The following is a 72089-nucleotide window of genomic DNA, read 5'->3' as shown; positions in this document are numbered from 1 at the left end:
ACTGATTTTAGCTGGGCAGTCCAGAGACAGAGCAGAACCCTCCTGCTGCCCATATATCCCACATGGCCCGTCAAACCCGAGGAGTCTCTCTTCTAACCTCTTGCTCAGATGCAGGAGCCCAGCTACTTTCAGTTCCATACAGATTCCGATGAGTCCTTCATCTGGGAAGACTTTGGAGGCATTTCACTGTCCTCTGGTCTTTAGGAGAATTTCGAAGCCCTGCTGACCAGAACTTGGATAGTGCCTCCTGTGTCTTATTTTGCCTTTTGTCCTGATGAAAGGCAAGCCGCTGGGACCAAGCACTCCACTGCGACACTATGTAACGTTTCTTTGCTCCTCAGATCTCAACACTTTGTGATCTATAAAATCCTGGATTCCAGAGTAAAATAACGCAAGTCAAAATCTTAGGGTTAAGCAAGATTGCCTCACTGTCAGTTCAATAAGCACACACATGAAAACGGGTTTAGCTGACGTGCTGCACATTGAGCTGATGTCACATTCATTATTTAGTTTTATCTTCTCATCAATACTGTTATGCAGAAGTTAATAGCCCCCCTTTTTCATGTGAATAAACACATCTCTCTGAGGACCAGAAGCATTTGTCCAAGTTCATCATGCACCCAGGGACAGATTTAGAAGGATCCCAGCTGGAAACTGTGCACTAAGCCCCTGGTTCTTTCCATTACAGATGTCTGAGCAATAATTTAATTGAAATGACAGCAGAGAGGAAAATTTGAATGTACCAATAACTTCATTTTCCTGGCTTCTCTTAAAAAGCAGGAGTATAATTTGAACAAGAAATCATATTTTAAAAAACATGAACATCTAAAAATTTTTTCCTCTTGCCTGGCAACAGACTTACAGTCTCTTTCTCAATTAGGCTTCTCTCATTTCTCTGCTAGAGCACCCCCCTCTGCCCCATCCCCCACCCCACCCCACCCCATCCCACCCCACTCCCTAATGTATTTAAGATCTTACAACCATGTGTCCTGAAATGTAGGAAGGCTGGGCAGGGTTGCTTTTGCATGTCTCTTGGAAACATAATAGCATACATTTGCTGTCGCCAACTAAAATGAGTCTTCCATGCACACAGCTCCCTCCAGACTCACAAGGCTCACACATCTGCGGCCATTCAGAGTCAGACCTTCTGATCCCCTTCGTCTAGGTCCATTTCCTCCTCCTTTAAGCACTGAGAGGTTTTGAGTCTTAGTTGGCATGGGAAGGCATAAAGATCTACTTGGTACTGGTTTCAAGTTTGATAAAGTAAATAATGACACAGGAAATGCAAACCATTAAAAGTTTATTTTATTACCCACTTGAGGAATGCCTCTCCTTCCTGTTCAAATACAGACTCTTTATAGGGTTTTGAATCAGAAGTCGTAATTGAAGTCGTGATTTCTGAAATCTCAACAGAGGGCCTCCACCAGAGTTACACCAAATGCTTTGGGGCTACATCTGCCACTCCAGACTGAGACCACAATGGGAGACAGGCTGATCTTTCAGGGATAAGGTGATGCCTGAAATAGAATAATAAGATGGTGTTTTCCTGCCTTTGAGGGGAAAATGACTTAATTGACTCTCAAACAGTATTGCAGCCTTGTTACAAATATCCCATGGCTCTCAATATCTGTCAGGTGACCAATTAACTGGTGGGTAAAAGACGTCATTTTGAAACCTCTGGGAAGCAAGAAAACCAGGAGCTTGAATACATTTCATCTTACGGTCAGAAGTGTTCAGTAACCTGAACAGATTTGGCATTATACAGATTTATTTCTATTAAATCTGCTTGCATTTTAAAATTATTCACTTATTTTATAAGCAAAAGCAGGCATAACAAAAAGTATCCTAAAACCAGTGAAGGAGTCCACGGCTCTCTGGGAGGTAAGCCATCTACATCATCTAACTTGACTCAGGGTAGGATTAGCAGCATGGCCTCTTATGCATTATAATGCATTTTCAGATTGTCTCTGTAGCTATTTATGAGAGAAGTATACAAGCTCTATAAATTTAATATTTTGATGCTACTTTCCATATATGGCTTTGATTTAAATCCTGAAGCCGGGTGAGCAGCAGAGGGTGGGAGCAGCAGTCTTCGATAAGCCATCTGGGTACTGTCATGGGGACCACGTCAGCTTGCATTTGCTGTCACTCAGCTCACCTGGCTGTCTAGTCTGAAGTTCAGGCTCTGTTTCCCTAGCAAAATTGCTCCTGTGTCTCACTTAGTTAATGCAACCCGTGACTTTCAGGTGCTTATAGAGTTCTCCTTCCCCCACTTACTCCTTTTTAAATGGATGTTTATGTCCCAGAAGGTGTTGGGAGACTGACCACAGGAACCAGCATGGGGATACAGCCATGAGCAATGCCCAGCCATTCTCTACATTCTAAAGCAGAGGATGTGGGGTGCTGGAAATGACCAAGCAAAGGACATATCTTCAGCTCTAACAAATGTAGTTTATTCATACCCCAGAGCCACAACAGGCTACATCTTTAATGGAGGGCACTTCCTTTCATGAGTCCCTAAGTTAAAAGTTCTGTGCTAAAGGACCTTATAGCTACATGCTGGCTGTTCTCTGCTGTCTATCTTGGATGTATCTCTTTAGATTTTAAAAATTTAGATGATAGCCTCATCTCTAAGGTAATATTTAAAGTAAAATTGTCTGACTTGACATTAAGGAACTAGATATCTGGTAGTCTTTCAGTTGGTCATAATCAACACATTTTAGTAAAAACTTATGTTTTCTGTTCAGTGTGGTAACTATTAAATACATACAGGATATTTAAAATTGACTATAGGGCCTGGAGAGATATCTCAGAGGTCAATAGCACTGGCTGCTCTTGCTGATGACCAGGGTTCAGTTCTCAGCACCCACATGGTGGCTCACAACTGTCTGTAACTCCAGTCCCAGGGATCTGATGCCCTCTTTTGGTATCTTCAGGCTCTGCAGGCCTATGGTATTAGAGATATACACGCAGGCAAAACACCCATATGCATAAAATAAAAATAAATTTTTAACAAAATTAATGAAATTAACTTCATTTAATTACAATGGAATTGAGTTAAATATTTTGCATCTTGGTCTCATCAGACACACTTGTACCACCCTAGAGGCACACAGTTAGTGACAGATTATACCAGATGTAGATGGAGCTTTTTCATCACTCCTGTAGCAGGAATGCAGGTGGACAACACAGGGGTGCACACCTTGCCAGCCTCTGGGAGGTCAGAACCATCCAGCTGAAGAAATTAATCATGGAAGAGGAGGTCCTGTCTGGGCAAGCAGCAAGTGGTATGTGTCAAGTATGTTCACAAGTACACTGCCCCACAGACCTGTATGGTCCTTAGGGAAACAGAGCCTGTGCACACCAAGCTCACACTGTGACCTGAAGTCTGTGGGCAGAAGGAAAAGGGGAGAGAGAAAACTTGGAAACTTCTGCACTATGCTGAGATGACCTCAGAGTCTCAAGGAATGCTGTGTTGGTTTCTTATTCCTATTAAAACAAACAACCTTGGACTTTCCAGTTTAAAACAACACATTTGTTATCTTGCATTTCTACAGGTCAGAAGCCTTGCTGGGCTGAAATAAAGGGTGGGGTGTGTTTCTTCTGCAGGACCTGGTTTCCTTGCTTTGCTCCATTTTGCAGACCCTTTATCATCCTCTAAGCATGAGACACAGCATCTCCACACTCACCATCTGGCCTTAGTCTGATTCCCACCATCAGATGTCCTTCTCTGCTACACAACCTTCATCCTCCCTCCTCCTCTTCCAAGGTCCTCTGAAAATCAGGACGAAAATCCTAATTATGTTTCCCTAGCCTTGCATGGTAGCATCACTGGTTTGGTGGTTAGGACATGAACTTTGTGGGACATTAATATGCCTGCTGGAAATTCAATAACACCGAAAGTCAACTTGAAGATTAGTGATCTCACAAACTTAAAACTTAGAGGTTGCCCAAGTTTTAGACCCAGAAATTATTTATAAATACACAGGCTACTTAGCTCCATAAATGTAACAAAGTGTACATACAAAAGATAGCTTTGGTTATAAATAGGTTAGTAAGAGAAGAAAAATGGAGTATGCAGCTAAGAAACATTCTTTTCAGTGGCCTCTCCTCTTCCATCAGCATATTTGTGGGCATCTTAAAGGCAGAACTCCAAATGAAGAATCTAACAGTTGTCTCAGTGAGTCAGGTAAGGATGCTGCTGGTAGCTTTGAATGGTCCTCCATGAAGGTCAAGAACTGTAGGCACAAGGACAAACTTTTTCTTCCAGTTTACTGAAGTAGAATTACCTTTCTTTCCTCTTAGTATCTACCATGTTCCCTTTGGCAATAATTCTATTCAGCTTCTTGGCTAAGTTTGCCATTTATTTATTAATTTTCCCTTGTTTTCCTAAGTATTTATTATCTGGTAATTTCATACATGTACACGATGAAATATGATCATAGCCATCCTCATTCCCCCCTCTAGTTCCCCCCAGCATATCCCCACATCCCCCCATATTCCCCATATGTCCCCCAACATTCCCCTCACACATTCCCCATAAATTCCCCAATATTCCCACAACACATCCCCACATCCTCCACTATCCACACACACACACATCCTCCTAACACATCCACACACACATCCCTGCATCCAACACATACCCTCAGATCTCCACACACATCCACCCCCATCTCCTCCGTGTATTCTCCCACATCACCCCACATCTCCCATGTCCCCCATTTCCCTCCCAATTTCATGTCCTCTTCTTTTTGTTGTTGTTAATACCCCCACAGCATACACTTAGTGTTCTCTAATGTGTATAGGTCATCCCACCATAGCTTGCATAACCTACCACTAGCCACAGGCTCAAACACAATGATTCTCCCTCACAGCAGTTACCAACTGCCAACATTTCCATGGTAAAGTGTAAGGCTTTGAGGGCTTACCTCCTCTTGCACGAATCTTAGCTGGCTTGACATTGTACAGGTCTTGTGTAGACAACCATGACCACTGTGAGTTCATGAGTACAACGGCCACATGGTGTCCAGGATACAGCATTAAGTAGCACCTCATCCGCTAGCTCTTACGTTCATTTCATCTCAGCTTTTATGGAGTCCCCTGAGCCTTGGCAGAGGGGTACTGACAAATTTATCCTATGCAGGGCCGGGTACTCTCAGTCACTTTGCCTCAGCAATCAGACGAGTTGTGCATCTCTGTGTTGGCATCTTCCCACCGCAAATAAAGGCTTCTCTGACCATGGCTGAATGCAGCTATGTGCTGTGGATATTAACACAGGTATTTAGAAGGCCATTTGACAACATGACCATTTAGCAAAGTAACAGGAGCAGGTTCTGTCCTGGGGGCCATGACCTCTCTACCCAAGAGCTTTTGATTGGCTTTGTGGTACCAGACATGAAATTCCTTTCTGTGGACCAGGCCTCAAATACCATCAAAAAGTGGTTGGCTACTACAGAAAGGGATATGCCCCTGGGCACATCTTTTCGTCCATGTCTGTTATAGTCCAATGTATTTGAGTTCTGAGATATCAAGAATATTTATAATCTCATATTCACCAATGTTTAGATCCTACAGAATTATTTACTAACTGCAATTTTACCTAATATCAGAATGAGACACTTGACTACAGCAGCTTATGGAACATGGTACAGGGTCAGATACACTATGGGTTGAAAAAAAAAGACATTAGGGAAAACTACAAAGAATAAGGAAAGGTAACTTAGCACAGTGTGCATTAATATAAAGTTTGGATAGGTTGAAGAAGTGACCCAAATCTGGCCAGACCTATAATTAACAAGATATTTAAGGTAGAAAACAGTAAGTACACCAGGGAGAAAAGCTCATTATTTTTGTTGATAATAAGTAACAAACTATCATAAATATGATACAATAGCCAACATCCTCACTAATGGCCTATCCTTGGATATTGGAATGCTTCACTTTTTTTCAAATATTTACCCTTTATTTCCTTTCTTATATTCTCTGAAGTAAATTTTGATTAAAAATGACCCTAAAAATCTTTTTAGATTATGAATTAGCCTATAGAAAAATGCCTGCTGTAAATCAAACAGTGAAGGGGAAGAGGAATCTCACTTACACAATTTAAGTAAAAAAAAAAAAAAAAGCTCTCTGAACAGATGAAGATAAATTTCTTCTGTATCCCAGAATCTAATCAATATTTATATGCATAATTCAGCTATTATCTGGCTTAAAAGGGCTTATTGGGAGATGTTATCATTTTTACTATTTTCTACAGAGAAAAATATTTTCCTGTTTCAAATAACCCTGGACTTTTGAATTATAACCTGTTTTTATGTTCAAGCTATCTGTGTATTATTTCTCCTGCAGTTGTACATAAAATGTTTTTACATTCAAAAAAGGACAAATATTATAGAATTTTATTACATGAAATATATATAATATACAAATTCATAGAGACAGAAAGATTAGATGTTATCTCAAAATGGAGAAGAAAACAATATAGAGCAATGATTTTCTAAGTATGGAATCTCTATTTTGTGTGATGGAAAAGCCTCACAAACAGACAGTAGCGTCAGGACATAATATCATGAATGTAATAAATTAATAAATTAATATAATTAATGAATATCATAAATATAGTTATTGAATGAATACTGTGAATATAATCAATGAATACAACAAATGTAATTATATCATGAGTGTAATTAATGAATATCATGAGTGTAATTTTTTAAAAAATGACTCTACAAAGAGTTAATAAAATAAAGACTGTAGTCTAGGCTTCCTTGTTATCTTCTTTGAGGGAGACGTCAGCTTTGAGCACTTAGAAGAAATGGTCACTGATCATCTGATTCAGTTTTTATTATCTTTTCTTGTAATTGGACTTTTGAGTAAATATTGATCACATCAGCTTGATATTGGTCTATCCACAAAGTAATGAGAGTACATTATTACATGCTATCCACTTAGCTGGATAGAGCTCCTCAAGTATGGCTAGAGTTTTGTTACCTCTGCTAGAAAGAAGGCTGGGACAGTCACCATTGACACAAGCCTTTAGAACATAGCCAACAGTCTTCTCCAATCACAGGAAACCATCCAACAACTGACAACTAATGTAGCTGTCTGATTTAGCACAACCCAGGAGAGTCACTCTGCCGCATGTCCCTTGATGCTGTCAAGACAGACTGCATCAACCAACACACTGTCTCAAGATTGTGCTGTGGTCATTGGATGTTACAGACATTGCTTAGTCAACTAAACGAGCAATGCTTTGAGCAAAGAACACCCCAGATATTCTTGCAGAGCCTAGAAACCCCCAGCACTTCACGTTTTGTGAGAAACTTAGGGACAAGGGCATGTCTGGGGAAATAAGTTTGCATTCATTTCATTTCTGTCTCCTCCTCCTCCTCCTCCTCCTCCTCCTCCTCCTCCTCCTCCTCTTCCTCCTCTCTTTCCTTCCGCTCCCCTGTCAGACCATACCCTCTTGCTTTTTTTCCTCTTGCTTGGCACAATGACAAAGTGTTTTCGAAGTTCTGAAAAGCAAGAAACAATACCTGAGGATTGTCAAAGGAGTTGTTATTTGCTTGTATGCATATGAATGTTTACCTGCCTACATGAGTGTTCACCATGCACATGTCGTGCCTGTGTAGGGCAGAAGAGGACATTGGATCCCCTGCAACTGGAGTTACAGATGGTCATGAGCCAGCATACAGGTGCGGGGAGCAGACTCTGGGTATCCTGCCATAGCAGTAAGTGCTCTAACCACTGAGCAATCTCTCTAGCCCTCAAAGAGATGGTTTCAGAATAAAGCCTCAAGAGTACCCAGGTGTCATATGGGACACTGTTGTACATGTCATTTTACCTCTCCTGCCTTAACACATATGTCATGAAATTCAGGGTCAGCTTACTGAAGGAAGATGCTAACTCTGGAATGTTTCACTGCTGTGATATCACAGAACTGAGAAGCTAGCTGCTGGGTCTGTATCAGGTTAGAAATCAACTGCCTGTGTTGGTCCACATGCCCTGGTGCTTCTTACACCAAGCCTCACAGCTAAGGGGGCATTGTAGCGCTCAGCTTATGAGCTTCTCAGTGCAACCACAGACCTTGTCCTTTATCTCAACCTTCCAGGAACTGGCATCACTATGGACATTACAATTAACTCATCTCACAGGATGTTTCTGTCAGGGCTGAAAAATCTCCAAGCATGTGGTTTGGGGGTTCTTGGAGGTTCATCATTTGGAGGGGTACAGAAGGGAAACAGTACTATGTTGGAAAAGGCAGAGGCTAAGGTGGGCTTGGAAAGAGAAGTGTGTAGTATTTGTGAAACTCAAGGACAGGAAGGGTCTGTGTTCCTGCATGTGCACTCCCACCCCTGCACATTGCATGTGATATGCTCCCTGAGAAGTCTTCTGGCATAACTCATCCCATTTTCTTGTGGGGAAGTCTTGTCTTCCCCATAGCCCATGAGGATCCTCTCTAAAGTTTCTCATCCTGTGAGCAATTTAAGAGCAGCCTTTTCATTTGATTTATAATGCAGGGCCTGGCAAGATGGTGGTCCATCTGTTTCTGCTCCACATCTACTCCCCACCCCCAGTTCTGGAGTTACAGTTGTGCACCCACACTTGGCTTTTACTGGGGAGCTGGGATCCAAACTCAATTCTTCATGTTTATGCCATAGGTACCCTACCTCTGAGTCACCCTCCAGCCCTTCATGTTCATTATGTTTTTTTAATGGACACATGGCATCACTGTAAATCATGTCCAACATGATGTTTGAAGTACATATACATTGTGTTACAGTTGTATTTGGATTAACAAATATATCACCTAATAAAGTCATCAATTTTGAGGTAAGATTGCAAGACATCATTTTCTTCATATTTTAAAGAGCACAATATATTATTAACTATACCAATTCTACTGTGCAGTGGATTCCTTGGAACTTATTCCTCCTAACTGTGACTATATTATCTATAGGCCAATGTCACCCTGTCCCAAACACCCCTAATGGGTAAATAGTTCTGGGCAGAGAATAGAAAAAAATTCTTAAGGCCTGAGGCAAAACCAAAAATAGAAACCTAAAAGGATAGCAACAAATGAAAATAAATTTTCTATCATTTGGATTACTAGAGAAATAAGTGGTTAATTATTTTCTAAGTAAGTAATCAGTATTAGAGAAACAGCCATCATCGTGTCACACTGAGCAGAGAGCCCCCAGACAAGCTAAGAGCTATAGACACTGTCCTCAGTAGCAGTCTTGGATGTCTGATGTTCAGGGTTACAGTTCACCTGTCCATTTGTGGTTCCTGGGTCTTCCCATCAGAGCAAAGGCCACACTCACAAGATGCAAATTGAATGTAGCACAAATAAAACAGCCACTCCTCCTCCAGGACACTGGTGTTCTCAGGATCTGCTAAAGTAAATAAAATAAAATGTTTAAAACAATTCTTCCCACATCTGAAACACTCTTCAAAAGGGTGTCAGAACACTGGCTGGAGATATTAATCAGCAAATAAAAATTATTATATTTTTCCTGAGGTGTTTGCTTTCTTTTGAGAGGCAAGGGGACAGATTTCTGCTCTTGTGAGTAAAACAAAAGCTTTGCAACATTTGCTCCGCTATCAGCCGTGAAAGCGCCACAGTTGGAATTGCTTAAACAAGTTCTCCTTACACTCTTAAATCTTGTGGTCAGCATGTTTGTGGTAGAACTCTACTCCCCTTAATATTTACATCTGTAAGTGATAAAAAAAAGTCCTGAGGTTGACTTCTCATGTTGCAGTTCCAAATATTGGACAAAGATTTCATTTACACTAACGTTAATGCATTTGTAGAAATATTTGTTTATTTTTATGTATGCGTGTACATACATGTATGGACACCTGCACTTGTGTCTATGTGCATGTGGAAGCCAGAGGTCAGTGTTGAGTGGCTTCCTCACTTGCTTCTGTGCCATACTGTACAGTGTGAGGTGGGGTTTCTTAAAGTAGACTGGCTGGGCGGTGAGGTCCAGAGTCTCTTGTCTATCCCCCCTTCACTGACATCAGAAGTTTGCACTGCTACAACAGACTTTTATTGGCTGCTAGAGACCTGAACTCAACTCCTGATGCTAGCATGAGGACTTTGCTTACTTACTCAGCCATTTTTCCTGTCCACGTATAGAAATGCTTATAAGTGGTTATCAAATTTCTCTTCAGTCTCTTGGTGTTTTTATTTTGCAGTTGATATTATGATCTAAGAAGAGACTCAAAAATACTTTGTGATATAAACAAGTAACATTTTTTATTTAAATAAAGATTTATTTTGTTTTCTGTGTGTGGGTGTTTTGCTAGCATGTATATAAGTGCACCACATGCATGCAGGGCCCAAAGGGGCCAGAAGAGGGCATTGGATTCCTTGACACTGAGTTACAGACAGCTGTGAGCTGTCATGTGGAACTGGGGAGCTAGGGCTCTTAACCACTGAACCATCTCTCCAGTCCCTTCTAGTAACAATGTTTAAAACATGCTCAATGACTAAGTCAACGATTAAATTTAAATCAGAGTTAGGGTATATATTACCATGCAAATATCCTTACTGAAGACTAACTGACTCAGGCACACCTGTTGATTGGTCATTCAGTATATACCAAAGCTCATGGGATAAGCAATGAAATGAATAAAACCACTGTTATAAAGGGCCGCATTCTTTGGTGGAAGCAGCAGATAAGTAAACACATTCTGTTAGGTGTCTGGTAGTATGGCGGTAAGAAAGCAGACTAAGTAGGTGGGGAAAGAAAGGAGCATGATGCTAAGCTAATCTGAGTAAAGAAGAAAGTCTTTGATAGTGACATTTGCTTATTTACTTAAAATTTATAAACTTTAAGTTAATAAATTTTGTGTTGTATAATAGGATGTTTGGATTTACAAATCTGTCATGAAACAGCATCATTGAGCCAATTAATGTATCCTTAAGATTTATTTATTTATTTATTATATATACAGAAGAGGATACCAGATCTCATTGCAGATGGTTGTGAGCCACCACGTGGGTGCTGGGAATTGAACTCAGGACCTCTGGACCTCTGGAAGAGCAGTCGGTGCTCTTAACCTCTGAGCCATCTCTCCAGGTCCTAATGTGTCCTTTAGTTCACAATTATGTCATATTTTCTGTGCTTGTGTGGAACTGGCACAGGAACTGACCTTGGGTGGAGTCATAGGGACCACACATAGGAGAATCAAATGCTTGTCACAAAATGAGTGACTAAGAGCAGATTTCCAAAGAAAGGTGGGGATCAGGAGGGTCCAGACTGGTTAGCGCTTTAGAAAGACGACAGTGAAAACTTTGGGTTTTATTCTGAAAAGTTAGGAACCTCTGATAGATTCAGACAGGATAGTGGGGAATCCTACTGAGAACTCAAAAGTATGCAGGCTACTGTGTAAAAACAGAACAAAACAAAGCCACACACCAACACTGCCACCATCACCACCACCACCCTGAAGCAGAAGCAAGACAGTCAGGCAGAAGAGGAGGCTGAAGCAATAAACTTGGCAAGAAATAATAGAAGCAAAGAAGAGATTGAGATGTGGCCAAACTCTGAGTATATCCCAAAGACAGAGCCAAGAGCAACAGATAACACATTTTAAGATCTTAGATGGAGAAGAGCCAAGAAGACGGCAAGGATCTGGATGGAAACAACTGGACGGATGAAGTTGTCCTGTGCTCCTGTGATGAGATGGGGAATGAGGAAAGGACCAGTTTGAACTGGATAGTTAGTCAGGCAGTCAGGATCGAGGAGATTACATTTAAAACGTTAGTCATCGATCCAACAAGGCAGGTGGATAAACAAATCTCGAGTTGGGGAGGCTGACCCAGGCTGCACACAGACATCCGGGAGCCATCTGTGTGGAAATGGCATTTACTAGATGAGATTAAGAGTCTGCATAGATGGAGAAGGAAGGAGGCATGGAGGCTGGGCTCTGGAGAGCACCAACATTGGGAGGTTCAAAGAATAAGAAGAATCCAATAAAATTTACAAGAAGGAGCAGACAATGACACAAGAAGAAAGCCAGGAGCAAATGGTGCGGAAGGAGAGCTGCAGGAGGAGAACTGCCACCACCCTGCCGACAGACGGAGGGAGAGAGGACCCACAGGTAAAAACGGGGTCCAGCGGGCAGGTGTTTCACGGGAGTGACAAGCAAAATCTGATGGGAATGTAGCCAAGAGACCACCAGAAAAACACAGGATGGAGACAACGAATACAAGAAGCAGTGCTGGATTTTCTCCAAGACGTCATAAAAAGTAGTGTGTGGAGAGAGCAGATTTAGAAAAACGACTTTGAGAATTTCCAATATAGAGTAAAGAGGCAAGTCATGCACTAAAGACAGGTCCCGGTCCCACTGCCTGGATGCCTCCCAAACAGTCCAAGTGAATCAACTGTCTCACTTATCCAGAGGGCCTGATCCAGTTCGGGGCTCCTCAGCTGTTGGTTCATAGTTCATGTGTTTCCATTAGTTTGGCTATTTGTCCCTGTGCTCTTCCAATCTTGGGCTCAACAATCCTTGCTCATACAATCCCTCCTCTTTCTCAACAATTGGACTCCTGGAGCTCCACCTGGGGCCTGGCTGTGCGTCTTTGCATCCACTTCCCTCAGTCACTGGATGAGATTTCTAGCACCACAGTTAGGGTGTTTGGCCATCTGATTACATGAGCTGGCTGTTTGGAAGCTAGGCTTACACAGGGACACTTTGCTCAGCCTGGGAGGAGGGGACTGGACCTGCCTGTACTGAATCTACCAGGTTGAATTGAATCCCCAGGGGAGTCTTGGCCCTGGAGGAGATGGGAATGGGGGGGTGGGCTCGGGGGGAAGGCTGGGGGAGGCAGGGAGCAGGAGGACAGGGGAACCCATGGCTGATATGTAAAATTAAATTAAATTAAATTATGAAATTTTTAAAAAGGATAAGAATTTATACTGTATCAAGATGATAATAGAAAAATAAATAAATAAAAATGGGAAAAGAAAAAAAAAAGAGGCAAGTAGTGGGAGGAGAGATGACGTCACCAGGGATGAGGGCACAATGTGAAGGAGCAATGAAAACAATGGCATCAGGGTAGCTTACCTCTCAGAGCACTGCTGGGATTTAAAAAAAGAGAAAAGGACAGATGATGGCCAGAAGTTCAAAGAGGCTGGCATAAGTGAGGATTCTGCTGAAGACCTTGATTTCCAGAGGACATGGTACAGGTGCTTGCAGAAGTCCTGTTAGTCACTCTCCTGTAGCTGTGATGAAAGAGCAGGACAGAAGGGACTTATACATGAAAAGGTTTGTTATGGCTCATGGTTCCAGGAGGAGAGATTCCATTCATAGGGGGGAAGGCATGGCCTGGAGGCAGAAGCAGGGAGCTGGCTCATTACATTTCAGCCTCACACAGGAAGCACACACACACACACACACACAGAGAGAGAGAGAGAGAGAGAGAGAGACAGACAGACAGACAGACAGACAGACAGACACAGACAGACAGAGACAGAGACAGAGACAGAGAGAACAGAACAGAGTGGGACAGGGTATAACCTTTCAAAGCCCGTCTCCAGCGACATATTTCCTTCAGCAAGACCGCACCTCCTAATGGTCCCATAATCTTTCCAATCATGCCAACCAAAGAGAAGCAAGTATTCAAATACATGAGCCCATGAGTGACATTTCTTATCCAAACTACTGCAAAGGAGAATGTTGTGTGGTCAAATTATGGACTTACAGAACGTGATGTGGATGAGATGTCAGTGCTGAGGGATGATGGGACTCGTAGGCTTTTCGTGGACATGTCTGTGGTCAGTCTTTGGGGAGAAGTAAACTTGATACAAGATTTGCCCCTTTCTGCTTCCACTTCCACCATTCCTCCCCTCTTCTCCCCATCGCCTCCCCCTTGCTGATCCACCCTTCTGTGTAGTGTAACACCAGAGACAGACGGCAGAATTCAGAGACTGCACAGACCAACCCTACTCCTCTGATCTATGATCTATGCTGCTAATACAGCTGGGGCTGGAAGAAGAATATCCACCTTACTATCAACATCTTGGGTCCTACGAGCCTTCTGCTGGGAAAACCAGAATTGGAAGGAGAGTTGCTTTGTGTGGCAACGTGACCACACAAAGGTAGTTGCTTGACTTCCAGTCTCTGAGGTAGGAGACCAGGACAGGAAGGATGCTGATGGACGGCACAGACTTGATTTCTTGTTTTCTCTCACCCACCCACATCCAAACATGTTAGGGAATTCTTAGGAGTTTTACCTGAAAAATGTAAGTAGGATCCAATCATTTCTTATGATGTTTGTTATCACACTGGCCTGAACCAGTATTTTCTTCCCTATGGGTTGTGGAAGCCTGTTGCCATGGGTCCTTACAATCTAATCTCAATGCAACAAACTGAGAGTGAAACTTCTGAACATAATTGATTGTATCTGTCCTCTGCTCAGAAAGAAGCTATGATAGAACCTCTGCAAGTGTGTGTGTGTATGTGTGTGTGTGTGTGTGTGTGTGTGTGTGTGTGTTTACACAGGTACTCATGTGCATGCAACAGCATCAGCAGCAAACATTGATGTCTTACTCTATCATTCTCTAATTCCCTTGAGACAGGGTTTCTCATTGAACCTTTAGCTAGGCTGCCAGCCCAGAAGGCCCAGTGATCCTCTTGTTTCCACACTCCTCCCCCCATACCACTAAGGTTAAAGGCATGCATGTGGCCGTCCTCATTTCATACAGAGTAAAGTACCCTGCCATGTACCTGGAATAGATCACCACCATGCTCTGGACTCCATCATCAGGAGCCCTCACTTGCTGTTCTGTTAGTTAGTATGACCAGGGACACTGGCCTCCTGATTGCCACCCTGTCTAGTCACACTACTCCCTCAGGGCCTTTACTCAGGCTGCCCTTCATGTGGGATGTTTTTTCCTGGGATAATCACACAGTAAGGTCCTAGTTGTATCTCTGTTGCTGTGATAAGCACCACCCATGACCCAAACCAACTTGGGGTGGAAAGAGTTGATTTGGCTTACACCAATCACAGAACATCACTGAAGGAAAGCAAGGCAGGAACCAATGGCAGGGACTGAAACAGAGGCCATAGGACAATGCTCATTGACTTGGTCCTCATGGCTTGTTCAGCCTGCTTTTTTATACAACCTAGGACCACCTTTTCATGTATGTCCCCACCCACAGAGAGCTGGGTTCTCCTATAATCAGGCATTAATCAAGATAATGCACCACAACTTGTCCACAGGCAATCTGGTGGAGGCTTTTTCTTAAATGAGGTTCCTTCATCATAGATGACTATAGCTTGTGTCACATTGGCAAAAACTGACCAGGACAGCCAGCTCCTTCCATGCTCAAGTCTTTGCCCAAGGGAAAGTCTTTGCCCTCCTAATTAAGCCTTCTGTGTGACACTTTGGTTCATGTCCTCCTCATTCTTCTAGGACTTATGATCTTTCTCAGATTTGTCCTCCTTGTACTTTTCTATGACACTGAAATTCTTCCATAATTTACTAGTTCATTGCCTGTGTAGCCCAACTAGAATGCATGGTCAGTGCTGGCAGGGTTATCTATCTGTCTGTCTGTCTGTCTGTCTGTCTGTCTATCTATCTATCTATCTATCTATCTATCTTTCTATTTTGCATTGGTCCATTCAACACAACTGAAAGAATCATACCACATAGTTAGCACTCAGTAGATACTTGTTAATGAATACATAGATGGTTGTTGGTGGTGGATAGTTGTTCATTTTAGAAACAGAAATGAATGGCTGTTATATTTTCAGCAGTTGTTCCTATCCTGGTGGCATAAGAAGGAAACCTGAAAACTTGTAGGAATAGAGTCTGACTGAGCTGAGTATGAGGAAAATTTTTTCTGAGATAATTAGTAGTGTTCTAGAATGTATGGTTGTCTCTATGCTGGTGGCAGTTACTGTCTGTTCAGATATCAGGTTAATTGAGTTGACTTTTGAGATCTATGCACCTTATGGACAGAATGCAAATAGGAATATTTCCTGCTCTTCCAGAGTTCAGTTCCAAGTATCTACCCTGGGCAGCTCACAATCACCTGTAAATCTAGGGATATGAAACTTTCTTCTGGAATCCAGAGTCACCTGTACACACATTCTCTGTCTCTCTCTGCCTCTCTCTGTCTCTATATTTCTCACACATAGACATAAATAAATAAATAAATAAATAAATAAATAAATAAATAAATAATTTTAAAAGCTATTTTTAAAAGATTCCTGCATTTTAATATGCACAACTCCTTCTTCAACAAACAAATCATTGTGGTATTAAGGAATCATAGGGAATCTAACTCATGCAGAATGTCTGATTTGTTGTATTATGGGAAACAGACAAGACATGAGGATGGCCTTTTCTCTTATATGGTGGAAAATGAAAACCCTTGATTGTAGCATCATATCCTTTTCCTAGCGCAGGCATTCAGAACTTGACTAACTGTTTCCCATTCTTCCCCAGTTTCCAGAAAAGCTAATGATTGCCAAATTACCGAGTAGGGTTTACACTTTGTTTCAAGATGGATAATCTTAGCTAACTGAGGTTGTGTGGGTACATGAGTGTGTGTTTGAGTGTGTACAAGTGTATGTGTTATGTGTGTACAAGTGTGTGTCTGAGAATGTTTTGTGTGTGCATGAGTGTGTGTCTAAGTGTTGTACTGTGTGTGCATAAGCATGTATCTGAGTGTGTGTGTTGTGTGTTCATGTCTGTGTTCCTGAATGTATGTGTGTATTGTATGTGCACATGAATGTGCATGCACCTTGGTTTCTTTAATGTGGCATGAGAAGCAACCCAGTTATATATTATTGTTGTTTAGTTGGCCTTAAAACAGATGAGTTTATTTAGATTTCTAGAAATGGAAATGCCTTATTGATATCTGATAGCTGTCTGTGATCCATGGGGACTTAAGGTTGTACCAATGCCTGGTCAGTATGTGAAAATATTGAGGAAGGGGACAGCATAAACAAAGCTTTAAAAGAATGTTAACACAGTTAAAAGTTAAATTTGTTTAAAAGTCCATCTATTTTTGGAAGTCCTTGAGGTTCTCTCCATCATTCTTATTTGCTTTTTTGAGATATATATATATATATATATATATATATATATACACACACACACACACACACACACACATATATGTGTGTGTGTGTGTGTGTGTGTGTGTGTGTGTGTGTGTGTGTGTTTATGTATAAAGTATATTCTATATTCTTTCAATTTGCTCATTAAAAGCAAAATGAAGTGTCATTCTGGCCACATGACTCACTGTGTTGCTCAAAACTGCTGCACAGCCCCCAAAGTGTTTGCATTCTCTGTTCAAATACACCTTCTTCTGCAAGATCACAGTGTTGGGAGAGTGGCTTCCTGGAAAGTGGCCCTGTGGTTACTTGATAATCCTTATATCAGTGCCCACTAGGGAATGGAACACAGGGGGCTGTGTAGATCCCCAGGTGCAGAAAACCCTGTAAAAATAGTTTAACTGAAACCTTGTAAGGATGTGTGTAGCACGAATCTTAAAGGTACTTATTAATAAAAACAAACCTGGAGCCAGGTATTGGGGTGAATGCTGGAAGATCAGAGAAGCAGAAAAAGCCACAGCTACCTCACCTCGCCAGTTCCTCAGCTGATCCTGTTTCCTCAGACTGTATGCCTCTCAGCTGAACTGTGCTGCTAGAAGCCTAAAAGCTTAACCAGCCAAAAGCTGCTAACTTCTGGTCTTCACACCTTATATAATCTTTCTGCTTTCTGCCATCATTCCCTGGGATTAAAGGCTCACTTCTTGGGATTAAATGCATGTGTCACCAGGCCTGGCTGTTTCCAATGTGGCCTTGAACTCACAGAGATCCAGAGGGATTCCTGCCTCTGGAATGCTAGGATTAAAGGCGTGTGCTCCCACTGCCTAACCTCTATGTTTAATATTGTGGCTGTTCTGTCTCTGACCCCAGATAAGTTTATTAGGGTGTACAATATTTTGGGGAACACAATACCACCACAGATGTGTTTCAGATGAGGGTCAAGTTTTCTATTCCAGTGGGAAGTAATGTGTTACTTTAGTCACTTGTGCTTGACGAAGCCTAACTAGACCACTAGTCAGCTAAAGAGCAGCATGTCCAGGGATGGGGACTGAGTGTGCTTCCAGTCTACAGATCTGCCTTGACTGCCTCTGCCTCTAACCAGCTGACTCTTTGTCCCATTTATGAAAGAAAGCAAACCCTCCTCTCTTGGTAATTTGTGATGACCTTAGTGAAGGCTGATCTTCCTACAGTCTAGATTACAGGGTAGCTAGATGGTGACTAATGATCCCTGTCACATAATAACTATGAGCATGAAGTCTCCAGCTGCTCATGGGTCTGTTTTTACCTCACTTATTTTGAATTAGTGAATACAATGAATTTTTTTCTAGTTGCATAGAATTGGCTCTTACAGAGAGCTGGACTCCAATTGGGTATGGACCTTCTCCTTAAAAACAAATTAAAAGGAAAAAGGAGAAAGAAAGAGAACAAAATCAAACTACAAAATCTTATTCTACCAATCTCATTCTACACACTTTCTTTGCTCCACCTCTGCTCAATTGGAAATACGCCAAAGCTCTGGTTCACTGTCTATCCATTAGCCTCACTTATTTAAGATCAAAACATCTCCACAAAAATGCTTCAGTGCCTTAGAGAAAAATGAGGTCCTTGCTTCTCCCAGTCAGTTTTAGAAAACTTCTGCTTGAAGAACCATCCTTTACAGCTTGTCCTTTGTGCTGGTTTGAATGAGAACGGCCCACAGGCTCACATGCTTGAACACTTGGTCTCCAGTGGGTGGAACTGTTTGGGAAGGACTAGGAGGTGTGGCTTTGTTGGAAGAAGTGTGTCACTGTGGGTGGACTTTCAGGTTTCAAAATCCCACCCCAGACCCAGTGTCTGTCTGTCTGCCTGTCTGCCTCTCTCTCTCTCTCTCTCTCTCTCTCTCTCTCTCTCTCCTGCTCTGCCTGCAGATGAGGTTGTAAAGCTCTCATCTACTTCTCTAGGGCCAAGCCTGTCTACTTCCCATGAAGGAGATCATGGACTAACCCTTTAAACTATAAGTAATTAATTGCTTGTCTTGATAATGGCTGCTTTTGTCATGGTGTCTCTTCACAGTAACACAGCAGTGACTAAAACACCTTCTTTTGGCCACTGGTTCTTCCTGGAAAGGAAACTCCAAGGCCTTGTGACAGAGCCATTCTGTGGGCTGAGAGATTCAGAGAGCTCATGTTTTAAGAGCATTTGCAAAGAGAAAATGATTTACAAATGTTTGGCAACCAAAGCTTTGTGTATCTCTTTGTCACTTTCAAAAGCAAATTTGGATTTGTAAAATGCATATCCTTTGAGAATGGAAAGCCTTTATTTACCCTCATATCTGTAAAGAACTCTGAATTGTTCTGTGCCCAAAGGCTGATGTTGTGGGCTGGAGGGATGGCTCAATGATTTAAACACTGGCTGTTCTTCCAGAGGACCCAGGTTCAATTCCCAGCACCCTCCAGGCAGTTCACAACCATCTGTGATTCCAGTTCTAGGGGTCCAACACCTTCTTCTGGCCTCCAAAGGCACCAGGCATACACGTAGTGCACATACATGTATGCAAATAAACACACACACACACACACACACACACACACACACACACATAAAATAAAATACAAATTGTTAAAGGTCCAGGTTGATGACGGGGCTCTGTAGTCATAAACACTGACCGGCTGGAGCCACAGAGAGTGGAGTGCTTCATCCAGAGGGAGGAAGATGGAAAAGCTGCTTAGGGGTATCGCTCTGCTTGGGGGTGTCGCTCTGCTGGGTGTTTTGAGCTGCTTGCCCCATACATAGACACAACTGAGGGCTGTCTTAGCTACATGTCTCCCTGGTCATGTAAAGAGGAGTTGATTAGGAGACATGAGAGAAAGTAACTATTTTATGTAGGTTTGAGACCAAAGTAAAAGCACAAGATCATGGAAAGTCACTGAGTAAAGTGACCTCCCATCTCTTCTTCCTTGGGTGTTCTGGCTCTTGGGGTCCCAGGAATCCAAATGCCCCTGTTCTCTTACTGTGTGGTGAAGTCCCGGACTGGGAAGAAGCAGCCTCAGTGACATCAGTCAGACAAACATTTTTAATCTTAATTTTGTTAAAAAAATTACATCTTTGAACTTACTTTTGATACAAAATTATATTCATTTATTTGTATGTGTGGGGAGTATTGCTTAGTGTACACATATGCCTTAGCACAAGTGTGGAGGTCAGAAGACAACTTCCAGAAACCAATTCTCTCTTTCTACCATGTGGGACTCAGGGATCAAACATCACTTGGCAGCAACCCCTTGATCTATTGCACCATTTTGCCAGCTGGACAATCATATCTCCAAGCCCTGATTTTGCTGATGGACTTGCTGATAGATCAGTGAAAGTACTTAGAATCTGTCCTTAATTACAGTTAGAATGAGCCTGGATGAGACAGTCATATCAGCTTTCTTCTCACACCATCACCTAGTTTTTTGGGTAGCTGGATTGAGACAAGCACCCTGGTCTTCTTGAATCTGTGAACTTCAATACACAAGGCCCATCAATCATCACCTGCAAAGAGTCCAGAGACTCTGAAGACTGTGAGTCAGGAATAGAGAGATCTGCCACTGGTCCTAGCTGCCAAGGTCTCCTCCCTCGGGTCCACTGTACCAGGCCTGCCCACACATGCACGCTTCACTTCTGGGGGTCTTCATCCTCAGTCTTTTCTGCTGCAGAGGCTCACTGTTCTCAGCCCTTCCAAGGACACTGAAGAAGGATGAAGATGAGTCTTTGATTTGGGTTAGGGACTAACACTCAGCTCAGTTACAGCTAATTCCTAACACCCAGAAACAGCGTCCCCAATCAAAGACACGGACCCTTACCCACTGTCCCTTGACCTTCAGGCCATCTTATAACCTCCCATCGTTCAGACATGGCCTTAGAATTGGGAGCTTGTAGATGAGCAGAGAGGCAAGGAGGGAGGAACTAAAGGATTTTAGAGCCTGGAAAGAAGGTCCAGGGTAGAAGATTCTGGTCTCTGACCCCCTTCACTAATGAGTAACAAAGAGAAATGTTCTGAAGCAGCAGGTATGTGGAGGTTGGGGGTGGTTCTGTGGTTTGACAAGCTCTTTAGTGCACCATCACTGATGATCCACTAACCACACTCTTGAGGACCAAGGGGAGGGTAAAGGACTGGCTTCAGGTCAAATAAAACCCAGCGAGTCCTCCAATGAACACCAAGAAGCCTCAGAAGGTATGGAGCCATGAAACTTCAAGCAAGCTTTTGAGACTCTCTGAGGTAAGCTTCTCATTTACAGAAAGTGTGGATTTATAGACTTTGGAATCACTTTGAATGACCAAGAGCATTCTATAGGCTTCATACAGACCATCACTTACAAAGGAAGATAAAAGCTGAATTTCTAAGTGGTCTTATTAAATAAAAAAACATGGAGCCAAATATAGGGGTGAAAGTCTTAGAAAGATCAGGGAAATAGGAATAGCCACCAGCCAACCTTACCTCAGCAGCTCTGCAGCTTTCAAATGCGAGTTACTTCTTGTCTACCCACGTCTGCCATCTGATTTGCTCTCTGTCCAGCTACCTCACTTTCTCTTCCTGCATAGCTCTGTCACTGTCTGTCTGTCTGTCCAGACCCCAGACCTCTATGGTTGGTACTGGGATTAACAGTGTGTATCACCACGCTTGGCTCTGTTCCCTAGTGTGGCCTTGAACACAAGAGATCCTGCCTGCTAAGTGATAGGATTAAGGGTGTGTGCTACCACTGCCTGACTACTTCTGGCCTTTTCCCTCTGATCTCCAGGCAAGCTTTGCTTATTCACACACAAGTAAAATATCACCACAGGAAGAGAATATGAAGAAAATAGTGAATCAGGAGTGCCTGGGTGACCTAATTGTAACCAGAGAAAATGCTCAGGGATCAGGCTTTCTTCCTTAAAATGAGGTGTTGGCCTGGGTCGCCTTTGAGAACCCCCTGCAGTGTGCACAGCCAACCATGTACACACTCCTTTCCTAACTGAAGCAGGGACAGCAGCCCACAGTTGTGCTGTTCATCTTTTTACAGTACACCCATGACTTTGGCCGTCACAAGGCATGTGTCTCCCTTAGATCCCACAAGTCCCCTCATTGCAAGATTTCAGTGACAATCCAGTCATTGTTTTCTCTGGGAGCCACTGTCCACATAAATCTTTGGATACCCGAGGAAGGGAGGAATCTCAGCCTTCACCTATTTTCTCAAGAAAAGTATAAAGAGGCTGAGTGTTTAGTACAAATTTAGCACCCTCCCAGCTTCTTCTCAAAGAACTCTGTAACGATCTGATGATGCACGTCCCATTTAGAAGTAAGGCTCCCTTGGACCTTTCCAAATGGTATTTTACATCTGTGTGACAGGCACCATCTTTACAAACTAAAGTTTCTATCAATCTCATTTTGTCCTCACCATGACCCCAGAAGCAGGTCTCCTCCCCCTCCTCTTGTCAGAGGAGGAATTGAGGCTTGAGCTGCAGGAAGGGGCCAGATCATGGTCCAGCCTGTAATCACAGGCAAGCCAGGCCCGCCACTCAAAGCTTCTTGCTTCTCAGCCTGGATTTTCTTCGCACCACGAAGGCTGTGGTTGTTAACAGTGTACAAACGTCCTGTGAAAATGTCCATGTGAAATATAGGCCCTGTGCTAGGTCTGTTTACTTCTGACCGTGGAAAGATTTTAGGGATGTGGCTCTCCCCACCCCCTCTAAGGACCCCAATGAAGAAGTGTGCATCTGCAGCTCCTCTTCTGGAGCTGCTGGAAGGGATCCAAAGCTGTCGCTGTGTTTTCCATCTGGACCTAGTTCAAGAATCTCTTTGCTGCTTACTGTAGCCTGGAGGTTGCAAGCAGAGCTCTGTGAAGTGATTCTGACAGGTTGGCTCTGCAGGAAAGCAGCACTGTGCACTTCTGCATCTGCAAAAGGCACAGTGGGCATGCAGGCATGTCTCTTTACATACAAACCAGATGACAGGAAAGTGGCCTCGTACGAGACCACCCCCTTGAAGTAAATGACTACTGTTGGTCTACCAAAGAACTTTAAGTAGTAAGCAGCTAGTAAAAATTTAAAAATACACTTCATCTTATAAAAAGAAAAACTCAATTTTCCTGAAAAAGTCACTAGTTTCACCAACAGTGAAAGGAAACATTTGAGTTTCCAAAAGAAGGCCAATGAGCAGAACTTCATTCCACACTCTCAGTTGCCCATGGATTTACAGGCCTCCAGAAAAACAAAATCTAGCCAAGAAGCCAAGAAGATCATAGACATCACAGATTTTCAGGAATTTCAGAAAAATCTGTGTTACCAATGAAGATTGTTGTCCATAGATTTTTCTGGAAAGTGCCCAAGTTAAAACCATAGGAGGTATTTAATGGGTAGGGCTCAACTATTCTAAAGATGGTCCAGTTACTACTGCCTGAATTCTGACATGGAATTGTATACAAGTTCTGTGCCCTTCCACTGAAGTAGACAAGAAAAAACTTGCCTGGGTCTTCATATGTGATTGAACCTAAGTTACAATCAGTTTCACATGTTAAGCATGTTATCCAGTCCTGGTAGCCTGAGCACCTGCTCTTGTCCAGTGTATGAGAGATCCAAGATTCTCATTCAGTGCCTGAAACCTCAAGCAGTCCTGGCAACTATATTGAAACACCATGATGCCATGACAGTCAGTTGTTAACTGAATGGCTACTGGGTAACTAACAGATAGTACTCATATACCCCATGGGTACACTGGATCAAGGGACCATTCTCATCCAGAGAGGAGGAGACTCAATGGCATATGCTCACTGCTCCACCCAAATGGCAGGGAGTTCAAAACTTATGGCTCATTTTCTTTTGTTGAACTGCAGTTAACTATTAGTAACCAATACTGTGAAAGCTTAGTTGCGTGATGAAAACTGTTGAGTGCAGTTGGAGAGCTTCTCTCCAGGTTCCACCAAGCCCCTGCGGTCCCACAACCCATGTATAAAATAATTATACAGAAACTTATATTATTTAAACTGCTTGGCCATTAGCTCTCAGGCCTACCATTGTCTAGCTCTTACTCTTATATTTAGCCCATTTCTGTTAGTCTATACTTTGCCACATGGCTTGTGGCTTACCGGTATCTTTACATGTTGCTTTTCATGGCAGTGGCTGGCAGTGTCTTCAATGCCCATCCTCCTCTCTGAAGTAAATCGGTGCTGCCAGGAACAGACATGTCTCACTGTCCAGAAAGTCTAAATTTTAAAAATATTTTAAATGCCATATTCTGTAGGTCTTTGAAGTATTTGAAGATTACCTATCTATCTGAAATATCTCTATGTAGATCTAGAAGACTTAACTAACATGGCTACAAGTATGATTATCATAGATGACTAATTATTAATCTATTTTTAATTATCCATTTCAATTTAAAATGACCTATACAAACATAATACCTTAAACATGAGTAGAAATATACACACAGTGTAACAAAATTAACTTTAAGTTTATATCAATACATTAAAATCTATACCAATGTAAAACATTTTAAACAAGTTGTTGCTCTTTAGAAGTAAGTTCCTTAATCTAACCTTTCAGACTGTTATATCTATATCAGTTGAGGACTGGAGGTTTGTGGCTCTCTGTAGAGTGTTAGCCTAGCATGTGTAAGGTAGATTTGGGAGAATAGCACTGCAAAATAAAAAGTTTTAAAAGTATCGGGATAGCTTTTTCTTTAAGGATTCCTATGGATGCTCCTACAGTCTTAGAGCCAGAGGGACCGCAATAACCACGCAGTAGTTCTGCAAGGAAATCTAAGAACCAGGACTACTAACCATTAGATGCTTCACTCAAGTGCTGGCCACAAAGAGCTACTTCTTCATCTGGGCTCTTCGGAACTGTGCTTATCTTCTGCTCATCCTGGCACAGCCCCCACTCTCTTTGTATCAGAGTCAACCCCCAGGAGTGCCTCCTGCATAGAAATATCTCCTAGTGAGCGGTCCAGAAGACAAAGATGCTCCCTTCCACGTGTCTTTTTCATTTGTTTCCCCTGACTTGGAGCACTAGAGATATATTTTGTTATAGCTTGAGAGGCCAGAAGTCCAAGGTGGAGCACATTTCCTTGTCACTTGTATCTCCTTGGTTCCTGTTAGATTGCTCAATCTTTACAGTTCTCTCCAATCCTTCTTCCTCTCTGCACTTCATATAGAAAGTTCTATATTTACATTTTTCTTCTCTCTTTTTCTTTTCTTTCTTTTTTTTGGGGGGGGGGGTGTTCCCTGTGTAACAGCCCTGCCTATTCTGGAACTCACTTTGTACCCAGGCTGGCCTCCTTAAACTCAGGGATCCGTCAAGATTAAAGGCATGATTCACTTTGCATTTCTTAAGCTTTATCTCTCACCCACAATTTTAAAGGGCTGCTCTTCCCCCAAGGATGGTTCATAATCCAGTGATTTGGGTAATTTTCTACATAAAGTTAAACAGTAAGCAAGATTTTGTTTTGTTTTGTTGGTTGGTTTAAAGACTCCTTAGGACCTTTAAAAAGCTGATGTCTTAGTGTCTGTTCTAGTACTGTGAAGAGATGCCATGACCAAGGCAACTAACTGGGGGGGGTGGGGGGGCAGGTTTCAAGACAGGGTTTGGATGTGTGTGTGTGTGTGTAAAAGTCTGGGCTGTTCTGGAACTAGCTCTGTAGACCAGATTGGCCTCCAACTCACAGAGATTCACCTGCCTCTGCCTCACAAGTGCTAGGATTGCACCACCAAGCATTTAATTGTGAGCTTACTTACAGTTTCAGAGGGTTAGTTTATTATCATAATGATGGAGAGCATGGCAGCATGTTGCAGGCACAGTACTGGAGAAGTAGCTGAAAACTACATTCTGACTCAGGAGCAGCAGTCAGAGAGAACAACATTGGGTCTGGCATGAGCTTTTTAAAGCTCAAAGCCCACTCCCAGGGACACACCTTCTCCAACAAGGACATACCTCCTAATCTTTCCAATTTGTTCACCACCTAAAGACTAAACATGCAAATCTGTGAGCCTAGGGGGCCGTTCTCATTCAAACCTCCACAAAGGGGCGTCCCAGCTTTTCAGAAACAAGATATGGAACGTCACATTTACCAGAAATATGTGTTTGTCGTTTTTTTCCCCTCAAGAAACAGAGCTTGCAAAAAGCTTACAATCAAATTTTCCATTGGGTAACATAACCAGAATGAAGGACGGTATGCTAGCCAGTGTCTGTCACCAGAACAATTCAGTCAACTTATGAAGAGGAAAGATTTATTTTGGCCAACAATGGAGGTCTCAGCCCAGCATTAGTGGGCCCTGTTGTTCTGAGTCTGTAGTGTGGAAATATATCATGGCAAGGGCACTCAGTGGAACAAATGGTTTACCTCCTGGATAGGACAAAAAACAGGAAGAGACAGGACCCCACAGTATCCTTCAAGGAGCATCTTGATGACTTCAGTTCTCCCACAGGCTCTATCTCTTACAAGTGTCTACTGCTCATAACACTGTATCTTTGGGGGAACATTCAGTTGGGATCTAGTACAGAGAAAATGGGCACCAACAACCAGTGCTGAGTGCATTCTGGGTCTGGGAGCTTCTGGGATGACATCTTCAAGACCTGGATGACATTGATTTGGGGGTAGATGTTAGAGGAAGACAGGGGGATCCAGTTATGCCCAAATTCTCTTCTGAGTTACCTGAGGTACATTCTGCAGGTATGTACATATGCTGAGCTTGTGTGAGCTCAACAGCAGGAGTAAGTAACCAGCCCCACACCACCCCCCAGTCAAAACAGTATCAATTTCTTCAAGAAGCTGACCAAAAAATGCACAGTAGTGACCACAGCACAGCCACTGGGTGTAGGGGACAGCTGAAGCTAAGAAGTATTTGATATAATCTGGATCCTTTGGTTCAGAGAACATCTGAAGTGTGCCCACTGTGAAGGCTTCCTGAGAAAACCATTTGGCTGTACTGCCATGACACAATCATTTTCTTAAGACTTGTTCTGACCTGACCTGTGAGTTCTGATGTTGTCATACACTTTCTCAAGTACATAATGAAGAGACAGCATCAATTTTATCAAATTTTGCAAAAACACACTCCTAGGCTACTGGGTTTGTTGTTGTTTGTTTTTATTTTGTTTTGTCTAAGTTGGGAAAAGGCTCATTCTTGAAAGAACTCTTTATATGCTCTGGGAAGCGCGTTCCTGAAGATGATTTGATTTTCTCTTCATGTGCATTCATATCTGCTGACTGCGTCTTGTACAATTAGAGGGCTTGCTGTGGCCTCGGACTACTTCCAGTCTGGCTCCTTTAGCCAGTATGGTCAAAATCAGCTTGCAGAGAAGGGAAAACAATTCAGAGCAGTCTAGCTCAATGGGGAGACAGAAAGAGAAAGAAAAGAAGTAAAGGAGAATTGCTTGGACCAGATTCCAAAGCAGTTACATTAAACACAAGGATCTGAAATGGAAATGTGTTCCTTTGAAATGACTGTAACTGCCCAAATGTTGAGGCTCGGTGGACAGTGATGTTAAAGAACTAGGTGTGGTATTCATTTTCTCTAATGATAAAGGGTGGGTGGTGCATCAGAATCTTCCACAAGCATCTGTAAGGAGAGATTGTGATGCAGAAGAGGCTGCAGCTTCTCAGAGCCCTTCTCTGCCTACGGGACTATTTTACGGCTGCTTGGTGAAGAGGAGCTATGAATCACACTATGGCAGACACACAGGAAACATGTGATCCAAACCGAGCCAGGAAAGTAACAGACACGCAGAAAACATGTGATCCAAACGGAGCCAGGAAAAGAATAATTATCGAGAAACCCCAGATCTTGCCAAATCAGTTCAGTCTGGCTGTGGTGTTACCATCAGTGAAACAAAACAGAATCAATGAGCAAAATCAACAGAAGAGACAAGTGGTTTGGGATGGATGAGACAAAGCTATACTAGTCCAAGTGTGGCTAAAACGCCTGTGTGTGTGTGTGTGTGTGTGTGTGTGTGTGTGTGTGTGTCCATGCAGCTGTCCCATCTGTGACAGAGTGCTCAGTCACCTACTGCAGCACTTGGAGCAGTTATGGGTCTCTGCATTAACCTCTACCTCCAGCAATAAGATTACCACGTTGGGAGCAGCATACATCTAAGAAATAAATATAAACATTTACAAGACAGTTTGACAACATGACCACTTACAGAGATAGAAACCGTGAATATGTTTTCTCCTATGGCCTCTGGTTTTCCTCACCATGGGTTTTGACTCAGTTTGCAATACTAGGTATGAATTCTGTCCTGTGGAGCAGGCCTCAGATCCAACCCTGAGTGTGGTTCCTGCCCCACCCCATAAATAGTCCTGCCACTATTGCACAAATGGGCACCTCTTGCCTGGCAGATAAGTTTGCAACATGCAGGGTCTAGTAGTAGATAAGGCAATCGATTTTACACACACACACACACACTCACACACACTCATGCACAGAGCCTATATAGCCCCTTCTAACGCTATGAAAGCCAGCCAGCAGGGAGAGAGTTTCTTGGTTATTTTGAGATTGGTTTCTCTGTGTTTTATAAACAAAATGTGAGATGTCTTCCACAATAAGGCCATCTAGTTATGGTGGGCAACCAAGAGCAATGACTATGGCCTATATTGCTTTGGGTGTCTCTGGGGCTTCACTGACCAATAACTCCAGGAGAAGGACCCCATACCTAGCACTGAGATGTTTTCATTTAATAACCCATGTGTTCTTGGAGCAGCATTGTTCACCAAGAATGCATCTCTATTCCAAATCTTTTTATTTTAAAAATTATGTGTTAATTAACTTGTAAACTTGTAGGGTTTCCTAAGCCTTCTTCATACACCCTTAGTTTTGACTAACCCTCACCCTGACCCTCCCTTCCCTGCTCTTGTTCTTCCCCTCTTCAGTCTCGTGGCCATGAGGTAAGCGGCTTTCCTTGGCCACACATTCCTTCTTGATATTCTGTTTTGTCACAAGCCCAGAGCTCTTGATCCTGGACTGGAACCTTCAATACCATGAGCCCAAATAAACCTAGTAATTGTCAGAGTTGTACAAAGTCATATAAATTCACACTCAGTTCCTGGGGATCGAGCCATGGACATTTGGAAGGAGCATTATTCAATTTGCCATCGTAGTTAGAAAAAAAAACCAGTAGTACTGTGACTGAAAAGGCAATCTGGTGGAAAACAGCAGAAGTCAGACTTGGAGGTAAGTTTATGCTCTTGCGTGCAAATACCACTGCTTAAAGAATTTACCGTAAACTGCTTTATTCAACCCCAGAAGTCACAGCAGAAATCAGTATTGCTCCAAAAGCCAAAGCCCATTAAGTTTTACTGGCCAGTTTTTGGCAAGTTCAAGAAAGGAGCATTCCTCACCTTGTATGTATCTTTACAGAATTTAGATTTAAAATGGTCAGTTATCCACATAAGTTAACCAGACTAATGTTTTAGCAGAACTCAGCCATGTAAATTACTAAAAGCTACTCACATGCTTATGGTAAGCTTATGGTGGTGAAATGGACCTGCAGCCCTGCCATCATAAAATAGTTCGAGACATGAGATGTGTCATAACAATAAATGGCCATGCTGCTAGCTGCGTATTTACTGCATGGTTCTATACTTCTATGGGTGTTCTAGTCTCTCTTACATGTAAAAAGTTACTGTGAGCACTATGTCTGGGCATGTTGGCAGGGGCCTTGGCATCTATCTCACTTGTATCTCCTAACTTTATTATCTTCTCTGATGCTTGATCCAGGCTTACTGTGTCATCCTGCTAACCCTCAGAGCAACAGGCTATAATTACGCATGTTATGCATCACGCTTTTGTACATACGCAGTATGCCTATGTAACCAGTGGTTGGAATATTTTACCATCTAGGTGTGTGTAGGTTCACTCAGCAATGCTCACAGGGTGGTGAGACCACCTAATGGCAGTTTGTACAATGTGTTCCTGCCATTGAGTCATAGTTGACTAAACCAAGAGAAGAGAAAAGGTCAGGAAGGTGAGAAAAGTGGAAGAGAGTGCAGTTTTCATACTGCAGTCAACTATAGTAGCAATGAGACTACACAGGGGCCCAGAAAAGATCCTGTTGAGAGCTAGAACAGGAGGCAAAGAGCATGTAGAGCATGATGCCTCCACTGCACCTGACCAATGCCTGTCAATGGGCCTTTCCTGTAGGCATGTGCTCAGTATGTATGAGAGCTCACTCAGGTAAAGGGGTAGAACTGAGAAGAAAATAGAAAACACAGCCCACGTGTTCACATGCAGCTTACAGGTCCCTGAGACAGATGGATGATTGTTCATAATGGGAAAGTGCAATGCCAAATAGTGTGATGGTTGTTCTTAAAGAATCTAAGGTCCCAACAGGCATGGTGGCTCACACCTAGGATCCACGCACTAGTAAATCAGAGGCAGTAGGGTCAAGGCCAACCTGGGCTCCATGGCAAGAAGCTGTCCCCAAAACCATCAGTTGAGTTAAATACAAAGAACTTGAGGTCCTATCAAACTTAACTTTTCAGGATAGGGATGGATAGAAACTGCAAAACTCAGAGGTCTCTGTAGACCTGAGCAAAATAGTGTCTTTTGGATGTGATAAAAATGCACTGTGTGAAATTCTCAAGCAATCAATAAAATATTATATTAAAAAGGGCATTTTTACCATAAGCAAAATAGCCATGCCACCATTGTGCCAGTAGGCATTGTAGGCATACAGGGGAGAAGAAAATAACTTGGTAGATATGTTCACAATACATTATACATAAGTATGAAATTACAAGAATTAAGGGTCTGGAGAGATGACTCAGTAATTATGAGAAATGGCTGCTCTTGGAGAGGACCTCAGTTCAGTGCACAGCAACCACATGGTGGCTGAGAACAGTCTGTAACTCCAGTTCCAGGGGATCCAATTTCCTTTTCTTGTCTCTGGGTACCAGGAATGCACATGGTTTATATACAAATACATGCAGGCAAACACTCATACACATAAAATGAAGATAAATAAAATAGTTCTTAAATTTTAATAAAAATAATAATTATTGAAAAAGAAAAATGATCCTTCCCCCAAGGTATAGTCTAAGATGCCTAACAATGTCTTATAAGATGGAATCCTCATCCTTGGGTGTCACTAATGAAGTGTGAGCAAACCCAAATCTATTGTAGACACATACAACATACAAGGCTTAGATGAAGAGATCTATGTCTTTCAACTTTGAAACTCTATCAATTTCTCCCTTTTTTTATTTCTCTTTTTCTCCCCCACCATCATTGTTCTTCACAGAACTTTCTCCGATCAGTGAGAGCAGGCTCATGGCAGAAGAGACCATGGTAGTGAAGGTTTTCCATGTGGCCTTGTATTTAGTGACCAGGACAAACTCTTGGGTGATACTCTACATGCATTTTTCATCATCTTCTAGGTCTTCAGATAAAATTTCAAGCTCAGAAATATATATTTAACACATGAAATATCAGAAGAAAGGATATGGGGTTTATGAATATTAAAATAGTAACTATTTACAAACAGTCACAGCTGAGCCATCTAGTGCATCTCCAGAGAACACCAGGGGAGTGGAGAGAGTAGAAACTTCACTTAAGGTCAAAAGTGACAAGGAAAACGTATTTTAGACTGTAAACAAATATCTAGTTGTATGTTTATCTTTGCACGACTTCCTATTTCAGAACAGTGGGAAACTCTGAAACCACTTTAGAAGACCTTGGGTCAGCATTGAACTCCATATCCACAGGGGAAATACTTTTTCGTGTCTTAGTGTAGCTCAGTTCCCCCTTTAATAGGAATAAAATGTCAGTTTCAAAAGTGCATGAGAATCTGTTTCTTTAAATACGGAGCATACATAGCATAGATAAACACATATTTCTCCTTAATTTGACATGAAAACTAAATACATAAAGTATATGACCTGATAGTTTTGCATGGGAGTAGGGAGAAGGACAGATAGAAGAATGCAGGCTTTCATTTTCTAAGGTGCTGAAACTGCAGTTAGTCTGACGATCAATCTGTAAGCTTTCTCCCCACAAAACTTCTCTCTCAGCTTCAAGTTAAGTGGAGAGCTAAGCATGGTGGCGCCTGTCTGTCAACCCAGTGTGTGGGAGGCTGAGGAAGGAAGATCACTGAGAGTTCAAGGCCAGGGCTATGCAATGAATTGGGGATCAGTTTGGCCAATGTAGGGAAATTCTTTAACAAACAAAAGAAAACAATAAAAATCAGACTCACATAATCTCAGGTTTAAAGGGATTTTCTGTCTGCCTCTTAGTGTATGTGTTGAGAGGATTCAAGAACTGCACCATCAAAGACAGGTCTGCATCATTCTCCTTGAGACCAGGAATTGTTTGGGGCAGCAATCTTGCCATTTACATGGAGTTATAAGCAGGGATGGTCCATCTGCCTTGGTCTGGCTCCAAACACCCCAACCGTTCCAATGGCTCATCCATAGTCTCCTCGTAGTCATGTTGAATTTCTCCACACAAGAAGCACACAGAGCAATTCTGAAAAGAAAGAGTCCTCTGTGTCTGGATCTGGGAATTCTCCCTTATTTTAAATGTAACGAGAGGCCAGAGCCCCAGGGCTCACAATTCAGTACAGCCAGAGAGGTTTTTATCTTGCTCCTGCAAGCAATAAGATGATGCTATCTCTAATTTCAGCAAATTAGTCATTTTTCTGTAGCAACAGGGACACTGATTTTTAAATTGTGATGTACCTCTCTCTGGTCTCCAGCACAAATGCTACTTATGGGAAGGCACTTATAGTGTGGGAGGCTCTCAGGAACTCTGGGCCTACAAGACTCTCCAACAGAAGTGACTGCTCCCTGGGTAGGAGCCAAAAAGAGCAGCTCCCAAGATGTGGAAAGATGGGGGGGGGGACTGAAGAGGAGGGCAACTAGAGAAATTGGACTATGGTGCCTTTCAGAGGAGATGCAGTCACTTGAATGTCAGAGCATTGATGTGACACAGGACATTTTTCCAGGGCAGAGCTTAACATTGAGGGCCTAGATTTCTACATGAAATCTCCACACAGTCTTGGGTAGTAAGGACTGTGTAAGTCACACACACACTTCAATACTTTGCAGCTGTGTATGTGTATTTCCTAAGAAGCATAAGTCACATTTTGACTACCTTTTTTCTTAAGTTTTCTTCTGTGATAAGAGATCACTGTCTCTGAAGAGCCCTGGACCTGCATTGTGCTCTCACACTACAGTAGAGGGAAGAGCATGTAAGGAGTTGGGCATGGGGTGCTGTGGGATGCTTTGACAGAACTAAGACACAGCTCTAGAGAGTGGCAGCAATGCTATTCCAGCCAGCCACCTTGTGTCACGCTCTTCTTTCAGTGGTACCAGTGCTGGGGCCAGAGACACAGCTCCAAGCTGTGGTCTGCAGTGAAGTGAGGGTGCTTTTACAAGCTGTCCACTGAAAACCGTACCCTAGACTCTTCAGTAAAAAAAGAATAGTAGGATGAGTCAGTATGAGGGCAAGCTGGAGTTGACCAGGAGAGATCTGAACACAGAATTAAGCATAGGAATTGGGGGTGGGGGGGAAGCACTTAGAAACCAAGGAGGAATTCAGGTGTGGGTGGGGCATGATGGGCTTCTCACAGGAATCACACTTCACAGGTGTTGGTTAATTGGCAAAAGTTTCAATTATGCAAAGTAAATTGTTACCATAGCACAGTGTCTATAGTCAATAATACCATGCTGTCTATGGAGAAGTTAGTTAAGGCAGCAGCTCTCATGTAAAGTATTATATTCCAAGAGGCCACAACAATACAAAGAGATAAAGGCGGAAGGAAGAAACCCGTGTTTACAGGTTTAGCACACACATGGCGGTGACGTTTCCATAGGTATACTTATTTCAAAGCTTATAAAGTTGCATGCATGGAATACAGACAGGTTTTTGCTTGTCAATTATATCTTGATAAAATGCTTAAAAGTAGAAACGGAAATGAACTTTGTTGACTAATAATGAAATATACTCTTAACGTGCTTAGGACACACTAATTTAGAACCAGGGCAGCCGATAGTTACAAGAGTAACTACAGAAAGTTGAGTTCCCACTGAGAGAAGTGGCAGGAAACACTGAGCGAGCACTGTGAGGCTTGTGGTGTCCTGAGTATCGATTTCTGTGTTACAGGACTCCATCAGCGAGCCAGAGGAGAATGGTCACAGGTCACCTGATAGCGTTCCTTTCTCTGCCGTGCACATTTTTGATAATTTCCCAGGACTTCTCATCAAAGCCATCAGTGAACAAGCTTTTCTCACGGACTCTTTCATTCTTGTACATCAAACGCCAGAGACAGGCACAAAGATGGAGCAAGAAGCAGATGGCTGTGATAGTGGGATGGAGCAGGGGCCATTTGATGACTCTTTTCAGTGATGACAATAGAGTGAATTCTTGCATGACTTCCTCCCCACCCCATGGGACAAGGCAGCATGTTGAAACCATGGTGGTTGATAATTTGGTAAGTCACCATCATTTCTGGGCCATAGTATCATCAAAGCAATAATAGTGAGGTTGATAGGAGCCCCTGCAGCAGTGGCACTCTGCATTTCTAAGGGCCCATTCCGGGCTGCTATTGTGATCTGTCCCTATTTAATGACACAGGTGTCTGCATCCAAAGGCACCTGTGTTTAGAAACATAGGCTTTATTATGGGAACAGAACACCGAGCCCCTCCTAACCATTCCTCCACCACAAACAATGGGCACACACATAACTGCAGAGCTGCTCAGCCCCAGAATCAACTTCCCCATGGCAGATGCATTCTTGGACTTCAAAATTCAAAACCCACAGGAGCAAATTATAGGCTTAAGGGATTTATTTTTTATTACATGAGGAATGCGTGCACAGCAATGCTTTCCCACCGATGATGGGCAAACAATGGTCTTCATTTAAAACCCAAATATCTCATTTGATAGAGGGGATAAGAAAGGGCAGGGCGTAGGGTGTCCAGGTAATTCTCAAAGGAGTTGGGGAGGTGCAGCAGGCATTTCTCAAGGGTCTGGTCACAAAGCAAGAATAAATTCCCTTTTATTTCCCAAGCATGAGTTCAAGAGTTAAGCAAATATTTTTTTGGCAACTAATTTGTAGCAGGCGTTGAGGTCGCTCTTGAGGATTGTGTGTTTGTGTGTGTGTGTGTGTGTGTGTGTGTGTGTGTGTGTGTGTGTGATGAAGAAAATCTGTTTCCTCACCATTTGCGTGTCTCCCTCTACTGTCTTCAGTTCAGGGTGGTTCTTTGTGTGGCTAGGAAATGTGGCTGGCTTGGATGGGATGGTTTGCAACAGGAAACTGGGTGTAGAGTATAGTGAGAGGTGGGATGCTCCTTCCAGAGTGCTTGGGATCATATCCACACTTCCTCATCCATGTAGCAGAAGGGATGAGGTGTCTACAAGGTAAGAGAACCTGCTTGTGTCCAGAGCCATTAGTCCACACATAAGTGAACTAGAAGGCCAGCTACGGGGGGTGGGGGCAAGGTAAATACAGCAGGGTGTTTAGGAGGCCGACTTAACTTGGGGGGGTCTAGGAGAACTTCCTTTTCCCTCCTTAGTTTTTATTAGTTCTTCAAGAATTTTATAGTTCATTTTTACCGTATTGATACCCACTCCCAGCTCTGCTTATATCTACCCCATGCCCTAACCATTCAACTCTGTGCCTTTTATTTCTTTTAAGCCAACGAGTGAAATTTGTTCTTCCCATATACACTTGGGTGTGAGGCGCCCACTGGAGTATGATCTCCTTGGCGGTGGCTATAACCCTTGAAGAAAACCAACTCTCCTCCAAGAAACTATCAGTTGCCAACAAATGCCATAGAAAAGGGTGGACTCCATGGGTATCAGCTTTATTTCTCCATGTTCTGTGTCTCAAGTATGTGGTGTCTTCAGCAATAGGATTTTATCAAGTTCTGGGCATAACCAAGAGAATTGGCAACAGACTAATGTTTGAAGGCAGATTTACGGGATTTTACTGGCCAACAACTCCAAAAGAGGTGACCCATTTCTGGCAATGGCTTCTTTGAGGAAATAACATTTAAAACAAAACACAGAGAAGGGAGACTTCAGAGGTTCTCAGCTAAAGGCATTCTAAGGGGCTATTAAGGATGGAAGGGCTTTAAGAAGACAGCCTTTGTCATGTTCATGACATAGAAAGTAAGTGTGGTGGGTTTAGGAAATATTGGAGAGAAGGCAAGTTCTTACAGGGCCCAGGAGACCTGGTATGGAATTTGCATTTCAATTTATTCAATACCTATAAAAATGTGGTGTTTCTTAAAACAAATTACAGGGCTCACCCTGACAGAGTATTTAGTGGATCTGGGTTTGACCTGATAATTGGTATTTTCTAGTATCCCTCTTGATTTATATACTGCTTGCCTACTGACTTAAAAAGAAATTAACCTTTATTGGCCATCAAGGTAGCTCAACAGTTAAAGGCAAGTGTCACCAATCCTGATGAACTGATTTTGATCTCCAGAACCCACGTAATAGAAGGAGAAAGCTGAATCCTATGTATAAGTTTCCTCTGACTTCCACACATGAGCCTTGGCACACCTATGCTCCCTCCCTCCCTGTGAAATGAACAGATAAATGTAACAAAAGATGTAATAACTTTACTGGTCTGGCAGGACGGCTCATCCTGTGAAGTGTTAACTGGACAGGCCTAAGGCCCTGAGTCCAGATCCCTAGGACCCACATGGAAAGAGTGGCAGTTCATGTCGTGAGCACCAACACTGTGGATGGAGGTGCAGATAAAGACAGGTATGCTCATTGGCTAGCTAGCCTAGCTGAATTGATGACCTTTCATGTTCCATGAGAGACCTTGTCTCAAAAAGAAAAGATAAAGGTGATTGAGGCAAGACAATGTCAACCCCTGGCCTCTATACCTACACATACCCATGTGCATCCACATCCACACATGTATGCACACACTGCAACAAGTACATAACACAACAGCCCCCATCCATACACATGTAAAAACAAACAAATTGAAATTGTGAAATGTAAAGTTTTGTTCCACACACACTGAGGAACAAAATAAAACAGTAGAGAAAAGGAGCTGGAGATGTGGCTCAATGGGTAGAGGATAGGAAGCCTTGGTTCTGATCTCTGGCACTATGTGAATCAAGTATGGCCCTGCATGCCTGTATTCCTAGCACTTGGTAGGTAGAGGAAGGAGTTACCAGTAGTTCAAGGTCATCCTTGGCTACTTATCAAGTTCTAGGCCAGCCTGGAATACACATGACCCTGTCTCAAAATGAACTATAGAAAAAGAATCTTACCATATCTTTCCAAGAGCAACCCCCTCCCCCCTTTCTTCTGCCCTTGGAAACTAGGACTCTGGGCTGTTTGGCCTTTAGACTCCAGAATTTACACCAGTAACATGTCTTCCCAGGTTCTCAGGCCCAGGACTTGGGTATAGCATTGCACTATTAATTTCATTAGCTCCAAGGCCTTCAAACTTGGAGTGAGCCATTCAGCACTCTGTGGCCTCTAGCTTTTGGGAATTCTAGCAGAACACTTTGCTTCACTAGTTGTGATCCCCAGTTCCTCCAATAAATCTTCTATATCTCTGTCTCTCTCTACCATTGGCTCTGTTCCTCTGGAGAACACTGACTGAGGTTCTAACTGGGGACAACAAACACATGTATGTATGAGCTATGTAAGCATGAATGTCTGGCACACCAATATAGAGACACATGGAGCACTCAATGTCCACCATTTTATTTTATCAGTCATCAGCAAGTGATAGCTCCAAGGAAGGCTGATAAAGCCCAAAGTTTAATGAACAAGCTATAGCCTGCCTCTTCCTCATAGCATGAACATATGTTGTTGACTATAGGCTCCTCCATTCCATTCATTGGGATCTTTTGCTAAATCTTCAATTCTGGATCTCAAAACATGCTTATTAGTGAGGAAGATCATACACCAAAGAGGGGTGAAGAAGCAGGATGCATCATCATAGCATAATACTATGTTGGTCTCTCAGGTCTCCCTTTCTGTTTACATTTGGCTGTTTTAAATATTTGTTTCATTTTTAATTGTGTATACTAGTGTGTACATGTTTGGGGTGTGTGCAAGTAAGTACAGTCAACCACAGAATCCAGAAGAGGATGGTAGATCCTCTAGAGTTACAGGTTGCTGTGAGCTATCCAACATGGGTGCTGGGAGCCAAACTTGGGTTCTCTGTAAGAGAATACATGCTCTTAACCACTGAGCTCTCTCTAGCCAAAGGATTTACATTTTAAATTATAAGACATGTGACTCAAAGATGATAATTTTATCCCATGGACTTTCTGTTCTATATCCTACTTAGAGAGGCCACTATTATACTCACTTAAATCTCTTAAATTACAGATTGTCACCTCTCAAAGACCAAGAGAAAAAGCCATTTCCCAGAAGTCAGGAACCAAGCCTGGATGGAGTTGGCCTCCATTCATTCCTCTTGTGAGTTGGACAATGATGACTCTAAGACTACAGGCTTCCCATGTATTGGTTAAGCAAGCACTTGTGGCTGGCCACTGCCCACCGATGGAGCAGAGTGCTGGAGGAGAGTCATGAGCCATAGTTACCTTTTTAGAGCTTTATAGTTATCTTTTGAGAGAGAGAGAGAGAGAGAGAGAGAGAGAAGAATGAATCAGAGAAAGAGAACACGTGAAGGTGGGGGAGGGGAAGGAGAGAGTGCGGAAAAGAGGGTGCACAGAGGGCACACCAGCTTTTTAGGCTGGTGACATAATTAAGGACATAATCCTTACACCATGCCTCTCCCTTGTGTTTTGGGAAGCTGCTCTGAACGCCATTGCGAATCTACCCTGCATTTGCACTTATTGTCCCATAAAGTACACCAGGGATCAACCCATTCAGTAAAGCAGCTGCCGGCCCAGCAGCTTGCATGTATGTGAATCTATACCTTTAAGAGTTTATCTCTGCTCTTTATAGAAAATGAATTCAGATAAATGAAGACAAGAAAACACTGGCTGAAGTAAAATCAAACTTGGTTGAATGTTCCAGAAAGATTCGCCTGTGGTGGAAACCTGTGTGCTATTTCCCTTGCTATCGTCATCTTCCAAGTCCTTGTTTGGAAGTACGTTGTGTTTACAGAACACAGGATTTGGCCTTAGTTCACATGAACACAAAACCCTGTGCAGAAAACCCCTCAGACTTTAATGTGTCTGTTGCAACAGAAAGATACTAATGAAATGGCTAGAAAACAGCTCAGCAAAGGGCAAGGAGAAGTGAGAGCATTCAAGAAGGAACAAAGTGTTATCCTGGAGACAAGAAGCTCTTGGCACTGGAAATGAAGTTTTCTACTTGAAATCCTCCTCTCCCACTGCAGAATCCAAGTGCTGCCTGACACATCTGAGTGTGGCCTTCATTACAAAGCAAAGACAAAGACAAACATTTCCACTCAGAGTTCCCACCTTTCACACTTATTTCCATTTCCTCACTTGGCACAGGCAATATTGGATCCACATCTTAATTCCACATTCATCTGGGGGAATCATTTGGCCAAAATAGGAAGGTTAACAAATTCTTCCAAGATACTTTATATTGCATTATATGTGACAATTTCATCCACATTTCGGGAAATTTTATTAAGAATCCAGTGAAATATGAGTTCATACCTCACAGCCATGTTGACCCCATTGATTTGCACTGATAAAAATGTTTCTATTTCTCATTTATGCCATCTAACCATTTCATCTCTCACCGCAACCTATTTGGAAGGTTAAATGGAATTGTTACCTTGCTGGAAAGTTCTGTTCAAGTGGCCCTTGTATAATTCTTTTACTTAAGAGAAGAATGTGTCTTGCTTACCTATACCTTTCTCTATGACCTGTGGCGGTAGGTGGGCAGAAGCCACTGACCAATACAGAAAAAGCCATTAGTGACCCACTTCAGTCACCCAGAGGCCACAGTGCTGTCCTCTGAGTCAGCACAGTCAGCCTAAGTGATGAGTAACATAGTCACTTCACTTTAATATCTGGAGTTTAGGGGCTGGATAGCAAATAGGTGTGTCTCCCTCCTCACAGATGGCCTTAAGCTGCCCTGCAGCTCATGTTATATGGTATCAAAAATATTTCTATTAAAATAAATGTGCACGGGGCTGGAGAGATTGCTCTGTCAACATATATGCTTACTGTTTGCCATGTAAGCATGAGGACTCAAGTCTAGATTCCCAGTACCCACACCAAGTCCAGGCATGGCCAACCTTGCCTGCAATCCCATGGCTGCAGAATAGAGAAAGGCAGATCCTTAGAGCTCCCTGGCCAGCCAGTATAGACAAACTAGTGAGCCAATACTAACTTCTAGCCTCCCAACATTCACACGTTTTCCAGGATGGCTCGCAGGTATGGCCAGAGCTCTTTGAACAGTGTGCTCTGGTTGCAAACCTCAGTCTGTCACAGGTGGACATTCTACTTTGGAACAATCCTTGATTTCCAAAAGAAAATGAAGAATTTGAGGCAGTTCATGGCTAAAGTCCTTGCAAACTCTTATTCAGGCAATGAGCTTATATAGACTTCTCTAAATCAAGGCTTAAAGAAGTAGAAGTTGATGCCTGCTCAACAGAATATAAGACACCTGTATTTAAAGTAGAGTATGACCTCACCAAGAACAGATCCTAGCAGCCCTGACCTTACCATTGCCCCATCAGATGTGTTGAATACCAAGGCAAAGAGGAGGTAGCACCATCAAAAGAACTCACAGACTTTGTGACCTAAAACTTCAGACAGGAAAAACACTGCAGTTGCTTGGGGTGGACTCTTGTCAATGCAGGCATTCCAGGCTTCCATCTGGCAAGTGAGGGCAACATAGTCTTTTTCTTAAGTGAGACTTTAGGATCCTGGACAGAGTTGGCCATGTCAATATAGTACAGACAATCTCATTTGGATAAATGATTAATTTTATCCATGAAAAAAGAAGGAATTTGAGAGTTTGTCTTAGAAATATTTGAGTGGAATGAAATGAGACAGTGATAAATGACTAGTTGCCTGGGGTTGTAACAAGAACTGTGTCTTCTATACTGGCTTCCTGTGTTGCTGAGAGGGGATGGGGAGCAGGTGCTGATGGAAACATCATTTTTGTCCAAATGCACACAGTTTCTGTGAGGTCCCCTGGGAAGAGCACTTGGCACACTGACTGGGCCTGACTGTATTTGGCACCGGGGTGGGGAGGAGCTGAGACTCCACCATGCCGCGTGTGCAGCAGCAAGGGTGTTGACACCACTCACAGCAGAGTCTTGATTACATTTGCTTTGGCAGCTGATCCTTGACTGAAGATGGTTGTCACAATGAGAGGTGGGATGACAGGAAGAACTAGTTGAGTCAAAACCAAGCCAAAAAGGACCTTGGGAGCCTTCCATGTGGAACAGTTTCTAGAAAGAAATGGGGTAGCACATAAGGCTCAAACCCTTCTCAAGTATTTGGGGCAGACACAGGTTTTGTGAGGCAGGCAATGATATCACATTCTTGTGGCCTCCCCCTGAGGCATGGGGGCTGTGGGGTACTAACACCTTCTAATGCCTTGGGAACTGGATTCCACTCTCTTTCATCATATGAATCCATCTTGTCTTTGGCCTCTAACCTGACTCTAGGACACTGACAACTTTGCTTAGAAGTTAGAGGGAAAGCATTTGTGGAATGTCCACCGAGAATCACAGATGACCTTTCCTGATGATCAGTGGAAGGACTGGGCTCACAGAGTTCTCAGAGTCCAAACCTCCTGATCTTGAGCCTTAATTTTCTGTGTTCTCCAGGAGTCCTCACCATGTGAATGGCTCCTGTGATGAGATGCAAATCAGAAGATATCTTCTTGTTTGGTGCCCAGCTCTGTGGCCAGGGTATCAGCATGACTCCACAACAGGTCATGATCAAAATGCAGGCACACATCTAAGACATAAAAGTTGCCCCTAGGCTATGTCTATAAACTGTGTATGAAACATAGATCAATTTTGTGCTTAGACTTGGGCCTTAATCCTGAGACTTCACCTTCCGAATATTGTATTGTATTATTTGCATTGCATTGCATTGTTCCACAATTTGAAATTTAAAGTTCTTTCAGTCCCAGGTGCATCAGACTGAAGGTTTTCAACTTGTGCAATCATTAATTTGTGTCTAAAAACAACACACACTTAGTGTTGTGCAGTTCTGTAGGCCAGAATCTGAAATGGACCAGAACTAAAGGTGAGGTTCCAGCTAGATTATTTTCATCCCAGAGAATCTAGAGGGGGTACCCTTTTCCCAGTTTCTTTCCGACTTCCAGAGGTGTCTGCATCTATTGGCTTACGGCTCTACCTTCATCTTCAAGTCAGTAATGCATTTCTCTTACTTCTGTAATTTCTCTCTCAGTCTCTGTCTCTGTCTCTCTGTTTCTCTCTCTCCCTCTCTCTTCTTTTCCCCCCTCCCCTACCTCTTTCCTTCTCTCTCCGTGATAAGGAAAGGATCACTTGTAATTAGGCTGGGCCCATCTATGTAATTTGAAATAACTACCCATTTTGCTGTCCTTATACCATGCAAAATGATACTCTCAGGTTAAAGTTATCCTGTCAAATATGTTAAACGGCAGGTGAATACCAGGCATAGTGACCAGCAAGGGGTGATTTTGTTTCCCAGGTACGGAGTTCACCAGACACAGACATTACCACTCGACACACTATTTAATTTTGATGTAATGGGAAAGTGATCCTAGCCTCAGCCCAAGGTGGTGAGGAGGACTGTTATCCAGAAGCCCACAGCAAGATAGGAAACTAAGCCACCATGAGCCCTGTTCTAGAACAGGGACGGTCATTCATGCTCTCCTTCCCTTTCCATCCTCTTCCTAGGCTAAAGGACATTGGATGCATTTATTTTGAAGGTTTTTCTTTTTCTTGTCACTAAAATGCAAATTTGTCTTTTGGTTCCATCTGATAATTCATGGGTTTCTACTAATCAGCATCCTGCTCAGCTAGGGTTTGGCTGATGGACCCTCAGCTCCACGCCTTTCTTCCTTCATTGTTTCCTTCTATCATAACTGTGACTTCCTGGAGGGTCCAGAACACTCTCCAAGGATAGGCCACTGTGTGGGAAAGATGCATGCTTCAGAAACCCACTGGTTAGGATGGTTTTGATTCTTAAGCTTTTTTTTTTCATTTTTCGAGACAGGGTTTCTCTGTGTAGCTCTGCGCCTTTCCTGGAACTCACTCTGTAGCCCAGGCTAGCCTCAAACTCAGAGATCTGCCTGCCTCTAACTCCTGAGTGCTGGGATTAAAGGTGTGCACCACCACCGCCTAGCTCTTAAACAATTTTTAATAAAGAGATGAGATTAGGTTTTAGATAATCCAGACAGTATCTTCACTTAATCTAGAAAGACAAAGATCACAATAAAATCTGAGACATATCTAACAGCACAATCCCATTGTCTACCCTAAACAATGAACAACAATAGGAAAAAGCAAAAGAAAAAATAAATCCTCTTAAAAAGTAGTTTTTACTTTAAAATTTTTTCTTTGTATTTGTTCCCACTCTACACACACAAGAATATGCAGGTAAGTTTTTGGCCTACTGCATTCTTTTTTTTTTTTTTTAAGATTTATTTATTCATTATGTATACAGAAGAGGGCACCAGATCTCATTACAGATGGTTGTGAGCCACCATGTGGTTGCTGGGAATTGAACTCAGGACCTCTGGAAGAGCAGTCAGTGCTCTTAACCTCTGAGCCATCTCTCCAGCCTGGCCTACTATAGTCTTATAGTACCACCTATAGGTAAATTGTAAGCACTCCATGCTAAAACAAGTGTTTGCCCTCATTGGTGCCATGTGCTTTGTGCGTGGATGAGTGGTTATGGAGACACCCATGCAGCTCTTCCTTCTGATGACTGAATGTTTACCTTCTCCACAGCAGGAAAGCAAGAGTGGGTGCAGATCTTTATAGATCCTCTGGAAAAGTGAGTAGATTCAGCTCACAGTTGGAAAATTCAACTGTTTTCCTTTTTCCACTTATCTGAATATTTCAGCCAGGCCCACACTGGGTTTGGGAATGATGACTAGACCCATCCTGCTTTTGCACTATCATGCAGTTCAGTGGTTTTTAATGAGGCAAGTACCATGAATGACAGCCCATGAGAGGAAGGGCGCAGCAACTCAACCTTAGATATTTTTTAAAACTTAGAGAAGAAAGGGATAGCTGCATATCCGAACTATCTCTTAACAGTAAGTGGGAACTTCCCACTGAGGACACAGGGGGCAGTTCACGTACAAAGGGGTGACCTGAACAGGGAGCCGCAGAGCATTCTGTGTGATCTGAGGTAGACATTCCCACTGTTGTTTCCTTATCTGCCTGTCTGTCCAGCACTCCCTCTCCTTCCCCGGGCAAGTGTCTGGCAGTGTCTTGCAGAATGGCTCCTTCACAGCTCTAACTCTTTGGGGTTTACAAAAGGCTCTACCTTACTTGGGGCTTCAAAGAGGACCCCTGAAGCACACCAGCTCCTTCTGAGTATTCCATCTTTTTACATTAGAAATAGTGGCACACCACATGGATTACACAGGGTTGGGGTGACACTAGCTGCTGTCAGACGCACCCCCCACATGTTCCAGCTCCCCCTCGTGCCATTTCATATGTTCCTGACTGATCATTCCTCATATGGTGACCAGGATGGAGTTCCTTTTACTTAACGGCTCTGGCATGTTGTAGGGACTCACAACATGGCTGAATCTAGACACACAGGACCTGAGAGCCGTGGTTTAGTGGAATGTCTTGGGAAAGAGATGGTTTGAGGAGCCCAGCGCAGTGACTGGTTCTGAAACCCCCAGGCAGGTTCATCAGGACCTCTGTACACAAACCGTGACTCCCTCTTCCTAGTAAGTACTAGAGAGACGGTTTCAGTAGGTGAGGCAAGGAGGGGACACTGATAACTTGGTAACTGTGTCTGGAGTTTTATTAACCTTCTGGGAACTGTGTGGAAGAGCCTGCTGGGAAAGAAGGCAACACAGAAGCCAGAGCAGAGAGGGGAAATGACCTTGCAGACTCAGGCAAGGCTGGCAAGTCATCCATGGTCCAGAGTTAAGAAAGGAAGGCTGTGTCCCTGGCCCTGGCCCTCAGAACTCCACCTGGCATACTGTGGCTGCCTCAAATTGTATGCCCACTTTGCCTAACCCCACCTGAGATAGACACATTCTTGGCAGTATTATTTCAACTCTGAATCTGCAACCTGTGCCAGGCTTTGGAATCTTCAGGCCTCTAAGCCAGAGAGCACATTTCCACCCAAACATCCACTGTTTCTGTCCTTTGTAACAATGGAATTCTGGAGACTCTGTGTGAGGGTCATGGTGACTTGTGGACGTATTTGGTCACAGATGGCAGCACAGACACCCCCTATCCTGACTTGCTTTTTCTTCCTGGAAAATTGACTGGGAGAGCCTGTAGCAGGAATCTTAAAGGTACTTGTTAATGAAAACAAACCTGAGGCCAGTTATTGGGGTGATTGCTGGAAGATCAGAGAAGCAGAACAAGCCACGGCTATCTCACCTTGCTAGTTCCTCAGGTGATCCTGTTTCCTCAGGCTGGAGGCTTCTGAGTCCTCATCCAGAATGAATCTCAGCTGAACTGTGTTGCTCCAAAGCCTGAATGCTTAACCAACCAAATGCTTAACTAACTACATGCTTTACTCCTTTAGTTCCTGGTCCTCACCCTTATATACCTTTCTCTTTCTGCCCCCCACTCCCTGGGATTAAAGGTTGGGTTTCTGGGATTAAAGGCATGGATCATCATGCTTAGCTGTTTCTAAAGTGGCCTTGAACTCAGAGATCTGGCTAGCTCTGCCTCCCCAGTGCTGGGATTAAAGGTGTGCACCACCACTGCCCAACTTCTGTTATGGCTTACTCTTCCCATTTTCTAGCCACCATTTTTGGCTTTGTTCTAGTGGCTGTCTGTTCTCTGACCCCAGATATGTTTATTTCAGGGAACACAATACCCACCACAGAGCCACTTCATCTTCATATAGATTTCTCTTTAGGTGGGTAAAGTTAATCTTACCTTCAGGATACATGTCAGAATAGAAACTTCAAAATGTTCTCTGAATTGAAACAATCTATAAGACTACTGGTATCTTTGGATTTCCAGATTTCAGCTCAAATGATTTGAAGCTGAAACTACAAGAGGGAAAGACTTCTCTGTAGTTTTTCTTGCTCCTCTAGGACTAATAAAAGCTTGAAATCTTGCAACAGGAAAATACACTCATGTTTTAGCATAGAGTCTTAAGGAATGAAGCAAAATGAGTGTTTTCTTACAAGCACTGGATCTGAGAGCTGGAAAGAACTAAAGAACTGTCCATAGCCTGCTTGGATCATGGCCAACATTACTCCCACAGGCAGCCCAATGGGCAGTGGTGGACCCTGAAGTCTGGAAAGTGGGAGAGGACCTGCTGTCACCATAAATTACCTCCTTGGACATTGATTGCCACTCCCAGCATTCCTGCCTGGCCAGCAGTGAGGAGGACTTGGTGATTGTGAAGGTCACAGAAGGGTCAAGGTTTCCATCAAAGTAACAATGAACATGGAGAGGACAGTGGGCCAGCTCACACTAACTCTGGAAGGCAGAGGCAGCTGGAGAGCACAGCAGGAAAAAGACTGCTTTCATGACTCACAGTCATTATGTAGATAAATTTCTTCTTACACTGAACAGATTTCTCCAGAATAGTGTAAGACACGTTGCCTTCTTTTTACCAAATACCAAAATTTCTTCCTGTCAACGATTTCCTAATATCCAGGAGAAGGAAAGCAGGCATTTGCCTTGAAGCTATGGACAAGCATCCTCCCCACCCCACCACCATCTCAGGAATTCTAATTTATCTTATCTCCTCAGACACACTGCCAGGAAAAAATGTTAAGAAGACAAGAGGTCATTGGAGTTCACAAAAGAGACAGGCAAATTTTACTTTGCCTTTTCACTATTAATTTTGGTTACAGACTGTCCTATTCAGTTAAGATATGATTTTCTTCAGTCACCAAATAATCTCCCAGTACATGTGAGGGTCAGCAAGCCACTTGGGTCCACTGTCTTAGGGAAAACCCTGCATTTCAGGTCTCACTTCATCCTTTAGTAAGATGGGAGCAAAGCTTTGCGGGACGTGTGAGCCGTGCTATCACATTGTTTGGTAGCTTCCACAAATGAGAGCCTTTGTCAACTGGTGCTGTTGGCTATTTCTGCCTTAAAATGGCCTTGATTAGAAATCCCCTCATCTTAAGCTGATTCTTGAGAACATTAGAGTTGAATCATCTTGTTCCATACAGGGTCTTTTGTTTGGAGAGGCACTTTCAAAGGCTTTTGCTTTGTATTATATTTAATCATTATAGTTCACCCAGGGAATGCTATGTTTTAAGGAAGAGGTAAGGAGCAGTTACATGCTTAAAGGCATCAGAATATAAGTCCTTCTGAACATACAGATCCTGCCTCATTAGTCTAGTCATATGCTTTAGCTTATCTCTTTATTTTATCCCAAACACTGCTTGTGTTAATGGAGCCTGTCTGTTTTCTAGAAGTGATCAGAGCTTGAACACGGCAACAGACAAGGGAAAACAGACCATTTGGAATCAGCATCAGTTCATGTTGGCACCAAAAGTCTCTAGTCATTTTGCAGTGTACTTTGGACAAATAGAGTTTATCCTGCTTAGAATGGCTTTCTTCCTTCTTTTAGAGGACCCTTGTTGTTCATTCATTTATTTGTCTACTCATTATAAGTTCTTACTATGAACTGGAGCTTTTCTAGGCACACGGGATAAACCATTGAGTCAAATAAGCAGAGCTGTCAGCCCTCATGCACTTATATTTTCCCTTAAACCCACACAAATCTCACATCCTCTGAAGTACCAATGCCTAACATGGTAACACTGTCTATACACTGACTATATGGTCTAGTTGGTGGTATTCTAACCATGTCACAAGCTAGACTTACAAGGTTGAGATCACACAAAGCTTTGGATTTTGCATTTAACAGGAAAATTTCACCTCAGTGACCCATTAGCTTGAGCAAAGATTTAAAAATCTACAAGTTTCCTTTTCCCCACCTAGCAGGGAAACAAAAGTCCCTACCCAGTTCACAGAATTGGTATGAAGATTGAATGAGCTATTCATGGATAGTACTTAGTGGTTCTTGGAATATAGAAAACATTCATCATACACTAGCCATTTCAGCCTATCAAATACAAAACAGTGTACTGTGGGTATAATGGCATATCAAGGATGGCTACACATAAAGTCTTCTTTAGCCAGAGCCCTAGAGTCTGAAAGCCCATTCATCTTGGCACTAGTTTCCATGAGCAACTCCTGGCTATGTCACTTCATAGAAAATAGTCACACAGGACCACATGTGGCATAAGAAACAAGATTGAGTCTGTGGTAGTTTGAATGTATTTGACTTCCATAAATTCATAGGGAGTGGCACTATTAGGAGGTGTGGCTTTGTTGCAGTGGGTGTGGCCTTATTGGAGGAAGTATGTAACTGTGGGGGCAGACTTTGAGGTTTCATATGCTTAGGATACCACCCAATGTCCCAGTCAACTTCCTATTGCCTGCAAGATGTAAGATTCTCAGCTTCCTCTCCAGCACCATGTCTGCCTGCATGCTGCCATGCTCTCAACCATAATAATAATGACTGAGCTTCTAAAACTGTAAGTGAGTCACCCCAACTAAATTTTTTTTTTTTAAATAGGAGTTGCTGTGGCCATGCTGTCTCTTCACAACAATAAAAACCCTTAGACAGAGTCCAACAAGAACTATATAATCCCTTCCAAGGGCATGCCTCAGTGACCCAGCAACCTCTGATAGGTCATGCCTCTTAAAGATTCTACCTTCTCAGCCCTGCCACACTGGTGGCCAAGTTCACTCATTCACTCAGACAGTATCCACAGGTTGGCAGCAGACACAAAGACTCAAGATAGATCTTCAGATCTGCTTCTAACTAAAACCATCATTTCTCCAGTGGACAGGCTGCCAAGTCATGGACAGCCACTCCTGTTCTCTCTCTCTCTCTCTCTCTCTCTCTCTCTCTCTCTCTCTCTCTCACTCATTGAGATTTATAATTCAGAAGGAGAAAACTATTTCTGAGTTCCCACTTGCCACAGTCATCATTGTATCAGCTTATGGTAGAGCTTTGCTTTTGGCTCTTGCTTAGACAGAATCCATAGGGCCTGGGTTGTAGCCTTCATAGAAGCCAGGCATTACCATATTCCTCAGAAACGCTAGCAGCTCGCTGGCACTCTGCAGGCCTTGGGCTCTATCTGTATCTTGACCTATTCTCTGCACTAGTGAAAACCTCAGCTCCTTCCTTGCTTTCTGCTTGTATTTCCTGCTTTTTATCCTTTGGTAGAAAGGTACCCAGAAAAAAACAAAAAACTTTTCAGTCAACTCAAATTCATACAAAAGCAGGAGGAGCTCAGCGGTAGATTTCTAGAAGCTAGCTCTCTATCATGTGACAACCCCAGGAAGCTCAGGGCTTTGAGAAGGTGCCCTGATGGAAGCAGAAGGGTTACAGGAGAGCCTGCCACGAGAACAAACTCAGACAAAATCCCAATGGCTTCCTGCAAAGGGGAATTGCTGCAGTCTACACCATATCTTGTGGCTCTGGGATATTGCTTGTGTTACCTTACAAACATCCCTGAACATGTGTAAAGATTTGGAATTGGTGCAAGACCTGTTTGTGCTGGCCTAAGTCAGGCTGAGATGGTTGAGATGCACACAACTTTCTTCCAAGACTTTCATTTATAACCCATATACTAGGGTGCCTCCATATAGCTCTACCCAGAGTACATCCAATGTACCTGCTTTCAAATGACCATGTTTTCAAATCATGGATTACTAGGGAGAGGCAGGAAGACCATTTCCTCTCATAGCAAAGTCCTTGTCACCTGGATTCTGTGGCTTTTGCAGACTCTAAGCTTTTCTCCTACTTATTTTTGTTTGCAAATGCTGTAAATAAGTTGTAATATTCCTATCTGGGGAGTAGACCCAGTTCCACCCTAGATGGTAGCATATGGAAGGTATGTTCTTTAACATTTAACAGATAGTGCACTAGCTGGCTCTAACCATCAACTTGACACAGTCTATAATCACTTCATAAAGTAGTCTCAATTGAGGGATTTTTCAGATACACTCAAGATAGATCTGTAGGCATGTTTGTGTGGGGGAGGGAAGTAGCTTAATTATTAATTTATGTGTGAGGACCTAGCCTACTGTGGGCATCACCATACCCTAGGCAAGTGGGCCTAGGTTATATAAGAAAACTAGCTGAGCATGAGCCAGTGAGAAGTCAGTGTTCCTCCATGATTTCTGCTTCAAGATCCTACTTGAGTTCTTGCCCTAACTTCCCTCAATGATGGGTTGTGACCTGGGAGTGTACAACAAATAAATTCTTCCATAGACTGTTTTACACAGCCACAGAATGAAACTAAAACAGATTGTCTTTCTCTCTCTCAAGCTCATGTACACTCAGTCTTATGGGAAATGTGTTGGCCCTTTTGCTGGAAGGCCATCCTCAAAAGGGAGAAACACATTCAGAATTATTTGTGTGAAGGTTGGTGGAAAAGGACACAAAAGTTTACAAGCCTGATGTTTATCAAAGTATTTATCTTTGGTGGACTTGAAGTATATATAATTAAAACCTGTTGTGTTTTGAAATGAGCACATTAGGAAATATGTAGAAGGATAAATTCAATCTTGATTATCATGGCAGTGATCAGAAGTGCAGACAATGGCCAGATGGACAGCTAGAATTCCATCTCCTCATTCATTCTCTGGATGGACCAGAGCAAGCTATTCGACATCTCTGGGATGCTGTTCCATTCGGTGAACAACCTGCAATAGCCATGCTTTTGGCTTGGAGTAAGGGAGATTATTAAACATGTACCAAGAAAAGGGAAAGAATAAATAGCACCTAGAGGTAAATGTATGTAGTGGGGAGATGCTAAACCACCAAACTGGGCACTTACAATGGCAGTAGAAATGACTAGAGTAACCAAATTGGAAGACTAAGCAAAAGTTACATTATAAAATCAGGTTCTTACAACATCTAGTGGGAAAGAATGGGGAAACCTTGCAGAAACAGCCATCCTGGGATTCCCAAAAGAGAGTCCTGGGTAGAGCAGGGGTGCTCTCCACCAATGAGCTTCTGGTCTGTCTTTCCAACTGCAGGCATTTTTGTACCATGGAATAAGCAATAGTAATCTCTATTGGAAGTGGCTCACCTACTAATGATTCTCAAAGGTGCAATGTGCTTAACACCCTTAGCTATTTGTTGCTCTCCTTTGCCCTGTCACAGGGCAAGGGGACCAGGATAGGGAGTCTTGGAGACTTGTGAAATCAACACACTTATATCTAAACCAAAGGAGCTCTCCTCATTCCCAAAGTCCACTTTGAACAAGTGAAACAAGTATGTGGCAATTGACCAACATGGTTTATATTACAGGTGGCTTTTGTCTGCCCATCAAAATGTATTTGACAATATTACTGAAAGTATTGTGGGGAAGTCAAGACATACTACCTGCATTTTGTTACCAGCAAGTGTAGAACCAGATGTGCAGTAAAGAAGTGTTCTAGTGCTGGGTGTAGAAACTACTGGCTTCCTCATGCACTTAGAGCAGATTTGCTAACATTGAAATAGTTTGATTTATCTTGAAATAAGCAGCACAGGTTGATAAAGTGATCAACAATTTACCATCAAAAATGAAAAATTTCTATGGCAAGGAGATAGCTTGGTGGTCAAAGTGCTCATCACACAGGCGTGGAGACTGGAGGTCAGCCCCTAAGACTCAAGCATGGCAATCTACCTGTAATTCCAGCACTTGGAGTGTAGCTGCCCAACCAGACTCACTGTGGTGGTGAGTTCTGGGCTCAGCTGAAAGACATTATCTCAATTTAGTAGGTAGAGAATGATGGAGGAAGATTCCAGCATCAACCTTGGCTTTATGCACATGTGCACACAAATACATACTCTTGTGTTGGAATATGCATACACTTGTGTAGTCAAACCACACTCCTACACATACACAGGTAAAAGAAAATAAACAGAAAAATAAAAATTTTTGTCAAGTATCTGGGATCTATGAACTGTAATATAGAAATAAAACAAAAATATCTTGAAAATAATATTTTATATTATACTCATGTATTTAAAACTTCACCACATAACCATAACTGCAATCAAATTTTAGAACTATATAACATAAACCCTGAAAGTACCTTTTCCACAATTAAGTTGGTTAAATTCAAATTGAGTTCATTTATCATGAACAATATGTCTCTAGTTATCTATCCCCTTGTTCCAACGATTTAGTCTTACTTTCGTCTGTATTCCATCTGAGAATTTATTTTGATTTTTTCCAGTTGCAGAAGCCCCACAGCCTAAGGAGGTAAGCTTGGGCTTGTGCCTCCTTGTCTTTAAGAAGTGCTAACCAAAGCTGAGTTCTGTCGGAACCGGGAGTGTTTCCCCTCCACAAGAACTTAATTTACCCAAGCCGGATGAAGCAGTCCGGCCATGCTGTGGTCATGGTCTCAGTATCGCATGCATGTGAAACTCGTGGTATTTCTAGGCCTGTGTTCCTTGTTTCTAAAGGAAAGCTGATATCCCACCCACCACCTGACCTGCAGAAGCCACAGAACACATTTCCTTGATGCAGGTCACATGCCATCTTGTTTCTGATTAGAAAAGTCCTTCCTTAAAGGCAATAGAGTGAAAATCATTTCCCCTGTTCCCTTCCCATCTCACTCGGGAATCCAGTACTTCTTAGTATCTAACTTTGTTTATTTTAAATCTGTGCATGATTTTATAATGAGCCAGATGGTTTAGTGATAATATATATTTCAAAGTCACTAAGAGAATAGAGTTTTAGTTTTTCCATCATGGCAGAAAAGTATGTGAGGTGATAGGTATGTTAATTATCTTGACTTAAGCATTCCATAAGGTGCACAAGTGTGAAACGTCACATTATACACTATAGATCTTTGTAATTCATCTGTCAATAGAAGTATGAGTCAGGATTTTACCATCCTAGAAACTTTAAGCTTACCAGAAGTGGGACTTTGGAAGCCCAGCAGAATGAGATTTTGGCAGCTGCACCTGAAACAGCAGGGGCCGGTGCCAGGAAACGTATTAAAGTCTTCGGTGTTCTCCCTCACCTGCTCCCCACGCCCCTTCCTTCCTCTCTTCCTCATCATCCCCAAATCCTCTGCCTTCCTCCCCTTCCTCTCTCTTTCCATCCCTGTGTCTTGTATCTCCTGTTTAATAGCATTGCCTGTAAAGAGCGCAGGTTATCCCGAGCCTCCCAGAGGCCTCACCTCAGAACAGGAGATTGTGCTCAAGCAGCTGCTCTTCCACTTCCTGGATCCAGGACAGATGTGTGACACACACCCCTGCTCTGCAGTTCTGAAATATCTATAGCCCCAGCCCAGGCAGGGCAGAGTTCGCCTTCACCAAGCTACCCAAGAAGCACATATGGTGACATTACCCTGAAATACCAGGCCTTGCTCTTGTTTCTACTGAGTCCATACTAAGGATAGCTGCTGTGAGACCAAGTGTGCAGGAGGCTGAGCAGGACAGATCTCCAGAAGACAGAACATGAAGGTTAAGAGTGTCCCCAAGAACCAGAAGAATGTGTGAACCAAATCTCAGACCTCTCCCTCTGCACACACAGCAAAAGAGCAGATTATTAATATTTGAAGCTGGCAGCCACAGACATGACAGAGGGCCCTGGGCAACTGTGCTTATCACAGTCCCATGAAATGATTCTGCTCTTTTTTTTTTTTTAAGATTTATTTATTTATTATGTATACAATATGTATGACTGTAGGCCAGAAGAGGCACCAGATCTCATTACAAGTGGTTGTGAGCCACCATGTGGTTGCTGGGAATTGAACTCAGGACCTCTGGAAGAGCAGCCAGTGCTCTTAACCTCTGAGACATCTCACCAGCCCCCTGACTCTGTTCGTAATCAAGCTATCCCAGAGGCATGTCTGCTTCTGTATTTAATTGCCTAAGGTAAGATTGCTCCTTCTAGTGGTTACACAAAAATCAGATAATTGATAATTCATTGAGGACATGCATGTTGATATAAGAAGTTAGAAAGGCTAAATGAGGGATTTAGTTGGAGAAGTTTGGTGGCAAACACACTCATGGATTGTCCCAGAACTAAAGCATGTCCCTCCTCTACCTGATAAATGCTAGATACTCATTGATTAGCTACCTGAAGGTCTGGGCTCATAATACCTGGTGATGGTTAATCTTCACTGTCAACTTGACTAGATTTAGAAGCACCATGGAAACACATTTCTGGGTGTGTCTATGAAGATATTCCCAGGAAGCTTTAAGAGAGTTCAGAGCCTGTCATACCAGACTTATGGCTGTGCCACCTCATGAGTGACCTTATAGGCATTATTCATTCTCCACTGGCCTCAGTTTCTCACAAATAACATTGAGATCATAAAAATAGAAAACTCAGAAGGATGTTGAGAGATGATGCATGCAAAATTCTCAGTAGAGGCCCTAGCTTACCGTAGGTGTGTGTATGTGTTGTATTGTCATATATAGACAGACAACAGAATGGAAGGCTAGAGTGATGTGTAAGGTGTGGATTCATGGATGATGAGGTCTCACATTTTTTTGGTTTTTTCAAGACAGGGTTTCTCTGTGTAGCTTTGTGCCTCTCCTGGAACTCACTTTGGAGACCAGGCTGGCCTCAAACTCACAAAGATTCTCCTGCCTCTGCCTCCCAAGTGCTGGGATTAAAGGCATGCACTACCACCGCCCGGCTGAGGTATCACATTTCAACTCACAGAGGACATGTGTTCCTTCTGTGACACCAACATCCTCACTACGGCTGCCATAAGAGCCACCCTCCAGTCTGTTGTCTGCGTGTGCATCAAAAGATCAAGTTCTCTTTCCTGTCCAGATGCCAGGAAATTAATAGAACAACCCACCTTACAGAGAATAAACTAATATGATTATTATAAGGTCTGCCACAAGTTACTTCTCTGTCTTACAAGAGTCAGCCATAGGCACTAAATTTGTGCCTAAATCTCCAAACATGAGCTTTTCCTCTCCCTCCCTGGCTCCCTCCCTCTCTCCTTATATTTTTTTTTCTCTCTTACTGAAGTAAAAATTACTCTCAGGACTTTTGAAAGAGTGTTTGCAAACAAATGATGTTTTTTAAAAGTTTTCCTTATATGGGGCTGGAGAGATGGCTCAGAGGTTAAGATCACCGACTGCTCTTCCAGAGGTCCTGAGTTCAATTCCCAGCAACCACATGGTGGCTCACAACCATCTGTAATGAGATCTGGTGCCCTCCTCTGTAAATAAATAAATCTTTAAAAATAAAAAAAGAAAGAAAGAAAGAAAGAAAGAAAGAAAGAAAGAAAGAAAGAAAGCAAGCATTGAAAAAAAAAGTTTTCCTTATATGCTGTTTGTTGCTGAGTTTATGTCTAACTTGTTTGGGGAACTGAAAATAAAATGAGACTCAAGGCAGTTCCTAGCAGACAATGGCTGACTTCAAGTTCTACAGTTTCTGAGCAAGCCGCCACCCACATTTGTTGTTGTTCTCACCCACAGCAGTTCTTAGTCTTGGTTTAACGCTCCTCCTTCAAGATCCCAGGGTGTACAGGAGATTCAACCCAGGATGGGAGGGAGGAGCAGCCCAGCAGGCCTCAGACAAGAACAATTGAAAAAGCAGGCACTGTCGACCCTGTCCTAGACAAGAGTGGTGGTGGCTGCCTTACCAAGCCATACTATTTCCACCTGAGATCTAGTGAGCCCAGACTGGGCACCCTCGTTCATCTCTGCTTTATGGAAAAATAAGCAAGCATCCAAATATTCAGTCACATTCTTTTGAATATCATCTACCCACAAGTACCTTAGACATAAAGCATCCATTTGGTGAGTTCGGATGAGCCGGGAAAGCCAGGCAATCACAGAGAAGACAGATGAAGGAAGTGGTTATTCTGACATTTGCTGATCCAATGAGTACCATGAACTCTCTGTATTCCATTCAAGAACAGGGCAGATGGGGTTCTTTCCCGCCCTGGGCATTTATAATTAAGGGAGAGCTGGAGACACACAGAGCCTTTAAGAAATGCAGTTTGGGAGCTTCTATGTTGAAACAACCAGACAGTAGCTGTCTTCTATATCCATCATGATGCTCTGATAGCAAGGGGTTTCCTCCATGTCTTCCTCATAAGATGTCACCACTTCTGCTTAGACCCAGGTGTTGGTGACATGTGGATGAAGAACTTTGTAGAAACATGAGGTTTGGTTTGTAAATTTGGATGGTGGTAAGCAACCCTTATGGCTCTGCCACTTTTACTGAGAAATAAAAAATCCTTCAAAAGCTGACATCGCAGCCAAACACCGTAGAGCAACCCTGCAACGTTGGAAACGGCACTGATGAGAGAATGGGCTCCTCAGGGGCTCCCCACTGCTGTGGGACACCACATTGAAAGAGTCAGTCTGGAATAATCTCAAAGAAACCAACCTTCTCATTCAGAGCCACTAAAAACTGGCATTTCAGCCAGGAGGTAGGGGCACATGCTTTTAACTCCAGCCCTAGGGAGGCAGAGGCAGGCAGATCCCATGAGGTTGAGGCCAGCCTGATCTACAGAGTGAGTTCCAGGACAGCTAGGGCTACACAGAGAAACTGTGTCAGGGAAACAAACAAACAAACAAACAAAACTGGCATTTCACCTTTGTTTCTAACTATCCTTCATTGCCAGAATTTTATTGCTGGGTGGTGGGAGGGGTCACCTTCTTCTAAGAGAAATGAGAGTCCCTTTGCTTCAACTAAAACTTTAAAAAATCATTTCACAGCTGATGCAGAGAATCCTTCGTTAATGGCTCATCATACAAGTCTGGATTCCTTCAAGTCCCTGTTAAATTCAATTAACTTGAGGGAGAGGGACTGTGGAATTAGACCTGTGGCCACAGTTAGAAACTGTCCTACATAAAAAAAATAGCCCTGGCCTTACTCCATGTATATATTTTTTTTAATCTTTCACATCTGTCTCAGACATTACAGGTAAAGACACAAACAACTTGTTATTGCTGGGCATTACATTAGCAGTTAGATCACCCCAATGAAGCTAGCCAGACTTGGATAGCATTTAAAATATCCCTCAGGGGCTAGGAAGGGTTTAGTGAGTCCTTGCTACACAAACACTTGAGTTCAGATCCCAGGACCCACATAAAATCTGGGGGTGCCCCTGCAGCCTTGGTGCTCAAAGTTAGAAGACAGATTCCAGGCTCTGTCCAGCCAGTCTAGCTTAGAGAAGTTTCAGGACTATTCCCTTGCTCTAGACTGTTTATTCATCCTCATAAATTTACTGTTCAATAAGAGCATACTAGTGTAATGGGTGGATTGGTGTAGACAAGTTCTTGACAGCCCTCAGTTCAGGATCCATGACACTGTATAGTCAGGAGCATGCCACACACTGATACACTCATCACTGGGTATAAGAGGCTAAACTGTCTTAGTTCTCCCTGCCCCCACCCACCCCAAAGAATGAAGCCTAGGATTTTAAGCTCTCAGGGTAAGACCCACCAAACTCCCATAAGTTAAAGCATCCATCTGCTTCCACACCTTGTGATCCTTGTACCAATCCAAGAGGACTTTCACATTTTACTATTATGGGGTGGACATCCCATGGCAAAGGAGTCCCTTCTGTGTTCTTGCCATAACTGTAGCCACTGCTGTCTCAAGTCACAGCATGTCTTTAATTCTTTGGGACCATTCTCATGACTCTCTGGAGTTGGGCTGTGTTGACTCCCACCCATGCCCTTTGTATGTCATGGTCTCAACAGTATGTCTGCTGTGAAGAAAATGCACCTTGGCTTAGGTAAAGGCTTATAATCTTAATCCTGGGTCTAAAGCAAAGCCCAATATACCTTATCTGCAGCCATGATTATGGGACAGAGCCTCTGGAAAATGGCAGACAGAAAAGTGAATTTCATTAATCTCACAGGAACTTTTGAGTTGCCAAAGTTCTTTATTTCTAACAAAGGATGTACAAACCCCATTGTAATTGCCTCCTAATTTTCTCAACTGAGACTCCTGGAGGTGTCCCTGTCCTCCCAGTGACAGTCTCCAAACTTCTCTCCCTATCCATGGTCATTCATGGACAGGGTCAGATGCATTGGGTGGCCTTTGTTTAACAATCTGCTTTCACAAGATGTCTTTCTAGATCCACATGAATTCCTGCCCAGGATGGAGACTCCAAGACCTAAAGACCTCCCTCGGGTGCTGTCTCTTAAAGAGTTTACTACTTCTGAGGCTGAGAAGATGGCTCAATGGGTAAGTGTTTGCCTTCCAAGTGTAAGGACCTAAGTTCGGATCCCCAACACCCAAGTAAAAGATCAGTCATGGTGATACTCACTGATAATCCCAACAATAGTGAGGTGGGAGCAGAGACAGAAGAACCAGGATCCTGTTGGCCACCTAGCCTGACCCACTTGATAAAGTTTCAGGTCAATGAGAGAGCTGGTCTCAAACAAGATGTGGACGGTGTACCTGAGGAACAACACCTGCAATTATCCTTTGACCTCCATATAGACGCCTACCCACATGTATGCACTGTACATCCTCCATTCCTCACGACTGCATCTGAAGGTACACACAACACACACACACACACACACACTCTACCCCCTCAGTGTGGCCACTCTGAAGGTCAAGATTCTAGCATACAAACTTTTAGTAGACACACCCCTAGCATCATCAAATCCATATGGAAATGGAAGAAGGCCAGACAAGGCAAAACTGATCTGGGAATGGATAGAAGAATTTCAGCAAGCAGCAGGATAAAAAAGAATGGGGCATGGGGAGATGAAAATGCCTAGTTAATACGATCAAAGGCTTGATAAAGTCACTACACCCATAACTATCTGTATGAAATTGGAAGCTTTCCTACTTGATGTCATTTACTGTCTGGGGAGTGATTCTTACTGAGGTCTGTTTTCAGGCAAAATCTCTAAGGATGTGAACTGATTCTGAGAATTTTTCCAGCTGCAGTTATGGGTGAAGCTGGGGTTTTGACGTCTGTGCACTCATTTCAGACCTCTGTAACAGCTGTCCCAAGTAATCCTACTGAGAAGAGGGTAGTAAATATTCTACTATAGACTTGCAAGGGACTCTGAAGGAGTGGATTCCCAGACTCCCCTTTCCTGTTCATTTGTGTGTTCTTATACCCAGGATCTCCTCTCTGGCTAGTGTGGAACCCCTCCACAGGGCATGACAGGGCCATCGTAACCTGAGCAACTGTGGCCCTCATATGTGAGACCCTCACAAGATCAGATGTGTTGACATTGTTTTGAAAGAATGAAGGAAAGGGTTGCCAACCTTACCTAAGATTCCAGCCACTTACCTTCCACCATGCTTCATGCAGTCCTGCCCAGCTGCACTGGACTGGAAGTATGGGCCCTGGGGCAGGAATGGGTACTTAGAAGGCCCACTGAACAGAGCACTCAACTTATGTAGCTTTCAGAAAATTGTCATCCATGCTGGGGTGGGGCTTTGCAGTGACGTTTGGGGTCCACTCACATTCCTGCTCCCAGAAGTCAGCTCATTGTGTCCCAAGCTGAACATGGGTGGAGTAATTTCTTTGGTGTGTTGTTGGTGCCCCATCAAGATGAGGAGATACTTGTTCATGTCTCTCCAGAGAATGTCCATGCAAGGACTGGCCCAAGACAGAGTGGAACTCGATGTTTTCTCTGTATCAGGACAAGCTTGACTCCCACTGCTCAGGCAGCCTGAATGGAAGCCTATCTTGTTTTGTTGGATATTCACCATTTCTTTCCAGACTAAACAAAACAGGTCTCTATACTCTCTTGTTGTTTAGATATTTTGCATTTCTATTTAATTTAAAGGATATTTTGAGCTGAGCCTCTTTGGGTGATCTTTCTAGCTGATGCATTATTATTATTATTATTATTATTATTATTATTATTATTATTATCATCTAACATTCTACTACTCTTTAACATAGAATCACCAAACATCTTCAGGAGATTTTAAAAATCTAAACTACCATGGATGTAAGACATGGAGTATTCTACAGAGATAATAAAATGTAAAATGATGGTGTTTAGAATCTCCCAGTAGCCCACCTCAGAGAAAACTGCCCAGCTTCCTGCACTTAGTGTAGACATCACTATTGTTCACTGTGATGTTTTGTTTGAAGTCACATTTGTGAAGTTATGCTATGGTGAGATTCATGCCTCTTAGACCTTAAGTTTATAAGATAAAACAAGTGCACAAGGTTCCTCTTACATTTTCAGACCCTTTCCTCTAACCCAAAGCCCCAAACACACTGGTTTGGCTCAGGTCCCCATGAATTTTCTTGCTCCAAAATGCCATAAGTGTAGAACAGTGAGTAACACTTCCAGAGTGGCCTTTTCCACAAGCATATTCTTGGCATGAATTATAAATTTGTTCTTTTTATGCGTATATTTCAGTTTGACTTTTCAAACATTCCCTGAAGCTTAGTTGTCCCCAAATCCTGTGACATTTGTTCTGCTTCTGCCCTGTGCCCACGCCTATTTGTGTGTTTTTCTGCCAGTAACTGGTGCTATTGGCATCAATGTCAACCCCTCGGCTGGATTTTATATTAAAGTGCCCCAGGATAGGAATGCTGAATAAGGGAAGACTAACTTTCAAGGAGAGTCTCCTGCCACCCCTCCAAGCAAGTGCGGCTTATTCTCACCCACGCAGCCTCAGGTGTGATCCAGGAGAGCCTGCCCCACTCCAAGTACATGTGAGTTAATGTATCATCCACGCAGCTGCAAATATGATCCAGAAGAAGCTGAATACCAACTACAAGTAACATGTCCCTAACTCTCTTTTCCATGTCCCCTGCTTCTCTCTCTCTCTCTCTCTCTCTCTCTCTCTCTCTCTCTCTCTCTCTCTCTCTCAGTATAAATGATCTCCCAATATAGCATAAGCCAACTAGGAAACTGCTTTTGAATTAGGATCCCTCAGAACTAATAAACATTTTTTTTCTAGATCAATTTCTGCCAATAACCAGTTCAACAGACAATACCTTGATTCACATCACCTGGGCCACAGCCTTCTGCTATAACTGATCCAGGAAATAGGGTAGGAGGTGCTTGGCCAGCAGTTAGGCCGGGCCAGTGCCTCAACATGTCATCCTAGTGGATGGCTGGTTTTGTCCCTTCCGCACCCAGTGTCTTCTTCCTATGTAGCCCAGGTTGGCTGAAAACTCTGTCCTCTTGCCTCTGCCTCCTGAGTGCTGGGAAGACATCCGAGAGTCACCAGGTCCAGCTTGAGAGGCAAGGCAAATCTAGACAGAGGGAGCAGTGAAATGAAACCTCAAGCCAGGAACATGCTGTCTGTCCAATTTCTTTATACTCTCTGCTGTTTTAAATGGCAATTGTGGAAGTTCCTGACTGTGCTTGCTGTAATTGTTGACTGTCTTTTGAGTTGGAAATGAGCACCTAATAGAATGGAAATAGGGAAAGCAATAGAGAAGCCTACACTTACCCACTGCAATGTCACCATTCTTGAGGACAGTGGCCTTTGGAGATTCCTCAAAACTGGAGCTCTAGGCACTATATCACTGGGCTGTCTCCCCATTCCAGCTGCCCTGGGAGATGGCTGACTTCACACCCACGTGATCACTGTCATTATTGTATGTGTATGTGTGTGTGTGTGTGCGCGTGCGAGTGTGTGAAACAAAGGACATTGGTGTTGTTAACTGCTTTTTTTTTTTTTTAATTATTATTACCTACAGTGACTGCTCCTTAAGCAAGGACTGTCCTAATCAGAGGTTGCAACTCCACTGCTACCAGCAGTGGTTTGGCCGCAGCCTGAGAAGACTGTCCCCTCAGGCACCGACTCTTTCAAAGTTACTAAGGGAGACTATCTGAATCTAAAGAACTCACAGTTCAACAGTTCAGGTAGAATTCTGCTCACTCAGAGAAGCTGAATATCTAGTAGCTAACCTTCTCCCTTTGCTGGTGTCTTTCAAAAAACCCAGCAGCCTTCTCTCAGCCCCCACTTAAAAAACCCTTACCACACGTGGTTCCTCCTTACCACTTCCTGCAAGCTACTTGCTAACTCAGCCTCTTGCCTGCAGGTTAATTTTAGTCAAACACACCTTTGAAGTGTTAACAAAAGCAGTAGGAAAAATGCAACATACTTTAAAATAATATTCCCCAACACACTGGTGTCTTTCATAGCTTCCTATTTTATTGTCTTAAGACAGAGTCTCCCATTGAACCAAAAACTTTCTTTGGGGCCAGACTGGCCAGCCAGCAGGTGTTCTTGACCTGCCAGTCACTCTGCCCCAATGCTGAGGTTACAAGCTTCAGATAAATCAGCCATGCCTGGCTTTTCACAAGAGTACTGTGTATTTGAATGCAGGTCCACATGCCTGGAGAGGAATGCTCTTACCCACTTAGCCATCTCCTCAGCCCAAAGCCCACTTTCTTCTGAGCTGCATCAATTATTCATACACTGTGCTTTGTGAAGGACCTGCAAACCCTCAGATCCAAAAGTCAGCTAGAAAGAATGTGTGTGGGTGTGGTGCTGCAAAATAGAACAACATGTTTCCAGGATGCATGCTACTTTTCTGAAAGATAATCTGTGGTACCCTTTCTTCTTTGGCTCATTTCTCAGAAGTCTCTTTCCAATCCTCCTGACTTCTCTCCTCAGTGTGGACATGGACACAGTGATCTGGGGACAAATCTCAGAAGGAGCTTCAAGTGTCATGCTTGTGTTGTCATATAGTTGTGACAAGTAATATTCAAGAAATTTCCTGTATGGCACCATACTTTGTGTGTGTGTGTGTGTGTGTGTGTGTGTGTGTGTGTGTGTGTCTATGAATGTGTCTCTGTGTAAATGTGGCTGTGTTGTGTGTATGTTGTATGTGTTCTGTGTGTGTTGTATGTGTTATATGAATTTTGTATGTGTGTTATGTGTGTTTTGCATGTATGCTGTATGTCCACCCACATATGTGTGTGAAGGTTGATATCAGAAAGTCTTCTTCAATCATTTCTACATCTTATATTTTGAACTTAAATACATTTGTCCTTTGGCAGTTTCATATACAATACATTTTGATTGCTCTCACCTGCTGTGGGATGTCTTTCTATATGCTGTGAATATGTGTTGCTCCCATTGGCTAATAAATAAAGCTGCATTGGTCTATGGCAGGGCAGGATGGATCCAGGCAGGAAATCCAAGAGAGTCAGTGAGAGAAGAAAAGAAAGTGGGAGGAGACGCCAACTCCGGCGTCCAAGGAGCAACATATAATGGGACACAGATAGCAGAACACGTGGCAATACATAAATTAACAGTAATGGGTTGAGTTAAGTTATACGAGCTAGATAGCAAGAAGCCTGAGCCATAGGCCGTATACTTTGTAATTAATATTAAGCCTCTGAATGATTATTTTATAAGTGGCTGCGGGACCTGGGGGCTGGATGGGACCCAAGGAACTCCTGGCTACACTCACCCTCGTCTCTCTGCCACCATGGTTAATTTCCATCCTTCTTCCTCTGGTGTCTTTCCCACACCTGTGTCTTTCTGTTCTGTTCTATGATTCACTGAGTGTGGCCAGTGGTGCAGCTGTGGTGTGGGACTCTGCCCTGGACCCTGGTGTGATTAGCAGTTGGAAAACCACCAAAGACAACCCTTCCTATTAACAAATTCTGAAAAGGGGGAGGGTGATCTTTGTCTTAAGCCATGGACCCACCTCACTTTTTGAGACAGTCTCTCACTGAACTGGGGGTTGACGATTTTGATCAGACCAGTGGGCAGGCAGACCCTCAGAATCTGTCTCTCTGTCTCTGTCTCTCTATCTCTCTGTCTCTCGTGTGTGTGTGTGTGTGTGTGTGTGTATGTATGTATGTATGTGAGTTCCTGTGAGAGTGTAGGTACACATACTTGTGTGGAGATCAAAGACAACCTTGGGTGTCACCTCACTTCACTTTCTACCTTGTTTGAGATAGGGTCCTGTGTTATTTGTCATTGCATGTGTCAGGTTGGCTGCCTGTGAGCTCCTATGGATCCCCTGCTCTGACTCCCATTTTTCCACAAAGAGGTTGAGATTATAGACACATGCTACCTCACCCAGCTTTATGTGGGGTCTATATGGGTTTGTGAACTCAAGTCCTTATATTTGCTCAGGAAGTGCTTAACCTCCAGAGCCCAGAAAGGTTTGTCTTTAATAGGGTGCCAGGTGGCTTTCATGACCAGCAAAGTTCAAGGTTCTCTGGGTGAAGACATTGTGACATAACCTAAAAACGAGAGCCCAGGTGGGACTTTGCAAGGTCCAGGGCTGATGTGAATGAGGACCTGACACTTGCATTCACTTCTGCACAATCCAGTGGCACTATTCACTGTCCTTCAGAGTATAAACTTCTGATCCTCTGCCTGTGTCGGAGGACTCTCTAACAGTAGATCTGTAGGCCTAGAGGACTCTGAGTAGTCTCAGCAGGCACCAGATGGCCTACAAAGTCTCTCTGGAGAGCAAGTATACCAACCTAGGTTTTATGACATCCTTGGTACAGGAAGATGACCCTGATGCTGCCACTTGCTCACACTGGTATTCTCAGATGTGTGCACTGACTCCAAAAGGAAAGTCCTGTTCCCCATATCCTGCTACACAGAGCACTGTCCATGGCTGAGCAGCAGCAGCACCTGGAAGTCTGTTTGAAACACAGACTCTTAGATCCCAATGTAGACTTACAGACTCTGCTGACTCTGCAGAAGAGCTCAAAAGCTGTGGGATAATCCCTGAAAACCCTAGTTGAGCATCCTTAACTATAATGGGTAGAGACACCAAAGACCCTCGTAGTTGGAAGTTTTCCAATGTCCAGCCTGGTCCACAGCCACTCAGACCCAAGTAAATACACAGAGGCTTTTATTAATTAAAACTGCTCGGCCATTAGCTCAGGCTTACTACTGACTAGCTTTTACACTTAAACTCAGCCCATTTCTGTTAATCTATATGTTGCCACATGTTCTGTGGTTTTACCTGTGTGCCATTATATGTTGCCCCCTGAATGGCAGGCTGGCGTCTCCTGACTCAGCCTTCCACTTCCCAGAATTCTCCTTGTATGTTTATCCCACCTATACTTCCGGCCTGGCTACTGGCCAATCAGTGTTTTATTAAACCAGTATACAAAAGCATTATTGCTGTGGATGATTGATTGATAAATAAAACACTGATTGGCCAGTAGCCAGGCAGGAAGCACAGGTGGGACTAGCAGAGAGGAGAATTGAGAGAACAGGAAGGAGAGAGGAGGAGATGACAGCCTGCCATCCAGGGAGCATCATGTAAAGGCAGCAGGTAAAGCCACGGAACACATGGCGACATATAGATTAACAGAAATGGGCTGAGTATAAGAGTAAGAGCTAGATAATGGTAGGCCTGAGGTAATGGCAGAGCAGTTTAAATAAAATGAACATCTGTATGTTTATTTTATAAGTGGGCTTACAGGACTGCCGGGCTTGGTGGGACCAGAGAGAAAAACTCTGCCTACAAGTTATCTCACGGTAGACCCTAGAGTGGACATGGCTTCAGTTTCTCCTCTACACATTTGTTTCTTGTGTTGCAGCTATGAGCATATTTTCTGTCTACAGAGAACAAGGTGGCTTGAGCTGGTAGCCAGCAGGAGCTGATGGGAACTGGTGGGAGCCGGCTTTCCTCAAGTCAATAATTATATCAGAAAAGATTTGGATGAAATCATGCAAGCTTTGGGTCCTGCTCTCTTCTTAAAAGAGAAAGAAAATCTTGTTCCTGAAGTCTTAATGACATGTTTATCTGCTGAAGATGCACACACCTTGAAAGGCAAATGATGTCTAGAATTTTTTTTTTTTAATATTCAGGGCTGGAAAGATGATTCAGTTAATAAAGTCCTTCCCTGGCAAGTGTGAGGACTAGAGTTCACATCTCAGAACACATGCAAATGTGGGGACAGGGAGACTTTCTGTAATCCTTATACCGGGGATCAGACACTGGATGCCCAGGGCAAGCTGGCTAGCCAGACTGCCTGACACTGGTGAGCTCAGGGCTCAGCAGAGACCCTGTTTCAATAAATGTAGTAAAGAGTGATTGAGGAAGACACCCAACATCAACTCAGACCTCCTCACATGCACACACATGTAAACATGAATACACACGTGCACACCACACATACATTTTTTTCCATGAATTTTCTAAAAGAAGGTTAAAGACAGGTTCCCCACCTGCTGAGCTAACAAAGAAGATCAACCTAGGATTCGGTGCAGGGCACAATCAGTCTCTTCAACACCAGGGTGGGGCCAGCACTGACGTTTAAGCCTGGCACTGGGACCTGTGAGCCACCAAAGAAAATCAGCTCAGACTCCTTGTGCATGAGGGTGAGCTGACCTCTCCCCTCCCTGAGGGTCTGTCTTAGGGTTTCAGTTTTTCTAATTAACTATTAACGAGGCGGCTGTAATTTATTGAGTAGGGCGAGGTAAGCTAGCTGGGCCTGGAGTTGAGTTATGTTTCCTGAGGGAAGAGAACAGTTTTGGAATAAATCATTCCCCCTTTAATTAGTAGCTTTGGCTGGCCTGCTTGAAATGACAGCGCAAAAAAATGGCTAAGAAGCCAACAGTTCAGTCAGAACCCAGCCTGGGCCTCAAGTGCTGCTCACTGAGAGGTTTACGAAGCCGGGGGAGAGTGATGGGTGATCTGCCCAGTGACAGGAGGGACGCCATGAAATGTTCTCATCTGCTGTGTCTCTGGACAAATGTAGAGGCAGGGTTTTTGCTTCTGCAAATGAGTATTGCATTCAAAATGAAAGCAGCCAGAGAACACTGGAAGTTAGCCGCCATTAGTGCATCTTCTGATCTCTTAACTTTATCTTCCTCCAGCAGATCAACTGCCAGGGCTTTTCTCCTCTATCCCATTTTTTCATGTCTACCCTCTTGTTTGCCCTAAGTGCCTCTGAGCTAAGTGCATAGCACTGGGTGTGTGGTCATCATGTAGACATGCAATCAATGTGATGCTGGGCATCCTTCACCAGGTGCTTACTATAACGTATAGGGTACTGGGTTACAGGCCATGAAAATGAGCCTCTGAAGTGGGCATTGTAGAAAATGTTGGGAAAGTATCTCTGGGATTTCAGGAATAAATATACTGAACCAATTATAGATACACTTTGACTTGCTTAATAAGTTAGACTTATTGAAATGACCCTTTCAGGACAGACATCACACGCAAAAGTTCCACAAAACCTCAATTATGGCCTCCCACACCATAAGCCACACAAGTGAAATGCTCATCTTAATGCCCCAGTGCTTCTGGGGGAGGCATGGGCATACTGGTGGTCTTGGAGCCAGCACTGCATTGTCCAGTGTCAGAGTCACTATATGGGGCCTGACATCTCTTCCTCTGCAGAACTCAAACAGCAGAATGGACCTGAGATTTGATTATCTAAATCTGAATGACCTCACAACTCATAGATTACAAGTTCTTGAACATATATGGGATTTTAACACCAAATAAATTTGGTTCCTTGTAGTCTATTCTCTTGAACTTTCTGTCTGGACTCCCACATCTCAGCAGAATGCCCGGAATGGGGGCACCACTTGCAGTTTTCAGGCCGATGGTGTGGATTCCATCAGTCACCATCATGTAATTCCTACCTCCTCCTCTGAAGGCTTTTGTGAAGGGCAGCTTCAGAGGTATCCACTCACCATTCTTCTCGCGGTGGGAAAATGTTGGCCCTGGCTTCAGAACTCAGAGGAAAGGGAGTTTCTAGAGGGCACTCACTCCTTTCACAAAGCCAGCTTCAGTCCACATTGCTTTCATTTCGTTAGCAACAACAGCAGAGCAGGGAGCGCTGAGAAGCCTGTTGGTGCCTCTGTGGCTCCTGTCTTCTCTTTATTGTTTTTCTACCCACTCAGTCAGCAAATACTTCAGCAATTTAACCCAATCCTAGGGACTTCAGTCTCTTTCCTCCTTGGTGTGCAAGAACGCTGGTCCTCCTAGAGATTAGGGTCTTCTTTGGTCCCCTTGATGAAAACTGTCCCTGCCCACCTGCTGCCAAGAAGGCAGAGGCAGATTCAGCTGAGGCTGGGCCCCAGGGGGTGATTAGAGGGGGCGGGCTCCAGTGAGGAAGAACAGACCACTAATAAATTGCACAGTCATTACCCTTTATGCATACTTCTTCTAATAGGTGTTGCAGATTCCTGCCTCCTAATAAGGAAAGGAAGTGGGAACACATAAATTCTCTCAAGGGAGTCAGACAGCCTGAAGCCACATTCGACAGCTACAAACGTTACCATGAGCACACAAGCAAAACAGGGCTTTAAAGAGCCATCCAGGGCCAGATTCTGGCGAGATTCCCTTGGATCTAGACTGCTTTGCACTGCTTCAGTTGAAAAGGAGAGCATGTCTCCTGCCTGCCACATGGGTTGGGCTGGGTAGATTAAATAAACAATGGCATTAATTGATGGAAGAGGCTTTATTGAATGCATTCCAGCCTGGGTCTTTATCCCATAGATGTGTTTGTTTGCCTGCTGAAATGTTTAGTTGTTTACTTTAACTGATCTCTCTCATCTTAGCTATTTAAACTTTGGCACAAGAAAGAAGCATTTTAAAATTTTTCTCCTCATTGCCACTGTGCCATGAGTCTGTCACCTTAAAACGCTGAAGGTTGCCCCCACCCACCACCCACCACCGGCTTCCCATGCTTCTCTTCTAGAATTTGTTTTCCCTGGGACCATCTAAGACTTTGTTGGAGATGGGCTTCTCCATATGCACATGGTGACTACATCGAAGGAATTCAAGGCCCTGGTTAACAGGCTATTACTTCACCTCACTCTCCCCCACCCCCCACCCCTGCCAAGGTTTATGGGTTTACAGAGAAAATCCTTGAGAATATGTAGGGCCAGAGTTTAAAGGGAACTCAGAAGCCCAGGGCAGCAGACAAGAATTTTCTGTGTGTTTCGATTTTGACCAAGTTCACGTTTTGTTCATTATGACTGTGTCTTTCCTAGCAGCTCAGGTCAGTTTTCCACAGCGAGGGCTCCAGGTCTCACCTCACAGCTTCTTTGTTTCATCCAGTCTGGCTCACACTAGCACTGCAAAGTGACTTTGGGGAACAATGTGACTCTGAGTTATTTTCTTCTTCTTCTATTCCAGTATTGTTTTGTCCTGTTCTTTACAAGCAGAGGCTGAGTTGCTGCCGTAGGCTCCCCGCTCACAGGACCAGCAGAGCTCAGAACTCTCCATCTCTCCCAGATGACAGGAGGGGCTTCTTTCCTCCAGCATTTTGTATGGTACCCAAGTGCAGATCAGATAGAGACCTCACCAGGCATTTTGTTTTCTTCCATTTCTCCATTTTGTACCAAAACAATAAACACAAGCTACCAGACAGTTGCACACACACCTGAGATCATGCCTGGTAGGAAGCTTCAAGTCAGTAATCTTCACGGAGGTCTAGGAACAAGGATCCTGTGAAAGCTTCCGAGGGGTGATTCTGAGCACACAGTTTATGGGAAACCCCAGGGATGTTCACTGAAATTGTAAAGCTGTTCAGAGCTCTGCAGATTCAGCTTGGTGGTAAAGCACTTGTCCCAGGTGCACAGGCCCCAGCACCGGAGTTCCAGCACCACAAGAATAGAGCAGCGAAGTGTGCAATCTGACTCAGTTCCTACACACTGGAGAATCCTCCCCTTAAAAATAAAACACCACCAGAATCTATTTCTCACCTGTCTGTCTCTCCTCCCTCGTGTCTCATCTATGGTCTATGCCTCTAATATCTCTCTACATTCTGTTATCTATCATCTGTGTTTCCGTTATCTAATTATCATCTTCTATCTAGGTATCTATCTATTATCTACCTATCTACTGTCTACTTATTGACCCATCAATTTACCTTCTGTGCCTGCTTGTACACACACACACACACACACACACACACACACACACACACACACACACTTATGAGTCACATATGCATTGCACACCCCTCCTGTTTGAACATTGTCTATAAATCAAGGTTTTGGGAAAAATCAGGTGCCAGCAGTAAGGAAAAGCTGAAATATGGAGACACATCCTTCCAATGTCCCTGCTGTACCATTAAATGAAATTCTACAGATGAAGGACTTGGCAGTCATAAATACACACAGGAAATATTTTTCTTTATGATATGTCTATTATCTTTATGCTTACAGAGTTTAGCTTTTGTGCAACCCATACAAAGATGTAAAGGATCCATATATAAGATTTATCTTGAAAAACAAGACCCTTCTAGTGACCATCTCAGGGAGACAGGACTGCAGCCAAGGAGGAGGCAGAGACATCTATCGTGGCTTGTGACATGTCTTTCTTAAGGTGAATGGTCCCCACAGTGTAATACTATATTATCCTTCAAGCACTTCTGTGTAGCATGAATTGTTAGAAGGACTTATTAATAAAATCAAATCTGAGGCCAGTTATTGGGGTGAATGCTGGAAGATCAGAGAAGCAGAACAAGCCACAGCTACCTCACCTTGCCAGTTCCTCAGCTGATCCTGTTTCCTTAGACTGGATGCTTCTGAGTCCTCATCCAAATGGTTCTCAGGTGAACTGCTGATAGAAGCCTGTGGTGGCTATTGTGTTCCCTGAAATATTGTGTGTTCCCCGAAATAAACATATCTGGGGTCAGAGAACAGACAGCCACTAGAACAAAGCCAAAAATGGTGGCTAGAAAATGGGAAGAGTAAGCCATAACAGAAGCTGGGTGGTGGTGGTACACACCTTTAATCCCAGCACTTGGGAGATAGAGCTAGCTGGATCTCTGAGTTCAAGGCCACTTTAGAAACAACTAAACATGGTGACCCACACCTTTAATCCTAGAAACCCAACCTTTAATCCCAGGGAGTGGGAGCAGAAAGAGAAAGGTATATAAGGTGTGAGGAACAGGTACTAAAGAGGAAAAAGCATGTAGTTAGTTTAAGCTTTGGAGCAGCACAGTTCAGCTGAGATTCATGTGGAGGAGGACTCAGAAGCTTCCAGCCTGAGGAAACAAGATCACCTGAGGAACTAGCAAGGTGAGATAGCTGTGGCTTGTTCTGCTTCTCTGATCTTCCAGCATTCACCCCAATAACTGGCCTCGGGTTTGAGTTTTATTAATAAGACTCTTTAAGATTCATGTTACAGAAGCCTAAAAACTTAACCAGCTAAAAGCTTCTAGTTTCTGGTCCTCATGCCTTATATACCTTTTTGCTTTCTGCCGTCACTCCCTGGAATTAAAGGCTCGATTTCTGGGATTAAAGTCGTGTGTCACCATGCTTGGCTGTATCCTTGAACGGATGGATTTCTGCCTCTGGAATGCTAGGATTAAAGGCGTGTGCTACCACTGCCTATCCTCTATGTTTAATATTGTGGCTGTTCTGTACTCTGACCCCAGATAAGTTTATTAGGGTGAACAATATTTTGGAGAACACAATACCACCACACTTCTGGGCACCTAAAACATTTCCTAATTTTTCAGAGTCCTGAGCTCTGAAATCTTAACAAGCCTTTGTGATGGCAGGTCATCACACTGCACAAAATCACCATAGGGACAAGAGGACCTGCCACCTTTCCCCCCAAATACTGAGCTTCCTATGTTGGTCTCCATAACACCCTCCATCCCAGAGAAGAGAAAATTTCTAACTTTTAGTCATTGTGATTTGAGAAATTTAGTTACAGTTTTTATGGGTTGCTTTTGCTCTTTATGTGTGAGAGAGTTCGTGCACACAAGTGCAGTGCCCACAGAGGTCAAAAGAGGTCATCAGATCCCTTTAGAGCTGGAGCTACAGATAATTGTGAGCTGACAAACATGAATGTTGGGGACAAAACTCAGTCCTTTGAAGATGCACTATGTGCTCTTAACTACTGAGCCATCCCTTCAGCCTTTGTATGGTTTTTAATTGATATATAATAATCACATATTTATGAAGTTCAGTAATATGTATTAACACATATACTTTTATAATGAGCAAAAATTAACATGCATCCTTGTAGCTATATGTTTATCTGGTCCCACCTGCCCTCCCCCAATGCGGTCCAGACAAATCTATCTCATCC

Source organism: Onychomys torridus, chromosome 5, assembly GCF_903995425.1.
Source record: "Onychomys torridus chromosome 5, mOncTor1.1, whole genome shotgun sequence".
NCBI classification, from domain to species: Eukaryota; Metazoa; Chordata; class Mammalia; order Rodentia; family Cricetidae; genus Onychomys; species Onychomys torridus.
Note: the sequence above shows the minus strand (reverse complement) of the source record.